General features: G+C 31.3%; 7 protein-coding genes across 21 annotated transcripts; 2 read left to right on the top strand and 5 right to left on the bottom strand.

Moving 5' to 3' along the window:
• Positions 1-13462: 13462 nt before the first annotated feature.
• Positions 13463-20380, bottom strand: LOC106763765. Of its 4 annotated transcripts, none has more exons than XM_022782544.1 (5): positions 19991-20380; positions 18835-19008; positions 18172-18460; positions 17245-17354; positions 13463-15108 (listed from the first exon to the last, which is right to left on the bottom strand). In XM_022782544.1, the coding sequence occupies exons 1-5, from the start codon at positions 20207-20209 to the stop codon at positions 15079-15081; spliced, it is 822 nt and encodes a 273-aa protein (XP_022638265.1). In that variant the 5' UTR covers positions 20210-20380; the 3' UTR covers positions 13463-15078. The 4 variants fall into 4 exon arrangements, with proteins under 4 accessions (XP_022638265.1, XP_022638266.1, XP_022638267.1 ...); XM_022782545.1 differs by lacking the exon at positions 13463-15108 and adding an exon at positions 16347-16671 and having other exon boundaries at positions 19991-20378; XM_022782546.1 differs by lacking the exon at positions 13463-15108 and adding an exon at positions 16347-16662 and having other exon boundaries at positions 19991-20378.
• Positions 20381-23108: 2728 nt separating this feature from the next.
• LOC106765142 (serine/threonine-protein kinase tricorner) lies at positions 23109-30528 on the bottom strand. Of its 2 annotated transcripts, XM_014649650.2 has the most exons (12): positions 30153-30527; positions 29426-29600; positions 29267-29350; positions 28202-28443; positions 27442-27664; positions 26964-27128; positions 26751-26882; positions 26436-26549; positions 25347-25394; positions 24642-24720; positions 23818-23874; positions 23109-23553 (listed from the first exon to the last, which is right to left on the bottom strand). In XM_014649650.2, the coding sequence occupies exons 1-12, from the start codon at positions 30338-30340 to the stop codon at positions 23495-23497; spliced, it is 1566 nt and encodes a 521-aa protein (XP_014505136.1). In that variant the 5' UTR covers positions 30341-30527; the 3' UTR covers positions 23109-23494. The 2 variants fall into 2 exon arrangements, with proteins under 2 accessions (XP_014505136.1, XP_022638264.1); XM_022782543.1 differs by lacking the exons at positions 23109-23553; positions 23818-23874 and adding an exon at positions 23887-24007 and having other exon boundaries at positions 30153-30528.
• A 1316-nt stretch (positions 30529-31844) lies between these two features.
• LOC106763764 (glutamate receptor 3.2-like) lies at positions 31845-37721 on the bottom strand. The gene is made up of 6 exons (XM_014647922.2): positions 37612-37721; positions 36986-37277; positions 33698-34980; positions 33302-33599; positions 32653-33050; positions 31845-32285 (listed from the first exon to the last, which is right to left on the bottom strand). Exons 1-6 carry the CDS (start codon positions 37663-37665, stop codon positions 31845-31847), a joined length of 2766 nt encoding a protein of 921 aa, XP_014503408.2. The 5' UTR covers positions 37666-37721.
• A 325-nt stretch (positions 37722-38046) lies between these two features.
• On the bottom strand, positions 38047-41470 carry LOC106763097 (THO complex subunit 5B). 2 transcript variants are annotated; one of them, XM_022782542.1, is made up of 6 exons: positions 41110-41470; positions 40741-41031; positions 39370-39706; positions 38890-39002; positions 38671-38775; positions 38047-38553 (listed from the first exon to the last, which is right to left on the bottom strand). In XM_022782542.1, the coding sequence occupies exons 1-6, from the start codon at positions 41383-41385 to the stop codon at positions 38281-38283; spliced, it is 1395 nt and encodes a 464-aa protein (XP_022638263.1). In that variant the 5' UTR covers positions 41386-41470; the 3' UTR covers positions 38047-38280. The 2 variants fall into 2 exon arrangements, with proteins under 2 accessions (XP_022638263.1, XP_014502759.1); XM_014647273.2 differs by having other exon boundaries at positions 38671-39002.
• A 2786-nt stretch (positions 41471-44256) lies between these two features.
• On the top strand, positions 44257-51779 carry LOC106763086 (trimethylguanosine synthase). 9 transcript variants are annotated; one of them, XM_014647261.2, is made up of 11 exons: positions 44257-44431; positions 44541-44580; positions 44691-44727; positions 44804-44898; positions 46169-47223; positions 47728-47918; positions 48255-48486; positions 49429-49510; positions 50426-50520; positions 50647-50770; positions 51343-51779. In XM_014647261.2, the coding sequence occupies exons 1-11, from the start codon at positions 44349-44351 to the stop codon at positions 51418-51420; spliced, it is 2112 nt and encodes a 703-aa protein (XP_014502747.1). In that variant the 5' UTR covers positions 44257-44348; the 3' UTR covers positions 51421-51779. The 9 variants fall into 9 exon arrangements, with proteins under 9 accessions (XP_014502747.1, XP_014502746.1, XP_022638256.1 ...); XM_014647260.2 differs by having other exon boundaries at positions 49375-49510; XM_022782535.1 differs by lacking the exon at positions 51343-51779 and having other exon boundaries at positions 49375-49510; positions 50426-50524; positions 50647-50772.
• Positions 51780-55423: 3644 nt separating this feature from the next.
• Positions 55424-60365, top strand: LOC106765352. Of its 2 annotated transcripts, none has more exons than XM_014649934.2 (8): positions 55424-55958; positions 56042-56228; positions 56452-56550; positions 56644-57354; positions 57923-58286; positions 58796-58877; positions 59410-59655; positions 60009-60365. In XM_014649934.2, exons 1-7 carry the CDS (start codon positions 55758-55760, stop codon positions 59614-59616), a joined length of 1851 nt encoding a protein of 616 aa, XP_014505420.1. In that variant the 5' UTR covers positions 55424-55757; the 3' UTR covers positions 59617-59655; positions 60009-60365. The 2 variants fall into 2 exon arrangements, with proteins under 2 accessions (XP_014505420.1, XP_014505421.1); XM_014649935.2 differs by having other exon boundaries at positions 55440-55958; positions 56042-56219.
• A 142-nt stretch (positions 60366-60507) lies between these two features.
• Positions 60508-64664, bottom strand: LOC106764264. The gene is made up of 5 exons (XM_014648527.2): positions 64336-64664; positions 64033-64226; positions 63882-63915; positions 61060-61670; positions 60508-60949 (listed from the first exon to the last, which is right to left on the bottom strand). Exons 1-5 carry the CDS (start codon positions 64640-64642, stop codon positions 60671-60673), a joined length of 1425 nt encoding a protein of 474 aa, XP_014504013.1. The 5' UTR covers positions 64643-64664; the 3' UTR covers positions 60508-60670.
• Between the last annotated feature and the right edge of the window lie 6201 nt (positions 64665-70865).

The raw sequence follows: 70865 nt of genomic DNA, 5'->3' as shown, positions 1-70865 counted from the left end.
ACCTGAAAGGTTCTGTTCTTGGAGATCTTGCTTCTCAAGATCAGGTTTTTATCACCGTCAAAAAGCTCAACCTTATTGCTCTCAATTACTGCCTTGAACCCCTTTTGAACAAGTTGTCCAACACTTAGAAGATTGCACTTCATATCTGGGACCAATAGCACGCCTGTGATTACTGCATGTGATCTATTCTTCCTCCGAATCACTACATCTCCCGTGCCTTCAACTCTCAGGGTGCTGTCATCGGCAAACTTGACTTTACTCTTCTTCGACTCATCAAATTTGATTAGCCAATCCCGATGGCATGTCATATGATTCGAACATCCCGAATCAAGATACCACATCTCACTTTGAGAGTTGGAGCATTCACCTGAAGTAGTCACCATCAAAGTCAGAGGTTCTGAATCTGAATCCTCTTGAGCAACGTTTGCTTCTTTGGACTGATATCGCTTTTGTTTCCCTTCATCTGCACGACACTCTGATGCATAGTGCCCATACTTGTTACAATTGAAACACTTTATGTTTCTTTTATCCTTCTTTGAATGATAGCTCTTCTCTGCCTTTCCATCCTTCTCCCCTAACACAGACCCATTATCAGTTCTTTCTTTATCAGACTTCTTGAATTTCCCTTTCCACTTCTTGGATTTCTTCTTTTCATCATACTTGGAATGATGCACTTTCAATGCTTGTTCATCATTCTTAGATGGACTTGTATCTATCATCCTCATTTCATGGGCTTCCAAAGAGCTTTGAAGCTCTTCAATCTTCATCTTCGAGAGATCTTTCGATTCCTCTATAGCAACCACTACGTAATTAAACTTCCTCGGTAACGGTCTCATGATCTTCTCCATAATCATCAGATCATTGATGATTTCCCCACATCCTTTCATCCGGTTCACAATGGTGATTACTCTGTTGAAGTAATCTCAAATCTTGTCGCTGTCCTCCATTTGCAGTAACTCATACTGCCTTCTAAGGGTTTGAAGCTTCACCTTCTTGATCTTCTCCCCTCCTGTGTGACAACGCACAAGAATACTCCATGCTTCTCTGGCAGTGCTAGCGTTCTGGATCTTTTCAAAGTGAACATCATCAACGCACTGGTGAATGATGAAGAGAGCCTTGTTATCCTTTTTCTTGAACGCAGCTTTTTGCCCTTCAGTCGCACCATCGCCAGCTTCAAGGACATCTCCTTCAATAACATCACTTACGTCTTGGAACTTGAACAACACCTTCATCTGCGTGCTCCATCTCGTCCAATTCTTATCCGTAAGGATTGGAAGATTTGCTGTGGAAAAATCGCTTCCCGCCATTTGACAAACACCAGATGTGCAAGAACCCAAGTCTTTGACAGTCGCTTTTTCTCCTCTTGCTTCAGCCACCACACAGGCACATCGCACTATGTTATGATTTCTTGAAGCACCACAGGTCTACACTCAACCTCAGCTCTGGATACCAATTCTGTTGGAGAAAGAGTGAAGAGAATGAAAGAATAGAGTCTGTGTGTATTATTGAAAAGTAATGGGATGCACCAGTTTATATACAAAGGCTAACCAGAGCAACGAAGCAACAAACAAACATAACTGTCAAACAGTAAAAACAGAAATGCATTAAAGTAAATCAGTTTGACTTGACTTCAACATAGTGTAAATTTATTTTATGCAAACATCCAATTTTGTGTTTGAAACATTTGATCAGTGCCACAGCCAAATTCAAGAACAAAACCTGAAATTTCAAAATCTAGGTTGTTTTCTTATGACGATAACTAAAAATAATCCACGAATACATTCACATTATCTTTATAATTCTTTTATATATATATATATATATATATATATATATATATATATATATATATATATATAATTATTTAATTCTTTACATTTTATCTTATATCAAATTTATGATTCTGATTGGTAAAAAACCAATAATATTAATTTGTAATTTCATATGAGAAAGACTTCTTCATAAGTAACAAAAAAAAGTTATCCGTTAAGCGAAGAAAATACTATTTTAATTAAAAATAAAATATGTCTTTAATTAATGAATTTTAATGGATTTTTTAAGAGTAGAAAAAGAATTCCAAACCAGCTTTGTCTACGAATAAGGAAGCTATAAGTAATTCAACTAGGATCTCATGGAGAGTTCAATCCTGGATCAGGATGAATGTTGACGACTTGCTTTACACATGCAAGTCAGACGGGAAGTGGTGTTTCTAGTGGCGGACGAGTGAGTAACGCGTAAGAACCAGCCCTTGAGAGGGGAACAACAGACTCTTATGGGAGGCAGTAGTGGGAAATTTTCCGGAATGGGCGAAAGCCTGATGGAGCAATGCCACGTGAAGGTAGAAGGCCTACGGGTCATGAACTTCTTTTCTCGGAGAAGAAGCAATGACAGTATCCGAGGAATAAGCATCGGCTAACTCTGTGCCAGCAGCTGTAGTAAGATAGAGGACACAAGCGTTATCCAGAATGGTTGGGCGTAAAGCGTCTGTAGGTGGCTTTTTAAGTTCGCCGTCAAATCCCAGGGCTCAACCTTGGACAAGTGGTGAAAACTACCAAGCTGGAGTACGGTACGGGCAGAAAGAATTTCCGGTGGAGTGGTGAAATGCATAGAAATCGAAAAGGACACCAACAACGAAAGCACTTTGTTAGGCCGACACTAACACTAAAAGACGAAAGCTAGAAGAGCGAATATGATTAAATACTCCAATAATCCTAGCTGTAAACAATGAATACTAAACGTTGTACATATCGATTCGTGCAATGCTATAAATAACACGTTACCTTATAACTGTAACATTTGCCAATTTTATTTATACATTACAAGATTTACAATTTAATGAACTTAATGTAAAAATAAAATAAAAATAAGATCCAGATAAGGCAAATTGATAAGAGATTTAGGAGTATCACACCATTTTATCAATTGTACAGATAAGATGAAGGAAAAATCAATGAGAAATATTGTCCGAAATTTTAGAAATAGAGGAAAATCCCAAAATCCACAAACAAATGTGTTAGTATTTGAAACTAAAAAACTCAAGTTGTAAATTTGTATGACAATGTTTTATTAATCTCTTGAACAGTACTAAAAATTTAGACATATTTACAACTGTTCAATATCCAGAACATAAGGTTATAGACAACGACTCTTGCTTTATTTATTCATATAAGGTGAATAGAGTTATCATCAGAGTTGGCAAAGAAGCGTCTGCTATGTCTTCCAAAAAAATGTGCAGGAAATTGACTAAGATAAACTTGGATCCATCACCATTCTTCATATTTCGAAAGGTATAACAAACAAAAATCCTTCATCTCCAAACCTCTGTTCCTGATATACACCGTAAACTCCAATCTTTTCATTCAATTATAATAATAATAAGAAGAAGAAAAATAGGAATTAAAGTCAATGCTTTTTAAAGTACAGGATTAAAAAGTGTCAAAATTTCGATCATGAATCATTTTTAATTTTATGTAATATTTTAAAGACAAAAACATATTTTTCTCATGCATATTTGATAATATTCTGTTTTTTTTAGCTTTTTTATTAATTAATTGATTTTGAAAGAAAAATGAATATAAGTACGAGTATGGATATACCTATTACTTGGTGAGAATGTGATATAATAAAATTATATACTCATTAAGTATGAAAATAGAGATGAGTATGAATTTTTATTTCGAAAATGGGGATGAAATAATGAAATTTGTCCTTGCCTCATACCGTCCTATTATCAACCCTACCCTATACCATGTTCAAGTCCACTAATGTAATATTATTTAGTAATTGTTTTTACAATCATATTTAATAATATTAAAAAATTAAACATATTTATTACAAAATTAACGATTTCTAATTTTTGCCTTTACAAAAAGTTTTCTTTTTTTAAATCCTTACAAAAATTTGAAATAACTATTTTAATTCTCATAAATTTTCTTTTTTGAATTTTATTCTTTCATATTTTCAAATCATTGTAGCTATGAGTGACAAAGCAAACCAATCCAATACGTTTAAGTTTGACCTTAGCCTGCCAAAAGTGGGATGGGTTCACTTGGACTCCTAGGTTAAAAATGTTGTCCCAGTCTACCGTTTTTGGTTAAGCAGGTGGGCTTGGCCCTTTTTACCGTTCCTAATTATAGTTAATCTTTAATATTATCTCTAAGATAGATGTTTGCTAAACTAGGAAATATTAACATATTTTGACTAAATATTCTAAATATTTTGGATTTTGACCATAAATAATCATGTCAAATAAATGTTTTTCTTTTTTCTTTGACTCTTTCTTTGATTTTACCATTATCGTTATCGTTATCACCTATGTCACCTTCAACTCCTTTTCCATCTCCTCTTCTTTCTTCTTTTCATCTTCTTGCTCATATATAATTAACTTATAGTAAATATTTTGTTGAATTTGGTGAAAAAATTATGCTTATTTTAGGGATAGATTTACTAATGGAATTACTCACAAATCTTTAAAAAGTTCAATTACTAATTTGCTTACTAATGTGTTTAAAAAAATTATTGACGAATTTTAAAAAAATTCAATTATCGATGAATTTTATCATGAAATGGTCAAAACTCGTAGCGAGAATATTAAGATCCATTTTACTGATAGAATTTATTAACAAATATTTGTCAGTAGTAAAATTTCTAAACCAATAAAAGATTTTATCCACAAAATTTACTGAGAATCCATTAACAACAAATATTTTTGTTAGTAATAAAAGTTTTAATTTCCAACTAATTCATTATTTATGAATATTTTTGTCAACAATTAAAATTTTAAGATCTATCAATAAATTTTGTAAGTAATTTAACAATTTTTTGTAGTGTATGTTGTAACTTGTTTTTTTTAATTCATTTTCAACTTTCGATTATGTTACCTTTGGGTTACTTTTTATCTTCATCGTCGATGGATAAGGATTTTTAAGAAAATCAACCACTTTATCTATCATTATTGTTAGATATTAATTTGCACTAAATTAATGGGTCTTTCATGGAGAATTTAATATAAAAAAATACAACACATAAGATTTTAACCTAACTTATATAAAAGATTTGACACTACTTTCAATCTTAAGATTTTAAGATAAAGAGTTTATGGGTTTTCTTTCTCATAGATTGCTCAATTTATTAATATATAAAAGAAAAAGAAAAAAAAATCATTTAAAACTTTACTAATATTTGTTGATGATGTATTATTAGTTCTACAAGAAAATCAATAAATATTAATTAATTTTAGAAACAAAAAATAATTAGTCACTATAATAACTAATTCAAATAAAAATTTATAAACTAATTTATTAACATCTAGTCTCTATTATAAATAAAAAATTATAATTGATTGGTGAATTAAAGTTTAAATTGACTTTTAATATTAGCTATAAAGAAATTAGTGTATAAAAAAATCTCAGACTAATTCTAGATTAAAAAAATTAACAAATAATGAAAAATCATAACTTATACGTTATTTATAATTTAGACAATGAATTAGAAAAAATAATCATGATTTGGATGGCTATGAGCTAAACTATAGAAATAAAAAAAAAAAATATTAAAACCAAATTTCACTCATTTTACATAACGCCCATAAATTTGTTGACTTTTTGTTTTTGGCAAAAAAGAGAATGAAAAAGCTATATCAAAAGGAAATAAAAGGAATGTTGGATGAAAAACCAATAAAGGAATGAAAATGACAAAATGAAGGGACAAATTGTAATTAACTTTGTGATGTGTATTTAATTATTTATATTTGGTGAATGATTTTGTAATATTTGTGAAGTGATGAACTTAACAAGTATGCATTGAGATGAGAGTTTGGAATTGAAGAAGCATGATGATTAGTAATATGAGAAAGATATAGTTGATAATTGTAAAAAGATGATAGAGCCATCAGAAAAGGAGAAAGATAAATCAAAGGGTCCCAATTGGTTGTGATAAAGAATGTAGCATATGCCACGAACCACATCTCTATTCAGTATTATCGCACATCACCATTTTTTCCAGCTGGAAGGAGGCATCTTGTAAAGTTCATGAATTATTGATTCAATCCCATGAAAAAGGAGAAGAAGAAGAACACGACATTACCATGGCAGCCACCAATAGTTGACAATTCAGATCAAAAAATCCAACCACATTTTCTTCAAACATTTTACGTCACTCTTTACAACATTATGTGGTTCTCCTGTTCTTCAAAATGGACTTCATTAACTATTACTTTTTAATCATCTTCGTTCATGTCGGTCGTCAGTTTATAAATGTTAGAATACAAATAAAATCTTACGTCAGATAAAAAAGAGACAGATATAAGTTTATATATACTTAAAATATCTCTATTAGTAAGAGAACTTTTAAAGTGTTATAAAAAAACAAATATGTGAGAACCTCTCCAATGATAAGTAGTCATTTTCTTCATTAAAATATTTCAATTTAATGAAGGATGACATGTGTTTATAGATTTCTCGATTCAGTTATCTCAAATTCTGTTTTTCAAGTATCAACCTTTTTGTATGAGATGTTTAGATTAGAAGGACTGTTTGAATAGAGTAGTACACTACAGAAATTGCTTTTCAGAGACACATAATTCCAAATCTATAGGATTGTTTATATGTATGTATGTCAAATTTAAAGTATTTTAGGCTACTATTAATGGAAACTTTCATATTTCATTTTATTCTTACATTTCTTTTATAAAATTTTGTAAGAAATTAACTTTCTACCAATTTTTCTGTAAATTTTGTAAAAAAATAACTATGAAATATGTTCAAAAGAATCCATTAAAATATAATTTTTTTTATTAGTATATTAAAAGTATTTGGTGGCTTGTTCATATGACATCAACCCTAAGAGCGTTTTCATTTAATTTTTGTGTATGTTTCACCTCTCAATTGTTTTTCATTTTTAGTTTACTTTTATAAGACCTATATTTTCATTAATGTTTTTTTATTGTTGGCAGAAATATATGTTTTTTAGATAGAAAATATTAAAAAAAAAAACTTATGATAAGAATAGTTATTCAAATTTGATATTTAAGTTAGATTAACATTTCAAAATTCATCATATGAAATATATCATAAAAAAAAAAAAGAAATAACGTGTATTAACCTGCAAATTGAATTGATGTTTTCAACCTACTAACCCATTTTAATCCGTTTTGACTAACTTCTCAAATAGGTTGGTCAAGACATACTAAACTATTAAATCACTTTTTTCAAAATTCAAAAATTAAAATAAAAAATTTAAAATTCAATTTTATTTATTATATTATTCCAAAAATATAAATATTTAACAATATTATAATTTAAATCATTAACACACAATTTAAGTTATAATCATTAATTTAAATCACTTTTTATGTTATCTTCAATATTAGCAAACTTATCAATACAACCATAGATGGAAGAAGTTTCCATCATTATAGATAAATTACTTGTATTTATCTTCCACTAAATAATATAACTGATACAATGTTTCGAATTATTCCACTTACTATTTCATCTTTTGTCATGTACTTTAGCAATCTGCCATAAGTGTTGATCTTAAAGGTTTGCAGTTATTTTAAAACTCCACCTTTATGTCAAGATATATACAACCATATAAACTACAATTTCCTTAATCCTATACATAAATAATTTCAAGCTTTACAATTATAGTTTTTATATGATTTTTTAACCATAGTTATACGGAAAATCTACTAATCTCTATCTAAGGGTATGATTGACCATAATTAAGTTTTTCATCCATAAAACTTAAAGACTAAATCTTTCTTAAGAATATCAAATCTAAGTATCATTCGAACACAATTTGCTGGTAATGGTCATTTGGATAACTCATAATCATTATAAAACATTACTTTTTTTCTTTGAAGAAAAAAAAAAGTTATTCAGTCATCATAATCAAGTCTTTATAATGATATTTTGTGATTACATGATAGAATCATTATCCCATTTTTTTTTAATAGGAGATGCAAGCTATATACATTTGATGTGACCACACAAAACAACTTACTATTAAAGAATAAAAGATACAGAAAATATTGATACATAGTACTTTTATTTATATTAATCATGGAGCACTATCAACAGATAACTAATTTATAACAAACTATCTAGATAAGTATCTAACTGGAAGAGAATTTATACCATTATGAGCATTGTGGTGTTTTCTTTTTGTAGAGAAAAAAAAGAAGAAGCAATAAGATGATGTTAGAGTTGAGGTGAAGAGTGTTTTGAAAGGTGAGATATTATTGAAAATGAATGAAGAGTAAGAGGTTGTTCTGTTATTTACGTCGACCATGGTAAACGTTGTTGTCTTGTTTTTGCGGCTGCTTTTATGCAGAGAATATGAAAAAGAAGATGGTAAGTGTGCTTTACAACTTGAATCCATATAAGACAGCTAAAGTCCAAGCCAAGCAGCCATGAATTCTTAGCTTCATAAACCCCTTTTAATTCTATAGTTGCATGCTGATACAAAAGCATGCCCTAACTTGACCAATTAGTCTAGAGGGTCATCACAAACATCAATTTTAGTCCACATTAATTGCATAGTTATTCAACTCTATGACTTTATAGATCATTACTTTAGTAAAGATGTTACACAACATTTTTCATTTTAATTCTTCTATTAGTCATTCACTAAAGACAAAAATAAATAATTAATGATGTTTCAAATACTACTTCCCTCATATGGATAGGATTTAGAAAATGAATAACTAGAAATTACGGTGGAATTGGAGTGTTATCGTATCTACAAAGATTTAACAGGTATATTGGTAATTTATTTTGGAATTTTTGTATGAAAATATTGATAGTATTATATATTGTATAGATTGGTGGAGTGGAAGATATGATTGAATTTCTTTTCATCATCTTCTACAGAAATAGAAGTATAAAGAATTAGAATTAATTTCATCCAATCTCAATACAAGATAGTTCAATTGCTCAAAATATTGCAATGCAATCCCAACAACATTTAGACCAAGAATTTACAATAAAAGCATCTCTTTCTAGCCTCTTATGTTGTATTCATATTATGCTACTACTATATTACAACTTCACTCAATGACTAAAACTAAGACATGAGGTCTTTATTCATAGAAATTTTCATCAATCAATGTTCAACTTTAGCCTTTGGCGCTTCGCCATAGAGATTTCCTTCTATGAAATGTTTTCTTTTTTCTTTTTTCGTATTAAGTGTTCAATGTCATTTTCTTGCTACTTAAGTTGCGCACCTTCTTTGATTAACTGTCTTTAGTGTTTAATGTTATTTTCTTGTGGCTCAGTTGTAAAAGTCACATTCTATATCTTTTTTAACTACCTTACTAATGCTCAAAATTATGTTTTTGTGGTTCAACTACAAAAAGTCGTATTCTAAATCTTTCCTTAGTCGCCTTACTAGCACTCAGAGGCAAATGTTTAGACTAAGTTGCATCATCCTTTAATTCTTTGAGAAATTATTGCAAAGCACCCAAAATTCATCAATTTCCTTTTCTTTTTTACTTCTTAGTATCTCATTATGTAATTATAAGCTAAAAGGGATCGTTTATTACAAAATATAAACAATAAAAGAATGATAAGTGTCAAATTTATATACAAACTAACGTATTCTTAACACTTATCAATGGTCCTCATATAGTTTATGGTAGCAAGTAACCTTCTTATAAGTATATTGAATGTGAGTCCTTTTAAGTAAGAATGATGTACAACAATAAAGTGGAGAAGGTAGATAAAAGCCATAAGTTTGCAACAAGTACAAAAGATCTTGTATAAAGAAGTAAAAGTGTACTGAAGAAGCTTTGTGGGCCCATAATCAAATGTAACAAAAAAGTGACAAACTCTAGTTGACCCTTAAAGAACAAATGTCTAATTGGAAAATATAAAAAAATTGAGTCGACAATGGAGTAACGAAATTTTCAATCCCTTACATAAGATGTGATAATGAACTAGTAACCACACATTACGTGGTTCTAAAATTAAAGACTCAATCAATCACCTCAAAGCAGTTTGTTTCCTAAATGATGATCTCTTGCGAGATAGATGCAAATGTTCATCATAACACTAGCAAAAAATTTCCTAGGTTAGTTCAATGGTCTACATGATGAATCTTTTCTTCTCTTGAAGAGCTTTAAACCTTGTTCATGACACAATTTGATACAAATAAGATAAAATTGGCCAAATTTGGTGGTTTGTTCGATGTAAAGCAAATATATGGAGAAAGTATTACACGTTACATTCTTGAAGCATCACCATGATGATCTTTCAACCTAATAGAAGATGTTTGTAGATGCCTTCATTAAAAAAACTTTAATCCAATCCATTCAATGAATCTATCATACAAAAAAGAGTGAACATTATGGTGAAGGTCCAATCACGAGTTGCTTCTCGTATCAAAGTTAAGAAGGTGATGACTTACAAAAAAAGTTGTACAAAATAAAAGAAGACTTGAACAATGATAAAATGATCCATCAACTATGATAATAAGAATGACCTGGAAATAAAGGATTTTTCACATTACAAATCATATGATTGAAGTTATTAACCATACAATGAACATCACCCAATTATAATTTCAAATCAACCCCTCCTAGTACCTCATAGAAAGAGTTACTAAAAGATATCAACACAATCAAGTTACTTCAATTTCCAACAAAAATGACTAAAAGTCTAGACCTATAGTACAATGCTTGATTCAAATTCTATAGGATCTACAACCATGATACTAGGAAGTGCACCACTTTGATTCACTAGATTCTACAAAAAGAAAGATTCCTAATCCATTACCAAAAAAAAAAAAAACATAAGCAAGATGTTACCAAGGAAAGTCCAACCAGTATCAAGAGACATGAAACTCTGACATTTGATGATTCCAACACCATCGAAGGATTCACATAGGGAAGTTGCACTAATTTTGAGAAAAAGATGTAGGCAAGATTGATTATGACATTGTCCATGAATATTGTCTATTTACTTTAACCAATAACCTTTCTCATACATTGTCTAGGATATGTCAATCTCAAATGTAAAATTATCTTTCAAATTATAAATTTATAGTACAAATTTATTTGACATTATGATTATGCTAAAATGACTATGTGCTTAGAAATTTGTTGAGATGAATATATTAAATGGATCATAAAGTTTATGATAAAATATTAAACAAAGTTGATATAAGCTTATTGGTATTGATGAAATTCCTAACATGTCTAATTGATCTATATTTGTATAGACGTTTGATATTTGATATGTGGAAGTCATATTTCAACATACAAAATAACATTTAAATTTGGATTTTTCCCTAAGGTCTTATACAACATATAAGCAACAATAAAGAAAATGGTATATATATTTTATTTTATTTTATTTAAAATATTAACTTCATTACTTATTCATATACATGTAAATATTATGCAAATCAAATTAAAATATAATTGTCTCATACAAAATTAAGTTGTGTTCATCATTTTATATTGGTTGAATGCAAGTCTTTTCACAATTATTATTAATTAAATGTCATTGTGATAGTATTGTAGATGACTAAAATATATATATATATATATATATATATATATATATATATATATATATATATAAAAAGAGTGGTGATTCATAATATTAGCCATTGTAATTTTCAAAACGATTGTGTTCGTGACTTGCATTTACAAGTCACAAATTAAACAATTTCAAGGTAACTGATCAAATATCATTAAACAATCGAAAAAGTTATTAGACATAATTACTCGATCAATAGACATGACATTCTAATATTCATGCTTCTTCTTCACTCACTCTTCAGGTTAGTTGTACTACAATTTGAACTTCTTTTCATGTAAATGCTATCTTTCCAAATGGAGAATGTTTTTTACAACTTTTTTTACAACAATATATAGTAACAGTTTATATGATAACTTATAATTGATCCATTTGAAATGTATATACCAATAAAATAATGATAATCTATTGTCCACAAATTATTAAAAAAATTATTAATATATCATATGTCTTTTCCAAGATGCATACAATAACTCATTATTCAGAATCTCAAAATAAATGTGGCAATTGGGCCACAAAGTAGAATTATGTACCATAGCCTCTAATACACCAACAAAATATGATAGAATATTTAGGCTGCATATATATGATACTAGGATCTTTTAACGTTCCTTTTTTATATAATATGGTATTGCTACAAAATTATTCATAAATAGAAATAATTTTGTGGCGCCTGATCAAGGTATATAACTTATTATTATTTGTACATTGATTTTTAATACTTTTTAATTTCATAATACATAATCAATTCAGAAAAGAAACCATATAATCACTAAGGACGTCTTTGAATACATTTTTCTTTTAATTTCTAAATTTTTTATAAAAACTTAAACACTAATTTTCGTTTAATAAAAAACTGACTGTGTCCAAACTAGGTGTAACCATGCTATTATTTTTAAAACTATAAAATAAATAGTTTTAAATAATTTCCATGTACTAATTTGATCAAATAAGTTTTATTTGAAATAGAATAAACCCTTCACAGATAGAAAACAAATAAGTCCTATATCTATTAGGTGTGAAAAAAAACAAAATAAGATGTGTAGATTTTCCAAACTTGATTTTATTTGACTTTTAAATTTGACTTAGTTGATATATGAGATTATAATTTTATCCCGTAATATCACTAGAAAAAAATTTATTAAACAATAACTTTAATATAATTAATTTAAATACTAATTTATAAATTAAAAAATATTAATATTTAAACTCTTAATTGTTAAAACTTAGTATCTAATATTAAAAATTAATTTAACTTTTAGTTCACAACCTAATTATAATTTTTTATTCAAACTATTTTAAATATTAATAAATTTTTAATTTATAAATTAATATTTAATTATTATTGTAAATTATTAGTTATTTTTTATATTTAATAATTTTCTTGTGTGGTGTATATTGCGAAGTTTTTAAGATATATAATTATCACAAAGGGCATGTCCATGTCGCAACTATGGATTCATGAAAATATTATTATCAAGCCACGTTTCATTATTCAATTCTTTTTTTCAAAAGAATTCATTTTGTTGTTGCCTTATAAAAAACCTTTTTATGAAAAATTAAATTTATCCCTAAACTTTCCTTATGTTAGTATTAAGTACAAATTATAAATACCAGCCACAAAAAGATAATAGCCTTCGATATTATTTTTATTTACATTTAGTTTACGACTAAAATATAACAACATAATTGGTAAATAAACTTGCAACTACCACATTCAAACATGTACAGAATATTTATCATTAGTAATTTTATTAATTATATTAATAACTATAAATTAAAAATAACAACTCAATTATTATTCAATAATATATATTTTTCATTGTTTGAAAAATTATAAATTAACTACTTAATTATAATTATTTTTATTTTATCAGTTGTAAATTAGTAAATCATAGTTTATCAGCCCAATTATATATAGAGATCAATCACTGTCCGGTAAGTTATCCGTCAAACTACGTAAAAAGTCTAAAAACTTTTAAGATGTACTAAAAGTTGTACACGAACTATTTAAGAGTATAAAACTCTTAGTGGATACTAAAAGTTTATGTCAAACCATATAAAGAGCCTAAAAGCTCCCAACACATACTAAAAGTTGTAATCAAATTCGTATAAAAAAACTATAAAAACTTCAAACGTTCTCACAGATAATACTAGAAGTTGTACACCAAAAGAGCTTAAACACTTCCAACAGATACTAAAAGTTGTACATTTATATATAGAGTATAAAACTCTGCCAGCTGAAGTGTACAACCAAACCATATGAAGGACCCCATAAGCACTCGATTAATGCTAAAAGTTCCATCTCAAATTCAAATTGAACACTAGTTTATCTTCTCAGATCATGATACTGATTATCATATATTAATCATTGTAGGAAAACAATGACTACCGTTGAAAAAACTTGAACACTGGGTAATCTGCTAAACCTTAATCACTTGTTTGATCTATTTTCCTCTTTTCCTTTCTGACCAACTATATGGTTATTCACTTATTTGCTTTCATGGAATGTAACTAATAAGATGGTAAGAAACATTCTCAGTTCTAACAATTAGGCTCTTTCTAATTTTTTATTATGGCAACTTCTCTGCCTATTGGTTTCTAATCAGGTAGAGATAGGCTATGATTCACACCAGCCCAAGACATAATTCTCATATTGGTTTTAATCAAATTGTCGGTGGTGGTGGTGATGTTAGAGACGTTTCCATTGGTTGTGTGTTATTGTTTGTCAGTAAATTTTCACTAACCATTGTTCCATTGAAGTTTCTTCCTCCCTGGTCTAGCAATACTCCAACCTGCTTTTCAGGCAATAATCATTATTATTCAAATGGTCCTGCTAACTTAATTTTGGTGTAATACTATCTCTCCTTCATATCTAGTACCCCTCATTAGCCTTTCAAGCCATGTATACTACATACATGAATTACTTTCCTTTTTTATGTGTTTACTTCTAACCAAATGCTTAGTGAGCTTTATCGGGTGTTAAACGTACCTAATAATAATATCATTATTGCATTTTAGAATATTGAAGAGTATCATATATGATCACCTTTAGAATGGCTTCTGTGTTTCACTATATTTAAATATGTATCCTAATCTAATCAATGATGGTATGGTATAAATAGGGATTGATGTATTATAAGTTGCCCTTAATCATCGAATCAAATCAATAGCAATTTCAATTTCAGATTATCCATTAGCTTACCTTTCTTCTTTTCCTTTCCTACCTAAAATCCTAAAAACACAATGCTTTTCCGTTTGTTAAGATGCTTAGGATCCTTCAAATTCGTTGACATTTTTATAATCCTGGTGAATACCAAAAATAAAGAATCTTGACCTGGAAGAAAACTTTAGAAGTAAAGCTAATTACGATATAAATATAACAAGAGATCACAATTATGCATATTAAATAAACAGTGACACGCTGCGAAAGAGGAAAGCCAATAGCCAATAATTAAGCAATGATGCTTACGAGTCAGAGGAAATGTGAGTTCTGACAAATAGCGCAGAAGGATCACACATCCTGTTGGTAGAGCTAATCCATTGTGCGATTGAAGGGTCGAAGCTGCAAAAATGGCGGAATTGTCAGCAAACCTAATTAGGGATTTTGCGAAGGAAATGAAAAAGATAACTGAAGAGTGAGGCTATTGACGAAAATAGAAAAATGAAAAAGAACACTATTTTTCCTACCAACGGCTCTATTTTAGTTAATTTCATAATTATACCGAACTTGGTTTTAGATAATATGATTTTATATATTTGTTTTTTACTTTAACTATAATTTAATATTATTTTATTCTTTAAATTAAAAATTTGCTTTTATATAAAAATTAAAATTTATATAATAAAAAAACAGGAAATATACAATAATTTCAAAATTAATGAACTTGATAACAAAAAATCAATTAATATGGTTTAGATGTGATAAAAGATAGACAGGATATAAAAGTAAATTATACATTATGATTATTAACCGTTTTTTGTCTTGATCAAAACTCATTTTACAATAACAAATTACACATAAACAGCATAATTAACTTTATAAAAACATTGGAGAACGATAATCATTAATAAACTATGTATAAATATAGTAAAGTCAACATCGCACAAATATTGGAAAAAGATCATTAGTGGCATTGAGAATAAAGATGATTATGATCATATTAAAAATATTAATATTAATTAATAATAATAGTATTATGGATCATTTGTTTGTAAGTGACATACATTCTTGAGAGAAAATGAATTATATTTGTTAGTAATCCAATGTAAAATGTTCCCATTTTTTCTAACTCAAATAGGTTTCATTAAAACGTGTTAAAACTTGGATTTTTTTTAAATCAAATTGATTATGTTAATCTTTTTTTAAGACCCCATTTCTAGAATGTATGTGTACACTTGGTGAGGAACATCTTTTTCTTTTTTTGCTTTCAAATGGAGGCTTTCCAGTGCACTCATAAAATGAACTTGAATTAATGATTCAAAAACCTCTTTCTAAATATATTATTATTTTATGAATACAAATGTATTCACGTGTTTTATATAAACAAATAGGTGTAAATTTACATTTTACATCAATTTCATTCAAATTTGAGACATGTAATTAAATTAGAATTTATTTGTGCAATTTATTAATTAATGTGAGTCAATAAATAGGATATTTATCCCTATTTCTTTAGTGTTGTGCATCAATTAATTTTTCCATAATCCTTGTCACATTCAAACTTTTTTTCTGCCCTTCATCTAAATTTATATATAGAATTAAAAATTAAAAAAAAATAACAAGTTTTTAGTCTATGGGAGGAAAAAAAATACTGAAATTAGTTTTCATGTATGTACAGAAACTTCATAATTTTTATGTCAGACAGCAACAACTCTAGAAAACCCGAAGCATGGGTGTTCATAAAGAAGTATTAATTGTATATTAAATTTCTGGGTACAATATTAGCATGTGCAATCTCAGCAGAGAATCTTTTTGATTCATAGGAATTAATCACAGTAGTAATAATTCCCTGGTAACTCCGATGCGAAGTAAGAAGGTGTCATCCATAAAAGTTACAGCAATCACATTTCTGATAACCCCTCGAATTTTTAAGTGACTAAACTATTATTTTGCCCCCTGAAAATTTTGAGACCAGTCACGTTAGTCCTAGAAAACCAAAATCACATTGAAAAAAAATTATAAGAACACATTCTTTTAACACACTGGTCTACTGTTAATTAAAATTCCTTGAAAACTACAAAAATATGAACAAGACTCTGTCGAACAAGAGACCAACAAAACTTTTGTAGTCTTTTTATGAATTTTAAATAACAATAAAGGGTTTAATCAAAAGTATTTATCAAAAAGTGTGTTGATAACATGTTAATGTTTGAGAAATGGAAGTCAATCAATGATAATACACCTCTTTTAATCATCAATTAGGATTGATCGACATTCTTTAATTTAAAAATAGTATCATTTTTTTCATGGTTGATTGAGACTAACGTGACCAACTCTAAATCTTGCAGAAACAAAACTGAGTTTCACTCTATTTTAATCAAGCAGAAACGAAATCTTTGGTAAAATCTCCACCAGAAGAAGATTTTCGGTTAGGTACCATCTGAAAAAGCAATTTGAAATGGTCATAACTCAGCTCCACGCACATGAAATTCTGAGATCCCAGGCAAAAAATAGTTATAATATAAAATCATATATTACCTGATCATTGTCTTTTGCATCAGTTAAAGATCTTTGTCGTTTCACTTTGCTTTTTTTATTCTGCTTTTTGCCTTTCACTTCATCATCAACAAAGTTCTGGCCTGACATCTCTGCAAGGAACAGATAGAAAAATTAAAATCCTTCAATAAATGGAATGCAAATCATAACAGAGAGTAGATATATAAAAAAGCAGTAAACCAAACTATTGTGTTATGGATGATGCACACATGAAGCAATAATCTTCACACTGCAAACGCCAGACCTATCTGAAATCTTATGTATCTGGTTTGATTCAGGTTGAATCATCCAAAACCAACTCAAAACACAATGTAATTTCAGTAAGTGTTTATGTGTTTTAGGTTAAGTACTGAGTAAAGAAATGAATTTTTATTAATACAGCTCAAGACAAATTTTGTATCACTAACATTTTTAAAATCTAATTTGTTTTTTCTTTAAATTTGTTCATTTTTTATTCTTCTAATTCTGAAATGTATCACATTTAATCTTTCAAATGATTTAGATAAAGTTTTATAAGTAGTTAGATAATGCTTACCAAAAATAGTGCATTTTTGGTTTAGGTCAATATTTTATTTTTATTTTTTCAAAAAGATTAAAATGAACTTCCCTCATATGCTCACTTTGTTGGTTATTAACATAATAATAACATTAAAACATTTTAACCATAGTCTATAAAATCAATTTTCTAAACATTCACTTAATTACACTCTATAAAGGTGGAATTCTAGTATACCCTTTATAGAGGGCCACCAGTTAACATTTGTTAATCATATTTGGTCTTAAACATAAAATAATATAACACAACAAAAAAATGAAAAAAACAATGTGGGTTATGCTAAGCATGCCATGCAGACAGTAAAGCCAATTTTGAAGATGATATTTTCAAAGGAGAAGAAGAATTTGGGTCACCTGTGTCACTAGAAAGCATATCTTTATGGCAGACACGAGATTCACACAAATGAAGATGTCCTGACCCAGAGGGAATTCCTTTCCTTTGGCCTAAATCAGCAACTTTGCTTGAGGTACTGACACTTTCTTGAAGGGATGGAGCAACTGTGCTTCTCTGTTTGCTTGAAGATCGATAGTGCTGAATCCATGGATTTTCCGTCAAATCATGACAGTGGTTAATCCTACTCGTTTGCGGATTCACTCTTTCAAAATTGATTTTTTGCCAACACCCGCCACGAAGTACCTTGAACTGTTACAGTTCAAAAGAAAAAAATAACTTAGTCCTCTTAAGGTGTAAGAGAAGAGGGAAGGCATACAAGTTAATCTAAGATCATCATAGACCGTGTATATAATCTTTTATAAGGCAAAAACCGAGTTTTCAATTCCAAATTGGTTAACTCTCCCTTCCAATTTTTACCAGGCTAATCTTATAGCTTCATGATAAGCTAATTGATGTTTGATTTTACCATAACAGACTCAAAGTCGTGTCTATGTTAATTACAGATTGACAAATCTTTGCATTTAGAGATTTATAGTGATGACATTCATGATAACAACCAAATCCATATCTTAATTTTTGTTCATATTAAAACAAGTCAGTGCAGAACAAATTAAAAAGGAAACCTGGCCAGAAGTGGTAGCAGGGTCACAGGAAGTTCCTTTGCAGGGAAAGGAAGTCCTCATTTGCTTAGAATCATATAACTGATTAACAAAAGATGCTTCTATAGACTTGATATACATGCTGTGTTTCTCATCTGTCCACTCTGCAGCCATTGTGGATTCTATCTCTCTAATGCCCTGATACATACATACATACATATCAAACCCCAGAATCATGTTAACAGAATAGATAGTATACCACTAATTTTCAAATAAAAATAAATTAAAACAAGAAAAATGTTTAGAAACCAAATTTCTATCAGTTGAAAGGAAAGGAAAGGAAAACAAAGTTCTATACATTTAGTGCTTTAATTTATTTTCGAAGAGAATGAGATTTTTAAAATTATGAAATATATAAAAATAAAAATAAAAAAAGCTTTCGCTTTTAAGAAAAGAAACTCACTCCACCGTTTAATTTTTTGGTAAAGTCACACCAACTTTGTGTCAGAAAATATTTGTGAAATTAATTCAGAACAAAATAATTATATTATATGCAGTTAGTTGTTTCTAATTCCACAAATATTAAAACGTTAAGCAAGATTTCAGACAGAGTTACTTAAAATCAAAGTTCGTCAATTGATTTCCTATTTATCTTTTGAAAACACCTAATTATTTAATTAAATTCATAAAGCAAACATAACATGAAACCAAGCTCCTGTCTAATCATACATTAAATATACAAACTTTACATGGATATCTATTTATGAATTGCGTAATGCAAGTTGAAACCCAAACTTCACTTAATTACAACCACTTAAATTTCAGGAAAATAATAATAATAATAATAATAATTTTACCAAAAGCCAATACCTCCAAAGTCTCCCATTTAATATCTGGAAGACTTTAAATCATTAATGGATTTAAATAAAGAAGATTATGAAATCTCCGCCTCGTAAAAAGGAAAGAAAAAATAAAAAAAGAGTTATTACGAATATCAGAATATTCTCCATTGCAGATCAAGCAAGCAAAGCGTGAACAGATTTTCTTTTTTCCAAAAAAAAAAAAAAAAAAAGTTAGCATCCTTCATCCCATCCGTAACCCTAGAGAATACTGCAAGAGTTCCCCAGAAGAAGAAGAAATTAAGAAAGTAAAAAGGAAAGTTAACGAAGAGTGAAGATACCTGAATCGGGTTGAGGAAGGTGGAAGAAGTGGTTGGAGTTTCTTCTGGCGTTCTTGTTACTCTGAAATTGTTGTTCATCTTATAGGTATGTATGTATGTGATATTTTTGTTTGCAATGGGAATTGGAAGGTGAAGGAAATGAATGAATAAGAGGAGAGAAAGGGGCGGTGATGGTGAACAAAAAGGGAATACAGTTGTCTGCGCTTTTACACGTGTCATGGGGCCAATCCATGGCCACGTCACCGTCAGGCTACATTAGCATGGGAGATATTTTCATCTGCCCATCAAAATATCTGTTATTTTCCTTCCTCACATTGTTTATCTTATTATAACAAAATTTTCATAATATTAATTCTCATTCACATCAACGACAGTTCTATTATATTGTTGCACTTAAAAATCTACCACCTTCCTTCTCTTCCTATTCTATTCCTTCCACCATCTTAGATATTTTATTCCTACGCTTCTTCTTTTGGAAACTTCATTTCTAAGAAATCTGATATTTTTATCTGTTGTTCTTCGTTTTCAAATAAGATCATTATTTGCAAGAGTCATGTGCTTTTCTTTGACTTTTTCTATCAGAATTACTTTTATTTAATTTTTAATTTAGAAATAAAATAATAAAATCTATGGGTAGGATTGGGATGACGTGTAATTTTATCTTCAAATTATTTAAATTTTGTATTGGAATAAAAAAAGATATCATATCAAAGAAATGGAATAACGACAAAGGACTCATAGCTGAAAACATGAAAAAAATAAAGAAATGTTGAAAAAGATGAGCAGAGATATAAAATGGGTCCGTAGAAGAAGGAAGAGATGATGATATGAAACATCGTGATCCATTTTATGCCTGGAACGTGATGTTCTTCCTGTTTAAGCCTTTGGTTGGATTTGTTTCAAGATATTCATGATTATGTTTTTCAGAAATGTCTTTTTCGAGAATATATAATATATCTTTTTTTTTACTAAAGAAAAGAAATGTCAGATTTTGATTAAATATATATTGTATAATATATATACTGTTTGTTAATTTAAAAAAAAAACATTTTTTTAAAAGGCATATACATACAAAAATATCTTATATCATGTTTCAGTGTCTTTAAGATATTTGCACCCACGTAAACCATTAGAACTATATATCTCACTGTCATATATTCCGTAAAAAACTAGAACACTTCCTTGTGATCATTATTACTTACAAAGAAATGGATGTAATGACTGTTTTTGTATGTATATGGGTGATTTTGCTTTGTTAATTATTTATATAGGTTGTTTTTTATTATATTAAATTATGAATAGGATATTATGATTTCATTTGAATAAGTCGTGTTTACTATTGAACTATTCTAATTAATTAAGTAGATGAAGTCGTGTACCCATGACACGATTTATGTGTAAATGATGAAGTTATTATTATGAAATATGAGTTCAACTATAATAATTAACAGTAATTAAAATTATGTATGTTTAAGATTTTAGTTGTTTTGTTTTTTTATATTGAAGTCGTATTATAATAAAATGATTTTAAGATTATTTATGTGTCATGATTTGTAATTAATTTTTAATATGTATATTATGAGTTTTGAAAAAATTTTGGAAATGTAATTGTATGTTTTGAATAAGTTAGAATGATAGTTTCACAAAATAAGGTGTCATTGCTAATTCACATTTCCATCTGCTCACATTGTTATTCAAATTTTAATCAATTCAGCTTTTAGATTTGTCCAAATTTTGTTTCAAAATAATTGTAATGCACACCATTGAACAACCCTGAGGTGGTTTAATTTAATATAATTATTTAAATTTGTTTTCTACAAACTTTTTTTCAAATAAAGAAAATGAACATAGTTGTTAGATTTCTTTTAAATAGAGGATTAGTAATATTTGTGAGGTGCAATGACTAAGAAAGCTTAAATAAATAAATAACTAAAACGATCTTGGGGAAACAAATAACCTATCCAAGGTTATTTCATTTTGACATAATAAGTTATACATGCTTCTTTCATTAGTTCAGTATTATGAGACATAAAATATTTTGCAAATACATAATTGAAATAATTAAAAACAAGTATATTCTTTCACTCTTCTTATTATTAATTAAAATATTTTATTTTCTTTCATTACATAATATTTCAAACATTGAAATATGTGACCATCTCATAAAAAAATATTAAAATAGTCATCTAATTAAAATTAAATGACTTCTTTATTTAATTAAATGATTTTATTCTTGATTAATTTTTGAACAAATCACCATTACAAAACACAACTTTTATACAATTTTAATGAATATTAATTAATTATGGTTGAAGTGGCATTTAATAATGATAATTTCATTATTTATATATTCAGAAATCATCCTTTGGAATCATCTTATCATCACTTAATCATATTATTTTTAACTTTTAAAAAAGTGAACCTAAGAGTTAAGAAAATAAATTGACCCATATATTTTCAAAAACCCACAATGACAATAATCTCTTTAATTTAAATAATATAAACAATATTCACAAGAATGAAAGTAATTTAATTTTATGATAACTTCAACATTTTCATATTCTCATAGTCAAAAGGTTGATGTATCTGTTCATGGTTTGTACAAATGAAAATAATGTAAAAGTAGCACTCTCAAACATCAACAATATCAAGAAATTAATAAACAAAGAAAATATGAGAATATTTTAGGTTTAACTTTTCAATCACTTTAATAAGAATAACTTTTCAAAGTACTTCTGTCAACAAAGAAAAAATCTTTCACAAAGTTAAAAAAAGTGTACAAAGTTCTAAATTCACCCTATATTAGAGAATAGCTACTGAATAATACTATTAATAATATTAGAGAATGGCTACTTATTAATATTACTAATAACATATTAGTCATCTGAAACAGTCAATGTATGAATTTAATCTCTCAACTTTCTCTAAAAATTAATTTTCTAATTTTTAAGTTATTGAAATTTTACCAATTTTCTTTTATCCAGAAACCAAATATTACGATTTTAGGACAGATTTAAGGCAAGAAATGATTTTAGAAATTTATTTAGAAAAAAAAGGTAACATTAAAAAACTTGTGAGGGTTAAATCAAATGTTTTGGTGGGCAATTTTGAATCGAAGTGTTGAAAACAATAATCACATCACTTTTGCTGCTATTTGTATACAAAAAAACTCTCAAAATATTTGTATACAAAAAGAGAAAAAAAATAATAGACACAAAATTTTCATTACTTAACAACACCATAAATGCTTGGATTTCAGGAGACTGGAAAGGAGTTGTATAGCAACGGTTTAACTTCATGTCAAGGATAATATCATGTTTGTGCGGTATCTGAGCCTCATGGTATTAACCCCGCCATGATCCATGATGACCTTACTCCATTATCCAGATCCCTGTAATTGAATTATGAACCTGCTTGCTAATATTCAGTCATCTACAACCTTCAAACGCCAAGCATAAAGAATAAAATACAAGTTCCAATAAAAGTAAAACAAGTTAGTTTGATTCAAGCTTCTGGCTTCTGGTCAGATTCTGGTATGACAGTATCTTGCAAATCAATCCGACCTGCATAACCACAGCACATTGTTCCATTAGCTGTGAGAGAGGAGCCTTATATACCAGATTATAGCTACCAGTCAATATTGGTCAGACTGGAAAAACCCAAAGCTACACAAATACTGCAGTCTTGATATGTCAAAGAATATTTATTCTCCACTGAGCCCAAAGAATGCGTGCATGTCTTGCATATATGCGCATTAAGAATAGCTATTCATACCTAACAAGGTAAATAATACATTGCATATGTGCATTAAGAATAGTTATTCATACCTAACAAGGTAATCAATGAAGGAGCTTTTGATGATCCCTTTTCTCTGATATCTACATCTGCAGAATATTATGTAAAATCTGAGGATTAATCTTTGAATGCTTGTAAAAGACAGATTTTAGTCAGAAAGTATCTGTCATGTTCTTGGTCATCCCAAGGTGTTTATTTTAGGAGTATCTTCTTCGGGTATGCCTACAAATGGATATGGAGGATCACTATTCCATTTCATCTCATGCTTTTGAATGGCGAAGTTTATCTAGATAGGAAAAAATAGTTATTTGCCTAAATTAATGTCATTTACTTCCTCAGATTTTATCGTAGTATCAAGTAGATTTCGGGCGTGTAATTACAAAAATTAAATTATTGAAATGATTTATTATTATAATAGATTGTACTCTTCTTTTTTTGGACAAGTTTGAAGAAAAGTAGCTGTAACATAATTAATTTAGGTTGATTGTAACAAAATAAATCAAATCATAAGAAAAAGGATCATGAAACTCAAAAGACGAAAAAATTGTTGAAAACTCATAATAAGTTATGAATGATCAGATTCCTAAAAAAAAAAAAATCACGGTTATTATCTAAACATACAAAAAAGAATCCTAGAACAGCTGAAAACATAAAAAAATTTCTTCCCCAAACATGTCCTTAGATGTCATCATTCTTAAATCATCATCTAAAAACGTTGTCTCTTAACCATACAAATAATGTAAATGTTTTCAAGTTTCACCCTACGATTTCAGCATGAACTGTACCATCTTTCTTACTTCACAGAAGTTTAAATCCAGGCAGTCACTAAGAGGATGAATTGTCATAAGTTGCATACCCGAACTTTCAAGAGATGTAAGAATGTCTGACTTCTTAAAAGTATATCCAATGAAATTGTTATCTTTGGATGTCAGCATCTGCAAGAGCATCATAAACAAAACAAAATACCATAAGCATTTCAATTTTAAATAAATAGTAAATTACTTATCAAAGAAGCTGGAAAATTCAGAAGACAACAGATATTGTTCAAACAAAAAGAAGTTTTTTCTTTATCTTTGCACGTTCACCTAGCATCTGAAAACATATGCGCTAATTACAATGGAAAAGCTAAAGACAACAGCAGCAATGCTACATCTGAAAAACTGTTGAAGCAGAGTTTCAAGAGAAAAAAAGCTAGACAATAAACTAAAAAATTTCATTAACTCAACAGAGACCTTACTTTGTTTGAATAAAACTTCATCGTTTACTTAACCAGCAGAGTATACACTCCTTCATAACCAAAATAACATTAAAACAATTTTTTGCCTCCAAACCCAAAACAAGTGGTGCACTAACCTACGAATCTGTAAATATAATAGGACAAAGACATAGTAAAAAAGAAGAAATCAATCAATGTTAATAGTTAAAGATATGGTGCAACGAAATGAAGTTTTTTTGTTATGTTTGCATTTTTCTCACACATGCACATACCTATGTTTGGCACGAAGCACGTAAGCTCTTGCTAAGAAACTTGATAAATTACAAGCTTAAGAAAACAAATTACCTTCCGCCAAGGTCCAACAGTTGCTGTTACGGATGGTGGGCCATCTACCTGTCAATGATTTAAATCACTAGTTTAGGTAGTCATTCGACTTTAGAAAGTATAAAAAACAGAAGACATAAATAGCCTCTACGGCTCAAATTTGAAAATTACTCTATCATTGACTCATTGTAAATGATAACAAAATCAGAAGGTGTGGCGGCCAAATAACAATCTTGGAAAACCACAATCATTAAAAGATTGGGGAAACAATTCTCAATAAAATACTAAATACTATATAGCCAGCATATACTTTGTTACTTTGAAAACATGTCAATTCTTACAACACCAGTTTAAAGAATCCGTCTACAACTGTCACTGTCAGCAATTTATATTGATATTAAACTATTTATATAGAAATAGACAGTTGGGTTGTATGCTTGTTCCCTATAAAACCAAGCCTTCCAAAAAAATGTGAATTTCATGTAGGGCATTAGGTATAGCAGACCTCTTTGTCCAGGCAAGAACCCTTGTGTAGAACGTATAAACAGTAGGAAAAAGAACAGTTTTTCTTTATGACGAGAAATTGAGAGAGTTTATATAATTAAATCATTAAGGATACTTTGGATATTCACATTGACTATAGATATTGTCAAATTATACTACATATATAGGTGCAAACCTATCTTAGAAGCTGATTTTGTACAATAGAATTAGACCTAAATCCACTATCTAAGATGGTATTATAGCATATCCTGATCAGATTTGTTGGACTTATGAGTCACTTACTATCGCCATCTACAAATATTTAGTATCATGCTTGAGATGTTCAGGCCTACGTGAGGAAATGTGTTAGAGATCCCATATAGACTAAAAATATGATCAAATTATAGTATATAAGTGCAAAATTTGTTTTACAAGCCATTTTGTGGAGTTGAATTAGACCTAAATCCACTTTCTAAGAGATACTATCTTGCACATGCATAATGATGTTTCATTTACACTCATCAAATCTTTGGTAATTACATGATTTTGGAGCCTACAAGAAATTATTGTTTATGAATAAATTTCACTCATTCTCAATGCATAAACTTTTAAGTAATATATACTTACTTCAGGAAACTTCTCAAAATTTTGAGTATCTAAATCCCCAGTGACTGTAGGTTTATAAGCAGCCTCTAATTCATAAAGCATGTCCCACTGAACACCCTTGAACCATGGATGAGCCTGAAAAATCAAGTGCAGATTTGTTAAGAGAGGACTCATGCAGATTATCAGGGCATAACAGTGACAGGTATTTTCAAGGCACATCCTTGAAACATTCCCAGAATACATAGCCTGAGACTGGAGAACCGAGTTAGAAATAAGGTTTACTCCAGTATTTGAAGGAATTGTCAAAAAACACGGGCTACCAATAAGAGTTGTCACCTTTATTTCTTCTACTCCTCTCGTTCCTAGTCTTGAGTCCACATCACATAGTAAGCGAAAGATCAAATCCTTTGCTTCTACTGATATCTTAGGTTCTTCTGGGAATTTCAGGCATGTTTTCCAGTTAACAATCTGGCACAATACAGAACTGCTGGGTCATTATGAAAAAAATTCGGATATGAAGAAAATAAGAGAATCAATCAATCATAATACCTTACGGCAGGCCATCCTTGGATCGTCAGAACAAAATGGAGGATACCCAATAAGCATCTCATACATAATTGCCCCAAGAGACCACCAATCACATTCTATTCCATAGCCCTTCTTGAGCAAAACTTCAGGTGCCATATAATCAAGAGTTCCAACAGTTGAGTACGCCTGACAGGTGTACAAGTTCATAAGAATTAACAGATTTCATATATCAAACAAAACTACCACTTAATATTACACCTCAGCGAAGCTAGTGACATAATAAATACGAAATATTAATCTAGAGCATTTTTTAATTGGTTTTTGCCTTTTTTAATCTCTCCCAGAAATAATTTGATTATAAACTGATTTGATCACAAACACAAAATAAACTGATTCAACACACATATAATCATTACTTCATACGTTTTATACTATTTGTCTATTATGCCAATAAATAGTTAATACCCACTAAGGAACGTGAAATGGGGTAGCAGCATACCAATGCTCGTCGGTTACGTTTCCACTGCTGTAATTGCTCCTTTGGCATCAACCAAGGAGAAGCAGAATATCCTTCAGTTTCACTGGTTGATTCTTGACTGGTAAGATCTTCATTTTCCAATAAAATCGTTGAATACTTATCGTCAAGAGGCTTACATAAGCCAAAGTCCGAAAGCTTCAAATGACCATTTTTGTCCAGTATCAGGTTATCTGGTTTAATATCCCTACACAAGTAGAATATCTTGGACTGAGTATAACTATACTTATTTATCTTACTAGAGAAAATTTATTTAATCAGAAAATTTGAAATCCTTCTCCAGAAACATTATATATTTTTATCACCTCAAGATTTTCTTAACATTAGTGACAAATCAATCCACTGTACCATAGTTTTATATTCATCATTCACAATAGCATGAAAGTGGACTACAACTGAATATAGTCTTTTGCGATCTGAAAAGATAAATATAAATCGCATCACATAATCCGCATTCCTTGTAAAGAGCAGTAAGTTGCATGCAACTAAAAATATTGTTTTTTGATGATTTCAGACCAGACAGTGTGTTATATCTTTGTTAGACCAAGCAATGAGCCATGTTGAACCATATAAGTGTTTGGCCCCACTGCTTGCAGCCTCTTGTGCATACATAGGCTACAAGATCAACTGCCAACAACACCAACAAAAGCCTTATGCCACTAGGTGAGGATAATATCGGCTGCCAATAGAACAAAAGCTGACCAATGTGATAATAGCCACATACCTATGTACATAGTTGTGTTGATGTATAGAGTTAATAGCAAGAATGCTTTCAGCGATGTAGAAGCGAGCAACGTCTTCAGAAAGAATATCTTCTCTCATTAACAATGTCATAATGTCACCACCAGGTAAATATTCCATGATGAGATAAAGGAAATCCGAATCTTGGAATGAATAATGGAGTTTTACTATGCATCTGCTATCAACCTCTGCCAGCAAGTTTCTCTCGGATCGAACATGTTCCACCTAAATTAGATTGATATCAAAAGAAGCACACAAATTGAGCCAAAGGTCAGAATAACTCCTAAAGGTTCTTGTCTACTTGTATTGGAACTTTTAATCATAATTGAACCCTAAGCTCAAAGAAAATGGATGTTTTTATTCCATTTCCCCCCTATTATGACAAATGTAATCAGCTGCTGGAAACAGCAGGAAATTATACGGAAGAAGCAAGTTGTTTTCATTGTAAAATGCCTTCTCAACCAAGGAAAATGAGAAGGGTCACAAAACCTCAAGTGGGTACACACTCACCACCACTTTGTTTTCACTAGACAGAAAGTTCAAATAATTCTGCCTACCAACTTAACAGGTTAACCATTCCAAAAATTACATAAAACAAAATCATTCATATTGTAGTAACTAAATTACAAATAAGTGCTGCTATGATGCAAGCTAGGTCACTTAATGTTGTCAAATTCTAATTTTACCATATATATATATATATATATAACAAGAGTCAAACCATCATACACAAAATCAGTTTAATTGGTAAAAAATTGATGTAATCAATTAAATGGAGGAAAACGCCAATGAATTGTGAAATTCGAACCAGGCTTTCTAAATTGCAGTTGCGATCCCTAACATGGCAAGAAATTGCAAACAAATGTTGACAATATGGCCACAGTTGCTGTAAGAAAGAGTCCCCTTGTCCTTACAGTTGAAACCAAAGTGACAGACCATTTTCCAAAACCTTGATTGTGAATTTTGCTTGTTTCATGCAATAATTTGTATAATTATCAAGATCAATCAATGCATTGACGTATTATGCACTAAGTCTGGCAACTGGTACCTGTCCGCGACTAAGCATTTCTGATTTCTTCAATTTCTTCATGGCAAAAATCTCTCCCGTACTTTTAGCACGACATAGCCTCACCTATATTTTCTCAAAGGTATCAGTGACCACACCTTCAGAAGGAACCAAATGTTTATCCAGATTATATTTGCATACCTCACCAAAAGCACCTTTCCCAATCACCGTCAATTGTTCGAAGTCGTCAATTCCAATTTTACGTCTCTGAATCCTCATGTACTCAGTTTCTCGGCGCTCCAAGTTCCTCATCATTTCCTCCTTCTCCTCAACCGGTATCTGAGATTCTTGCACTTTCCTCTGCAGCGCCCTGCGTCTGAAACAGAAACAACATAAATGCATAACGTATCCGCTTAAAACATGATCAATTTAAATCATCTCATATTACCTTTACTAGTAGTAATCATGCATACCAAACTTTAGATAGATCATTAGACATACATAGTAATAATATCACAATACATATTACCTTTTAAGGTTTTAACAATAATATAGTAGTACTTCAATAAAGTACCATCATTAACATAAACTTACTCTCCTACTCAACAAAAAATATTCGACCAAATCTGTGAAAATTCAATTCAACGTTAAAATTATTAATGATGCGTGTCTGCGTGTGTGTATAAACATGAGAATTCCTGTGATACGAGCTACGAGACTCTACTCTAAAAACAGAGTATTAGAACGAAGAAAAACTCTCATACAACGTTGTCGGTGAAGGACATTCGAATACGAGAAATCGATCCTGACAGTGCAGAATTATTAAATGAAGCAGTAGAGAAAGAAATATAATATAGCAGTGAATGAGGAATGAATAGGTAGGTGAGAGAGTTAGGTGACGTAGGTAGCGCAGTAATAGTAGTAGAACCTGTCTTTGCGATCCTGCAATCCTTGGAGATAGTTCTTGTAATGATTCTCTATGAACTGCTTGGCGGCGGCGGCTTTCTGCCGCGTGACCGGCGAGGAGACGGAAACGTCGGGGCCGGAGTCCAAATCGGCGCGATCGTGCCTGAGGTTAATGGCGCCGAGCCTCACGGTTCCGTCGTAACCGTCCATTCGAATCGGCGATCACTAGATCTGCGAGGCCGCGCTCGAGCGATGTGACGTGCGGAACAAGGAAGAATATGCACTCACGCGTCAACGGTTATGGTGGATGCTAGTGCCGGTGCTGTAGCTTGTGTTGTTGGTGTGAGTGGGCAATGAAATGAACTAGTACTTGCAAAATTGCTTCTAAGCTGTAGCAAGCTGTCTTATAACTGAGTTGTCGCTTCTCCACGTCTTCTTCCCTTTTTCTTTTTCTTTTTTTTTAATTTAACAAAATGTTGCGGAATTTAATGAATGGAGTGTTATTATTTGCTCATATATTAAATAAAATTAAAAATAATTATATATTTTATATAAGTAAGCTTTTGGAATCTTTTGGAAGCATTGTGCATCCATGATTATTACCATACAATCTGATTTTGACTTTGGGAGAGAGGAAAAAAAAAGAACGCTATTGTCGGCGGAGATCCATAGGCATATGGAATGGAATAGAATAGAAAGAACGTAAGGAAGAGATTCACCTTCTTGGAAGTGTGCGTGAATTTCACGCATTCATTGCGCCACCCTTTCCAACAAGGACCCTCCCCTGTTTTTGTCACACTACTATTTACCAAAATTTTATTTTCTTCTCATTTTAGCTTTTTTAATGGTAAAATAATATGCCATAGAAAATTAATAAATTGAAAATGAGTAATTATTCAACCCTCTTTAATATTTTTAAGTTAATTTGTATATATGGTCGCTATCTCAATAGTTATTAGTCATACATCCATATTCAAGCTTTTTTGGACGAATGTTCAACGTTTCAATTCAACAACGCATGCTTACCATTCAGTCATAAAAACGTTACATGGGCCATCAAAAAAGCATAACCCAATTCTATTTTATTTCGTGGAAATAAATTTTAAATCATGATTTTTATACCGAATTTTAAACTTAATTTAAATCTAAAAATTGACTTTTAAAACAAAATTATGTTTATTTATATATTTTAATTGGTTTTATTTCTAATATATTCATTTGAAATAATTAGGTACTAGAAAAATTTGATATGGTGCAAGAAGCAATAAACTAAAAAAGCAAATATGTATTATCATACATAATTGGATTGAGGTGATGTGTTCCTGAAAGTTGGGCTTTTGGTGTAATTTAATGGATGCTAATGAAGGCAATACTGACTATTGATTTAAACATATAACTGAGATTATAAGGTCGTACAACATCCAACCACATTTTAGTAATGCATCACTTCAAAACTTTATAATTAATTTTTTTAACTTTTTAATAAATTTTGTGATGGGAATACACCTTATTAATCACCGAATGAAGTACAATTAGTTATACATATCCACAAAATACATGAATTAAAGAATTACAATATAAAAGTAGGTGAATCTACTCCTTCTATTATATATTTTAAAACACTAAAATTCAGTATCTATAAGTATATTTGGAAGGGTCAGCAGAAAGACAGCATAAAAAGCTAAACAGAGAATCCAAATTCATAGTTGATGAGTCATGTGTGGCAGTTAATTGGTAACTCAATACTTGGTGTAGCTAGCTCATTGTTTTGAGATACATTCTCTCTACTATTTGCATCTTGGGCAGGTGCAGTTTTTCTGTACTTGTATGGATGCTTTTGAGCAAAAAGCTTGATTATCTGCAATCCTCTTTGTAACTGTGACAGTAATAGGTAATTCATAAATGTTTGTGCTTTCCTTTTAACAAAGTGAACAATGGTTGCCAATAAACCTATGACAGCAATGCTTCCACAAATGCCAAACAAGCCAAAGAAAGGTTGAGGACCAAGTTGTTCATTTTGTATTTTGTTGTTTGTAGATCCACAATTAGTTGTAGACAACATTTTCTGTTCTAGTTTTTGCACTTCTCCACTTTCTATGGCCTTTAAGGTTGCTCGGGATATGTCAATTGCTAAACTTGAACCTTTTGGAAATGCCTTCATCAATGAAAGAGAAAGGACATAAGAAAGTAATGTAGCAAGTTTTGAATATAAGAAATTAAGAAATAGACTTTAAACGTAACTCAATCCACAAAACTGATAATGTGAAACTTTTAATACATCTTCCTCACACTTAGGATAAATTCTAAATTAGTTTTGATATCATGTTAAGAAATAGATTTTAAGTCTAACTTACACTTATAAAACTGACTTATAAAATGAGGTTTGCACCTATTCATATATTATAAATTGACCATATTACTAGTTAATACGGGACTTCCAACATATACATATATATATATATATATATATATATATATATATATATATATATATATAGGAGATGATGAGAAAAGAAACTCACAAAGCCTAATCCACCAAGCTTCAAGGTAGGTCCTGCTTTGATGTAGCCCTTGCAATAGGTGGCTAGGAAGACATCAGCATGAGGGGCAATGGTGAAAGAAGCCACAATTTCTTTGTTCTCAAATGCTCTTGGGAAATCATGGATGGAGTCAAAGACCCTGATATTCTGTGGCTGGAATTTGAGTTCATCAACTAAGTAATGAACCAAAAAAGTGTTCTTATTGCACCCTATGATTGCATTTGTCTTCAGCAGTGTTTGTATATCAGGCACAGCTGGTTCAAGATGGGACACTGTCATCATGGATGAAAGGCTCGCAGTAAAACTTTGTGTCACTATCAGAATAGCAAATAACCAAGGTGCTAGCACTACTCTGGCCAAGTTGCTATTTACTGGTTCTCCTACATATCACAAGCATCCGTAATTTAATTCTTTTTCTACAAAGGAAATAGAGAGAGACAAAAAATGGTGAGTATAATAGCTATTAGAAAAGGATATGAAGGAGTTCTTACACTTTCCCTTTATTCTAATAAAGTTCAACATTCTAAATGCTAACACAAGACTTCATTAAGGATTTTGATGAATGAAAAATGTAAGTAATGAATGACGATTTGATGAAATGTAAGAGAAAGATAAAGGAGTTTAGACTTACTGTGTATGAAGAATAATGTGGTGACAGAAAACCAGAGAATGGCCCCAAGACTCTTGAGCTCCGAATTGTTTTCACCTTCAATGAACCAGATTACAAATGCTATGAACAGATGCATTGCTGCCATTAGCATCCACATTTCTTTTGTGAAAGCGTCCATGAACATCCAGGTTTCTTTGGATCTATCTGGCTTTACTTTCACCACCATGGCTATGCCAGATTCAACATATGGATGACTGAATTCAGCAAATGCATATCTATGTTCCACCACTTGTATATCCCCCACAGCAGCATCAAGGTACTACATTACAAACACAAATCATACCAAGATTATACATCAATTATTGAGAAGCTTTTCTGATCATGATGATCTTAATCAGCATGGATAATGCTTTTTACCTTATTGTTCACTTGTTCAACTATCTGATCGTAAGAGCCATAAAATGGCACAAAAACAAAAGGCAGGTGATAAGGCAGGCGTTGCACAACTGATTCAAAGACATTGATTGAGAAACCAGTGAATTGGGTTTCATTCAGTCTCTTATCATGGCTCACATTCACAAACTGAGGACATGGATCAACAGCGGGAACCCCAATTTTCAAAGGCTTTCCCTCACTGCTATTGTACACCCAACCTTTTGGAACTGTTTTCAACCCACCAGGCCAATCCACAGAACTTAAAAGCCTTCTAGCAGAACCAGCACCAGTTGTTGTGTTCACTACCTCATGCTCAACAAGGCTCTCACTCAAACCAGACTCCATTGACCAATATGCTAACTCTTTGTAACCTTTTCCAACAACATTGACAATCTTAAAGGTTGGTGATTCCATTAACATTCTTCCTTTGAACCTTATCTTCCCACTAAGGCCCTCGTGATCACTATGCAAAATATTTTCTGATAAGGAAAAGTTTCCCTGTGAGCTCTCCAAGGCTTTAGCAATGGTCCAAACAGCATCGTAAGCCCTGAGAGCAAAGACACTCGGATGCAATCTTTCTTCCTCGGGGTATTCCAGTGCAAACTTTCTCCTAAACATGAACTTGAAACGTTTGAACCTTTCACTCACTTCCATGAAGTTGGTTTTGCACCCCATGACACCTTGCATGTTGAAAGTGACAGAAGAATCAAGGGAATCAAGGTGGTTGGCTACATCATCTGCAATGATCCACACTGACCCTTTTTCCATCATTCCCATTTGCTTTGCCTTCTGAAAAAGCAAAGTGGCAAACTCCAAGGAAGATTGAATAAGCAAGAACACCCTATTGCTCTTGCTCTTGAGCCTTGTAAGCTCTTGTTCTATGATCTCGGTTGGGTTTGAGAGAAGGGCCATTGAAGGAAAAGCTACATGGTGATCGATTTCAGCATTGACCAGACGCAGAGAGTAAGAGAGTCTTGTCAGTATCTCTGAATGAGAGGCAAAGAGGTTGTTGTGCTCGTAAATTGCTGTAACCTTTCGCCAATGGAATTGGTGTATGATGGATGCAGTGCAGTGCATGTGAAGGGTGACTTCATGGCCCATTTGGATGAAGTGTGGCAATGGGATTGAAGCTATTTCTGGAGTAGCTGTTGAGGTTAGAGATATGATGGGAACATCCTTTGAGTTTTCGTCAATGGAGAGGAATAACGTTGCTGCATCCAGTTTTGTTCCTACGACAACTTGCACTTGTTTGCTGTTTGCAAGATCTGTGTAGTTGCATGAAAAAAATGGAACACATGAATATCTCTTTTTGTTTCTATATATTTTTCCTTCTCATTTTAAAATATGAGAAATGTAAAAAGTATGGTTTAGAATATCCATCATAAAATTTTAAAAAATAAAAAAAGTTGTCCAGGAACTTCTTAAACTGATAGTTAAAAAATAGGATTATGATATATATTTCTTTTTTTCTTTTAAAAGAGAATTATATATATCCTACTTAATTTCTCTCTTTTTTTTCAGAAAAACATGAAAATACTATAAAAAAATTATTAAATAACAACTAAATTTAAAGATAAAAAATAATTAGTTATTTTAGTAAATAATTTAGACAGAAATTTATAAATTAAAAATTATTAATATTTAAAATAATTATATTATAATTGATTTTTGAATTAAAATTTAAATTAGTTTGTAATATTAGCTATGAAAATTAATTTTTAGTAATAAATTAAATAATAATTCTTCAGTAACTAAAATTTGATAATTAATATTAGAGATTAATTTATATTATAATTCATAAATTAATTATAATTTTTTATTTATTACGTTATATATAAATCGTTTTTAATTTATAAATTGGTATTTGAAGTTACTGTAGTAATTACCTATTTTTTATTTTTAGAATTGGTTGTTATTTAATGTTTTTTTAGTAGTATCTGGGACATGTGAATTTCTCTTGTGATTTATGAAGGTGTTTTAATAATTTTCTATTATAACTTAGGAAAATGAGTTACTTTTTAAAATCACGAAATTATAAAATAAAATAAAAAATAATAAACTTTGAGATTAAGTTTGTTATCTCTCATCTTACTCGTTGACACTATCAAGAGCTAATATAGTTTATCATTTATAAGTTTATTTTTGAAAAAAATAAAATAAAAACATATCGAACTGTTTGAGATGAGAAGGCTTTTTTTAATACCGCCTTGTTAATTAATAATATCTTCAATTAACATCAATCTGATAAAATATTTGTAACTTATACTAAATCGATCATTTGAAAAGGAAATTTCACTAAATTAGTTAATGATTGGTTCAGATTTTTCAAAAGTATGACTGGTTTAATTTTCATATAAAATCCGTCTCTACTCCATGTACAGTGATTTTATGCTTTTAAACACAAAAATTTATTTTTCTAATATTTAAACTCTAGTTGCTTTCAAAATTGAAATGAATAATATTTTGTATCATTAAAATTAAAATTAAGATAAAGATACTTACACAACATTTGAACATCATTTACATATCATTGTATGATTGGTTCATGATGATGTTTATAATTAGGATAATGATATTTAGACAACATTTTTTTGACAACATTTGAACATTGATTACGTGTCAATCTGTGATTGGTCAAAAATTACTCCTTAATAGTGTTTATGATTATTATTATTGATTATGGAGTAATTTTTGACCAATTACAGATTGACATATAATCAATGTTCAAATGTTCTAAGAAAAATGTTGTCTAAATATCATTATCCTATGATTATTATTATTGATTGTGGAGTAATTTTTGACCAATCACAGATTGACACGTAATCAATGTTCAAATGTTGTCAAAAAAATGTTGTCTAAATATCATTATCCTAATTATTATTATTATTGATTGTAAAGTAATTTTGTACCAATCACACAATGACATGTAAACGATGTTGTCAAGAAAAATGATATCTAATTATCATTATCCTTGAAATTATATACTTTTAGTAAGCGTTATTAACATAGGATGTGTTTGTTTTATGCCAATCTCGCTTTTCAAGACACATTGAACTTCAATCCTACTTTTACAGATCATTGGCGTTGAACAGAGAGAAATTCAAAGTCATCTACTAAAAACCTATTATATATATATAATTAAAATTAATTTAGGATAATTTTTAATTAATTAAGTAGGAGTATTTGTTTTCAGGTTGAACTAGATGATTTAGTTACAGAGGTTGAGGTTGAGGTTGAGTTTGAGAAGAATGTGAAGTAACTGAAAATTACCGGCAGCGAACATGGTGGGAGATGATGGGTTGCGATGAAAGTTATAACTGTAGTTCAAGGCAAGCTCATAGCAGCTCTGTCGATTCATGTCTTCAATTGCAACTTCCATTGCTATCTTCTGTTCTTTTCCCACTCGAGAATTCAACTCTACGGCTGCTCCAATGTTCACGACAATCTTCGACTTCAACATTGAGCACTCGTCTATGTTGCTCCTTTTTAGCTCATCATCATTTGCATTAGCTGTAGCTTCTGACCACACCCACAGAAGCAGTACTGCTACTACCAACGATAACTGAAATGGAGACATAGAATTGTTCGAACTTGCTGGAACAAGTTTAACAATTATTGCTTTGGCTTGCTGTCTGCAAACTATATATGGAGGAGCAAATTAAGTAATGCCATATGAGTAGAAAATAACATTTTAAAATTTATATGCGTATAATGCAGATAGTCCAGGTCTGATTCTTTTGGGTATTATCTGCTTAATAAAGAAACCATTATTGCGTATGAGTGTGGTCACCATTGTAGACTTTTACCAGAGAATGTATATAAATATATGGATTCCAAAACTTGAGCATTTTGCTATGGAGATTTGACTTTGCATGACAAGAGAATTGGTCGTTAACCTTCGTTGTCCACTCTGCTTCCTCACTGTTTCTTTCTTTGGCTGGAATATGCATAAACTGAGCATCGTCATCATCAACTTTATTCCATTACAAGTAACTAGTAGGGGTTTAATTGTAAACAAATTGCCTAGAAAATAGTATGAAAATACATTTAGGAAGTTTTCAAATCATTTTAAAATAAATATTAAAGATTATAATTTGAATAAGAAAACTAGTTCTATTTTTTAATTAGTTAATGCCTTTTTCTATCAAAGTGACAGTGCATGTAGAAGTAGCTAAAATCTCTTGAGCACTTGTTCTTGGATTTGATATTGACATTAATGTTTATAATAAAAGTAATCTTTGATTTTAACATGAAAAAAATAAAATTTTCATAATTTTTCTTCACGAAGTAGTAACCATCAAAAGCCACAGTTACAAGCATGATACTTTGGATCCTCCAAAATAAGATGTAATTTCAACAAAGGGATAAAAAACAAAATCCTAAAAAATATAGGTTACAAGTATTTACAGCAGGTACACCAAATAACTAAGATGTGAGTTACAATAATATAACCAAAACATAGACCAAAAGCAAGCTTTTCAGTTGACTGCATTATTTTCAGTTCAATGAACACCCAGGATGATACTCCTATTCTAAAACTGTAAAAATATGAGAACAATGACTCGTTATTGAAGAACCAAACGTGCTTTTATCCTTGAACGAATTTTCTGCAGAACTGTCTGCAATCGGTTATGCTGGCGATATTGTGAAATGCTCGGTAAGAAATCTTCACCTTTGGCTCCTTCACCACCGTCTGGAGTTTCACGTCTAGAAAGCATCAATGGAGCCACCTCGGGCAAGAAATCAATACCAGCCAGGTGCTGAGCCCATTTGTAAGGACGTGAAGTTCTATCGCAATTAAACAACATTACAGCATCCCCAACATAGAGCTTAGCTGACTGCATCACCATCCAAACAAAAACAAATGGCGTATAAATGCAACGGGGATAGAATAAACGAAAGTTGCAGATAGACAGATTTAAGGACGCATCAACACGTAAACAAGATGCCCAAACCTGGTGAGGAAGCTCGAGACCTGTGTCATCAGGGAACAAATTGCTTAAGATGTCATCCTCAGGACCATCATTAGATGCTTTGATCCCGACACATATAATATTCAACTGCATCATGTACTCAAAATTTAGAGTAATGAGGTTTGCAGACTCTAAATCAGAGACTTCGTCATCATAAATATGGAGATTGACTGTAAGTGGGTGAACTTGAAATATTCCTACTTGGTCAAGGCTCTCCTTGCCTTGAAACCTCCTTGGCCTTTTACTCGGTCTCTGACCATCTTCATCAGGTTCATCATTTTCCAATTTCGGACTCGCTACAGTAGAAGAAATGCCTGAGAGATAAAACCACACCAAACAAATTAAGAAATATGGAAAATATTAAAAGCAACATGAGTGAAGAGCATTAGTAATGACAATGGTACTTTATATCTAGCAATAAACTTCGTTTCCTTTACTCATTATCCAGTGGTTAGTGCTGAAACTATTTAATAACCTATTGTAAACAGCAGCTAATATTCCAGGCAATACATAAGAGTGATATTCGGGGGACTGGAATTGAATCACCTACATGATACTGAAACATTGAAATTCATAGTACTGCACCAGCAGATACACCGAAGCTGCTAATAGTACTGGATAATGGAAAACATAGATTCCAATCGATAAAATGCTAGAATTAACACATCAACTCTCAATTACCAGTGTCCTTGTGAGCTTGAATGTGGGCAAAAGATTGAGCATCTTTGACACTTCCTACAATCTCCACATCAATAGATTCTCCAAACGCCTCCTTTTGAGCCAACAGCTGTGAGTAAATCACATAAAGAGGTGGTGGAAGCAACTCTGCTAAGTGATGCCGCTTTAGTTTCTTAGTATGCTGAACTCCTAGTTGATTTTGCACTGGCAAGGATGCTTTCTTGAGAGACTTGAGATGTGAAGGGAGGCTAGACAAGAACTTCTTTCGGTTTGCAATTGTCTCCAAAAGAGTTTTCTTTTTCTGCTCCAGTTTGTCATGAAGCTTGCAAAGCTCTTTGCGCTGATACAACATTGCAAATATAAGTACAAGCACATTTATTTCACCATTAGCAAGAAAACACAAAAAAATGCAAATTACTAATACAAGCTTTAAATATAAATTAATGGGACAATGAACTTCCCAACCTGAAGTCTAACATTGTAGGTGTATATGCTCATTAAATGACTGATCTAAATCTCCACACTCATTTAGTGGAAAAATGCATAAAGATGTTGCTCTCAAACCGCTTATCCACAAAGTATCAAGTCAGGTATCTTCAATCTATTGCATATTTATATTTATATAAATCCGCATACCTCTCTCAAATACAGAGACACGTTGACACAGGGCGCCACCATCTATTTACCCTCCAATACTTCTTTTAAAGAACGTGTTAGCTTGTCAATACAAAACTTGTGCCGGAAGCAAAACCATCCATGACCACAATAGTACAATTCAACATTTACCAACATCTGAAAATCAAATATTTCCATTCTCTTGGTTCCTTTTTTGGACAAAAACTAGATTCCATACTAATACTAAAACATACGTAAATCCTGGAACTTGCCAAACTACAATATCCCAAAGTTTCTTTAGCGTATTAAACATCTAATATGAAGAATCGAATACCCTAAGAGCACAATATATTAAGTGTAGGCTCAACATAGCATACATTAAATTTTTCCAGAGTGCGTACAAGGTTTTGAACCGCAGCTGCAATTTCGAAATTATAGTCAAGGTTTTAAGATTGTTTTGCCCGCAACACAACCACAATTATGTGAAGTCACGATTCAATATTATTGTCACGATTTTTACGATGCTCATGACCGCCAGGATTACAGTTATAGTCACGTTCACCGTATTTATCCCCAGTATCAAGGAACACATCGATACCGCAATTGTGGCCACATTGACAGCACTCATCCACAAAATCCCACACGCAACAAAACAGTAGAACTTCAAACATTTCCAACTCCTACGGCTTTAACAACTCTTAACCATGTCTGATTCAATAAAAATAAATAAATAAATAAAAATAAGCAAATGCAACTCACCTGAAACAATTCAAAATTGAGTCTCTTCAGCACGAGATTATGTTCACTGTGACTACACAAAACGGAGTCCTTCATATCCTGCGGCGAGTCACGAAAAAACTCTCCCTCCGAAACCACCTCAATATCAGGATACTTGGACTTGAAATCGTTACACGCCTTTATTGCCTTCACGTAGTGACTCTTCTCGTACATCAGGTTCTGAAGCTGCTGCGTGGTGAGTTCCAGAGGCGCCTTCGCACGCTCAGTTTCCGTTCTCGCACGCTCCTCCTCCAACAAGATGGAGCGATTGGCCTGAAAAAGCGAAACGCGCGTTAGTCAGTTCCGTTACGACGTCGCATTGCGAAGATAAAACCCTAGCGCGTGAGGAACCTGGCGAAGAGTGACGAAATGGAGGAACGTTTGAGTGAGGAGCTCTCTGAGACGGAGAGTGAGGAATGGTTTGGGTTCGGCCTGTTTCTTCAGAGCGAGAATCTCGGCGACGATGTTTTCTATTGAAGCTTTCGTTTTACGCAACGATTCGTGCGGAGACTCCTCGTTCGAGTCGCGTTGTTGTGGGGAATGCGGAAACATTTTCTCGTCACCGACGCCCTCGCTATTTGAAGCCGGAACGGCAACCACCTCCCCCGTCGTTTCGCCGTCTTCCATTATTATTCTCTGCACCGGCAATTGTTTCACCGTGGAGAGCGTGTTTCAGGGTCTCCGCTGGGAAATTGTGGGTGATTTAACGAACTCTTACAGGTAAATTAAAATTTTACGCTAAATTATGATTTGTACTTTTTTTAATATCACATGTTAAGTTTATATTATTTTTACTTAATTTTAAACTTGATTGAAAATATCTAAAACATTTTAATTAAAATAATTCATCATAAAATAAAATAAAAAACCAAGTTTTTAAATTAAGTTCAGAAACAACAATTATGAACACAGTCCATGAAAAAAAAAGTAAATTTATATAAAAAATATATATCGTATAAATATTATATATTTATCATTTTACATTTGTTATTATTGTAATAGATAATGTTACTAAAATTTATTATTTAATAAGGTGGAATTTAGAAGAGAAGAGAAGAGAAGAGAAGAGAAGGAGTGTATTAATAAGAGCAAAACGTTTGTTATTGGAAACAATAGACAAATTGGTTACAATAAATAATAGGGTTAAATATGTTTTTAGTCTCTATAATTTGGGACGATTTTAGTTTTAGTCAATTTTCAAACTATGGTACAATTTAGTCCTTCAACTTTAAAAAACTCTGGTTTTAGTATTTTTTATCAATTTTTTTTAACTTTATTTGTTGTTTCAAACACGTTTCATTGTAGCATTTGGATTGTAATGAAACGTGTTTGAAACAACAAATAAAGTTAAAAAAAATTGATAAAAAAGACTAAAACCAGAGTTTTCTAAAGTTTGACTAAATTGTACCATAGTTTGAAAATGGACTAAAACCAAAATGGTCCCAAAGTATAGGGACTAAAAACATATTTAACCCTAAATAATATAATGAGCAGGAAGAAAACATTTTAAGTAGTTCGTTATTAACCCGTTATGATAAGAAGAACAACGTTTAAACATCCAAAATTTAATTTCAAAGTCATTTTTTACAAGAAATTTCAGAAAATTTAAAACTGAATTTGATTTATTCTTATTTTAATTTTTTTCTTTTCGAATATTTTATTTGAATAGAGAAGCTCAAACTTAGTTAATTCTAATTCATTTATTTATTTAGTTAATGTATTTTTTATATATCAAAATGTGGTTAAAAATTATAAAGTATCTAAGAATGTTTTACAAGTTTATATTAACCAATATTTATTTTGTGACAAAGTTTTTAAAAAGTATCATTTTAATTTTGTAAGTTATAGAAAAAAAGGTTATACCTAAATAAGATAACACCTAATTTTTATGTAAAATCGAGGTAGATCAAATTAGATTGAAGTTAAAGTGAATTTAAATTAGAGTCAAACAAAGTTAACTCAAGTCTACATCGAGTTTAGTTATCTTAATTTGATTAAGACTATATGACAACTTGTGTCGAGTTAAGTTTACTTAAACTTAAGTTGAGTCGAGTTAGTCTGAGACTAGTCAAGTAGAACAAATCAAAGCAAATAAAGTTTAGCTAAGTCATGGATTGAGTTAAGTCGACTCAAGCCCATGTTGGATTGAGTTAGGATTGACTCTCATTCATTTTAGTTGGACAATATTGAGGTGGATCCTAGTCTAATTAAGACTTGGTCAGACTTAACTTTATCAAAATCAAGTTAGGTCGAGTCGAGTCAAGTTAAGCATATCTCACCCTAAATCAAAATAAATCATCTTAGATCTAGATCAACTCGAGTTGGTCCAAGCTTAATCGAACTTAATCAACATGAGCAAGTTATAGCGAGCAAACCTAGGTCAAAGCCAAGTTATTCAACTCGAGTATAAGTCAGGTTCTATCAAGGTAGAATCATATTTAATCGAGTTTAACTAAGCTAATTACAAGTAAATTTTGATTGGGTCTAGCTTGAAATGAACCCTAGTATGTAAGAGACAAATATTGTTATGTTTGACTAAGTCATATTAAACTGATACACCGAATTGAAATCATATTAAATTAAATTTAATGAATCAAACGTTAGGTCAAATTGAGTTTATTTGAGCTAAATTGGTTTAAACACTTATAAACTCAAATTAAACTCAAATTAAACTCAAACTTTTCTCAAATATGAATTTTAGAATATAAAGATTTTAAAATTCTAATTAGAATTTTAAATTATTTAGTTTTAAGTAATTTAATTATGTTAATGAAATTCTAAAATTTTAATTTATTTTTAAATTTCTTACTTAAATAACATATTTTATTATAAAGCATTTGAAGTTTTCTAAAAACATTAACCGACCCCTTTAATTGACTTATTCAAACACACCATTAATTAGAAGTAACGTAGATATATTTTTTAATTCCTTAATGACATTTAACTGGAATATTTATGTAATGACTTAATTGTTTAGCACATAGCTGGTATTGAATATTTTATTCTTTAAACAAAATTTACAAATAAAAAAAATTAATCATTCAAATTTATTACAGAAGTTGGAAACCTGACTTTAAATCTAATTTTGTTATAATTATATAGAATTTATAAAACTAAATTTTGATGCAATATAATAGGCAGCGAAAAAATGGTGATACAAAGAGAAATATTTTCCATGGTTATCCACGCATATAAAACAGTTCAAATTATTAATTACACGTGGATAAATTAAATTCAGTCAATCACGAATATCACATTATATTATATAATTATATATTTTTCATATTTTAAAGAAAGTTATAATTAATATTTCATTGAATATATTATCATAATTGAGCAAATATTTCACAAAATTAAATAAACATTAAAATATAAATTAAGTTTACGAAAATTAGTTTGATAATAATATATATTATAGATTATTACATTAAAATTATATATGCTGTTTTTGGACAAAATGTGCCAAAAGTTTATTTTAAATTTGTGAAGTATATAAAGGGGTTGCTTAGTTTGCGAGAGAAGAAGGAACTGAAGAAGAAGACACTGTAACCGCTCCGCCGTGATTCTTGTGTAGCTTTGAGGACAGAGACATGATCATCGCGGATTCCGATTACGAAGGTCCCGCAATCGAAGCCCTTGGTTCTCTCTTCAAGGTCACGCAAGTCTTTCTCCGGTTTGTTCTCACTCACTCACTCACACACTCTTCTGTTCTCTCTCTTTCTTTGTTTTTCTTGCACTCTTAAAACTAGGTTTTACTTTATTACCCTTTATGGTTTCTGTAGGGACCATGGCATTCAGGTTTCTTACTCAGTTGAACATCTGGTAACGTTATTTTCCCTCTCTTTCTCTGTTTTTTTTTTTTTTTTCTTTTTCTTTTCTTTTATTTTTTTTACTGAAACATTTATCTCTTTTGGAATTCTGATGCGTGTTAGAAATTGGCTGATAATCACGGTTCTGACCCTGTTCCTGGCAAGTTCTTCTCAACCTTGGTGTGGTATTTTTTGTGTGTGGTGGAGTTTATTTATTGTTTTTTTTTATTGTGCAGAAGAATCTACTGGCATTGTTACTCCCGAGGATTTGGAGCTTAACCAACAACTGAATGAATTGGGGCTTCCTCTTTCCTTCCAGTCAAAGAAGGAGGTATGCGTACAGATTAATTATTTTGGCTGAATGCTTTAGTAGTTTTTGGATTCTCTCTCAAGTGAGGAAAATACTCGGGGTATAGCTGTTGTTTGGAAAATTGACTGCTGATATCGTGTTTGGGAAGGGTTATTTTTTTGAGAGATTTTAGCTGTTTTTGGATTTCAACTGTGTATTTGAGATAATGGCTGAAATCTGTTTTAAGTTTTTCCCCCTGAAAATAAGCAGCTTTGATGTATATGAAAATTTGTTGCTTGTGGTTGTTGCACAATAGTTTCTTTCCCTTTTACATTGCAGCAAGTGACATTAGTATTTAGGGATGAAGGAAACCCCCAAGGCAGGACAAAAAATAGCTTTTTTTTACCCTTTGCATTCTGTTCCTTTGTAAATGAAAAAAATTGAGTTTTTTTCTCTTCCAAACAAAATTATTGATCTTAAAACCACTTTTGTGAGTATCTGGAAGCTTTCCTTGGCCTTGGGCTGGCACCCCGTCTTCTTTCCCTAATTTTTTGTTACAAAAAACCTTCTGTGTTAACTTTCCAATCAATGACTGTGAGTATATACTTTTCTTTTCTTCTAAAGTGTACCTCTCATTTTACAGTAGTGAATGCTCAAGCTCTTCCCCCAATAAAAAAGTATTACTGCTTAGGCCCAATGTTGGATTAGAAAATAAGTCTGTTTGTCTTCTCATCAAACTTGACTCATTTTGAAATCTAAGCTCACTACTGTTCGAGTTTGATAACGAACTTAATTAACCAAGCCCAAATTCTATGGTAAGCAAACCCTTCAGGCTCAACAAATCAGGCTACGTGGCATGCTTGAACTGTTGCACAATGAACTTCACCTTTTCTCTTACATATTTAGTTTTAATATGAGTTTAGTGATGCCACAATAGAACCAAATGCTTACTTAGTTGTTAGCTTGTGAACCCAACTTATTAACACGGTAGTGGAAGAAATTTGACTGGTTCACGCATTGTCAGCCCTGGTTCTGATTAAGAAATAGTGAAGTCCAGATTGAATTACAGAAAAACAGTTTAAAGCTATATAGTTGGTACCTGTCTTTGTAAAATTTCAACAATAGTTGTGGATACAGTGGTGATCTGAACAAGTTTCATGAAGGACATGATTTTAGTTTTCTTATATCAAATTTTCTTTTGAATGAGAGCATCCCTACCGGTACTCCTCTACCATTTATGTCCTGTGCTGTATGATTCCATTATTACTTTCTAGATTGCTATTGATGATATTTTTGGTCTATCTTGTTCTAGAAAAAAGGACCATTAAAAGGAAAAAAAAAGGGTAAACGTTCGAAGCATCCTGATACTTGTCACAACCCTGCAGATAAAACCCTATATGAAACGAGTGCGGAGGAGATTGTGTCTTCTGCAAAATTTCATGAAAAAACTAGTATTCCTTTATCTCCTATATCAATGCTGGGCCAGAGTGAATCTTCTTATTGCGAGGGTGCCATGGATATTGATATGACGCAGTATGCCTCTTGTGAAGTAGATAATTCAGCCTGCTCTACGGGGTTTGCTAGTGGTGTGTCCAGGGAGATAAATGATGATAATATAAATCAGGTAGCGGCTAATGATGCTCAGGACGGTGACTTTTTAATCAGTAATGATTATGTTGATTTGAAAACTACACCTTTTTCAGATTCTGCTGTCTCTGCTGAAAGCCATTTGACAGGTGCTGGTGTCAATTATTGTGGGGCAGAATATGATGAGTGTTTGATGGACAGTGAATGTTTAAAAGTTTCACCGACTGTTGGAAAAAGTACAGATTGTGAGACTATTTGCAATCACGACAGTGATGCCACTTGTCTTCCACATGTTATTGAATCCGAGTTGCTTCCTGTGAGCTCAGAAGGTATTGGATGCGACAGAAATGATGTTTCAAATAATTATGCCGAGCTCGGAGATTGGATGGCCTTCTGGGATACTTATTATAAGAGAACGTACTTCTACAATATCAGCACACGCACTTCTACATGGGACACACCGTCAGGGATGGAACATCTGGTAATTGGTGGATGTACTGAATCAGATGACAGTGAAACTCTTAAGTCTTCAGAAGGGTGTGGAATACAAAATTTCACTAAAGCACCTGAGGAAACCTTGATTGAAGAGAACATGGAAGGAAAGCAACATGAAGAGTGCCTTGCTGAGATTGGAGTTGCTGCTGACAATTTGGTCTCTGATATCACTACAAATAGTGAAAACCAATCTCTTGATCATTCAGACGAGTGTCTTGATATATGTAGTGGCAATTGTGGAATTTCATGCTGCTCAGTATCAAGTATGCCAGATCATATTATTTGGTAATGTTTGCTCTAGCTCTAATTCAAACCATTGAAATAAATCCTATAAACTATCATATAATCATTTTTGAAAAAATATCTGTTTAAAGCTCTTCATATTGCAATGATTAGGTAATTGTTTGCACCTTGTTTAAATGCTAAACCTTTATCTTATGTTTTTCTGTCGTCTAAATATGTCTAATAGCTTTTTCCCAGAAAATAATGTAATTGCAAAGTTGATGACCTTTCAATTCTAAAAAAAACTAGAAGTGGTTAGAAAATGTCAATTGTTAGCTCTCCAAAAGTTCAAGTTAGATAAAAACGGTCAGGCTTAAATCATGCAGCGTTGGTCCACTCATAGCTTATATCTTTTTGATTAGATGATTAGGGATGACAAGAATAAAAATACCAATCTCGGGCTTCTAAGTGGAGGCTGGTGACTGATTTATATCTCACAAGAATTTTATGAGTGTGGATGTCTTAACTTGCCTTTCTGATTCTTTTATCAACCAATGTGCCTTGCAGCTCTAATGATAGACGCATTCAAGTAGCACCAGAGGTTAGTCATACACCCTTGGAAAACATGGCAATTGATATGTCTGGATTGGAATCTAAATTTGAACCTTCCATGTTAAAATGTGGGAAGAAAGTAAGAAGGCAAAGGCAGAGGAAATCATGTAATGAAGCTAAAGAATTGTGCCAACACTTCATTCGTGGTAACTGCTTCGTTATTTGAACTTTTGCAATATGGCTGCTATTCTACTAAATCTCATAGCTAATTGGATCCAATGTTATGACAATACTTTCTACTATGAGTAAATTATTTGACATTTGATACATTCTTGTGTGACAGCTTTTCTGTTCTGAGTCAAAGATCTAAAATTCTGGATTGGTGCTTGTATGATTTTGATTGATAAAAACTGATTTCCTGTCATTATGGAACATATTAATGCCTAAGTTTAGATTTTGCTGAGTAAAGGCAGCGTGTTATTAAAAATTGATAGATCTTGCTGTTGTGTTAAGTTTTTTTTTTTTTTTTTTCATTTTTGCAGATCTGCACTTTCAAGAAATGCCTGAATCATATTCTGCTACAATTACCAAATATTGGTGTCAGAGGTATACTTTGTTCTCTAGATTTGATGATGGTATAAAGATGGATGAGGAAGGATGGTTTTCTGTCACTCCAGAGGCTATTGCTCAGCATCAAGCAATACGTTGTGCTAGTGACATGATAATTGACTGCTTCACTGGTGTTGGTGGGAACTCTATCCAATTTGCACGACGGTGAGTACTGAATAGTAATTACTCACTTGTTGATATATTATATAGTAATTTTAATTTTTGTCTTCTCTGATGAATAATGTGTGCGGAATGGTTGTGTCAACAACTCATAAAAAAGTTCTGTATTTTTCCAAAGAAAGAAAATAAATTAACATTTATTATGTTTAATATATTCTTTTAGCAACGTGAATTTCATTAATATAACTTAGAACAAGAAAGACATTAAACATTCCCTTGGGTTTGTTGTTATTATCTCATTCATGCACCCTTTCCTCCTTGTGTTCTAAGCTACTTTGGATTTTTGTCTGATGTATCTGGTGGGCCTACCTCTTAGTGCCTTCATGTTCAAAAGGGTCAATTTATGGATGCAATATCTCACTTCATCTCTGACACAAAACAATACATTTCTAGTTGGACTTCCCACCTAGTGAATCCCATGTTTAACTCTAAGAACACTGTGTTGCCCTCATGCAAAATTTGTTAATGTATATATTGCATGGTTATAGGTGTTGTTTGAGTCCCCAAAGGCATTCACTTAGCATATATTTGCTGATTAACATATGTTCTTATTTCTTCTCTCTTTGGTTTTTGTGCTTAGTAATCCAATTTTTATAGTCTAGTAACTACCAACAACAAACTGTCAATATTCATTTCATTTTTACTGTTAACTACAACTGGATAAAGACAATGATTCTTACCATTTTTGTCTAATCAAGTTATTCTGGCCTGACCGCTAGTTTTATTCCACTATGAAACAATGATTCTGTTTAAACTTCCACTATTCAGTCATAATGTTGTAAATTTGGTGAAATGATTATGACTTACTTTGAGAAAACTAATCTTTAAATATAAGTTTCGATCTCTGTAATTGACAATGACTTGATGTTACAGTTGTGGGCATGTAATTGGGATCGATATTGATTCTTTGAAGATTGACTATGCTAGGCATAATGCTGCTATTTATGGGGTGGTTGATCAAATTGACTTTATAGTTGGTGATTTCTTCCTCTTGGCACCAAAGTTAAAGGTATTGAAGTTTTCATATTACTCGCTTTGGGGGATGTCAATGCCATTGTTGATATGTAATGGCTAGGATGCTTCTTTTTGGATGCTTAAAATGAATAATAAAAGCATTGAACGCAAGCTAGAGTAAAACTTTCTTTTTTATACAATTGTTACCTGTGTAATTGTGATCTATAACCTACACCTTCCAATGTACTTTACCAAGACATGGTGATACTTGTGCTTTGCCATCTTGCTTATTGAACATATTTTATCATAATCTGTACCCTGATGACTGCTTTCATCTCCTGTTTTTTTCTCTCAAGATTTGAACTAGAGGTCCATATCAGATGTGTAAGAGTTGAAACCCTTGTCTAGCCGAAGCCATACAAGTTCCTGTAATCTGTAATTCTTATAAATATTCCAGAAAGCCTCAACATAATTATCATGTAGCTCGTATTTTAATAGTTTGTCAGATATGTTATACTTGTTAATTTGCTGCTTAAAGATGTTAAAATTCCTTGAAAAATCAGATCATCACTGTAATTTTTGTGCAATGTATAGTGTATCAAATCATTAACACCTGGGTGTGAATCTTTGTAAGAAGTGAGAGGGGGAACACAGATGGGCGGTTGGGCACAGTTCTTTATTGGCCTATCAAAACGGGTGTGGTTAAGAAAGTTTTACTTCTAAATATTATAAATTTTTTTTTTATGCTTCAAAGGTATGTGATATGTGTTTCTTTCTTTACCTATATATTCCCTGGTTTACATTCTCTTGCATTTGGTATGGTGTTGCCTTTACAATTTCATATGAAAATGGATGACAAGAAATAAAATTTTATCCTAGATTATGGATAATATGATTGGAAGTTAGTCAACTTTTTGGAAGTAATATACTTCGGGGTAGTTTGACAAATTGACAGTATATTTTCTTGCAGGCTGATACCGTTTTCTTATCTCCACCATGGGGGGGACCTGATTATCTCAAGGCTACGACTTATGACATGAAGACAATGCTTAGACCTCATGATGGGTAGGTACTTGCTTCCTTTCTGTTGCAGTTTTTGAATTTTATCTCCCAGTTAGATTTCTGTTTTCTTGGTGCAAAGATACGTATCTTTTTACAATCCCATTTTAACTTAAAGCTGTTCCTGCGTAGTCATACACTGTTTAGTGCTGCAAAGGAGATTGCTTCCAGAATCGTCATGTTCCTTCCAAGAAATATCAATTTCAACCAATTGGCAGAGTTATCTCTGTCATCCAGTCCACCATGGTCACTAGAGGTAGTTTCAACTTCTTATCTGTTTGATATGCTTTAGTTTGAAGTTTAACATATAAGTAACCCCTACCTCTTAAGGAAAAAGGAAAAAAAGAGCGAGGGGCAGAGTGTGAGACAATGTCTTACCGGGGTTGAGAGTATTTTATTGTTGATAGTTTGATGATGAGTATCAGTTCGGTAAACTATTGAGACGAAGTTATGTTTTATATGACTAGGTTACTGTATTTCTTAAAGTCCTAAGTGGTGTAACATAATACACAAGAATAGGGGTGTACAATGTGGTAACTCTTTGATTGTCTTCCGTTAACTAGTGTTTTAGGGTGTCCAATTTCCCTAGTGTACTCGTTAGAGGCTAGTTTGAGGACCACCTTTCTATGTTAACAATGACACATGTATATAGGCTGACGAGGAAAAGAAACAAGCCACATTATAATTGATTATCAATTCTGCATTATCTTCACTGTTCTTGTGTGAAGCATAATATAACCAATAGGGGGTTTATATCATTGTATTCTTTGGTGGCTTATTAAATATCCATCTCTTGAAAATTAACCCCTTCGTCTATGGTGGCTCCAGGTGGAGAAAGTTTATTTAAATAATAAATTGAAGGCCATCACAGCTTATTTCAGTGATACAACAGTAGGAGGGTGCTAAGTAAACACACTAACTTCTGCTGCATATTAAATTAAGGGTACTCATCCCCTGCGAGGAGAAAAAGATTGACAAAGGGAAGAAAACAATGAGATGGTTTTGAAGTTGTGCTCCTAGTATTGATACTTTTTCGAGGAATTTTTAGCTCAATCTTCAATGTACCAAAATAACTCTTGTTTCGTTACATTGTAAAAGCTGTGCATACTGTATTTACTCCCTCCCCCCAAATGAACTTGTACATATGACCTCTGTAACACTAGATATACAGGTAAAGTTATTTGGGAAAGGTTTATTGATTGTGTAATGATGGGGAAGAGAATAGTTCCCTCCACAGGTTATAAAGAGGGATTTCTTAGGAGATATTCATTATCCATCTCATTTCAGTGATTTCAATGATTAGCAGGGCCTTTGGTAAAAATTCTTATAAGAAGAAGAATTAAAATAACATTGTTAATTTAAAATTAATTTTTGTTAAGATTTATGATTTAGAAAAATTATTAATGTGCATTTATGGTGAAGTTTATTCATACTAGTTGTAATTAGGTCTCATGTTTTGGAGGCATTTAAATATTGAGTCATTTTAACCTGGTTGGAATGTTGCTTTTTACAACATATTTTCATACTTGTATTAATGATTAGATTTCTTGAGTTAATGTGTACAATTTTGTATTTGATATTATTATATTTATATCAATGTTGTTTGTGGTGGAAGGAGACCCATGTCATTTATATTTATATTCCACCTCTAATTATTTGTTTCAAAATACATCTAAATCAACATGTATGCACTTAGTTCAATAATTTAATATGTAATATTGAGATTAATATTAACATACTATGTATATAAACTGGACTGATCTGGTTTGTTGCAAAATGGATCCGTTTCTAAATCCATTTTCTCCATGACTGTTTGATTGGAGGATCAACCCAGAGCACAAATGAGGACAACTTTCCATCTTATGAATCTTTGCTACTTCTGTTCAACAATTTTAACCCAATTCAATACACCCATAATTAGTTATCTATTTAGTCTTATTTTGTCACAATAGTTGTCAGATAGCTTTTCTTATTTTGCATGGTAGATTCAATCATTTAGTGATCAGTGTGCAAAATAAATGACCATCCTATGGTAGGTAATTAATACCTCTCAATCCTTAATGAAAAACTCCACTTTCATAAGCATTTAATACCCCTCATTTACAACTTAATAGATAGCAATTTTTTTTAACTAAAATTATACTAATATATTTAACTCTAAACCTTAAAAACATTAATTAACACTGTACTCAACAGTGTAAAATTAAAATTTTCAACACTTTCTGATAAAGAAGATTGGCCAGAAAGCATTAGCAACATCACCAAGTTTTGCTAGTTGGATTTAAGTCCAACGAACTGGATTTCTTTATTCAGCTAATAATTAATTAAGCCATGTTAGATGTGTACTAACGTTTCTAATTATCACCAAATGGATGCGTAAGTTTCACCCATAACAAATATAAAATGCTCTTTTGCTTACAACTACTTCAATCTTTCATGTGTATAGCTACTGATAAAATTAACCATCTATTGTGACTTTATAACATCAGATTGTAATCACACAACTAATAAATGTAATTAGTAAGATAAATTTATGATTTTGAGATCTAAAGTACATCGATTTTTTGTTTGTTTTGAGAGAAAAATATGTCTGCATCACATGGGCAACGTTCTGTGCTGCATAAAATTAGGAAGCAAATTCTTTTATTTTAAGAAAAAGTAACAAGTAAAATTAATTGTAAGGGTTGAAATTTTGTCGGAACCGAAAGATATGGTCGGCACTTGTTTACTCCACTGTTGTTTTCAATGGAGACACCAACTCAACACTAAATAATTTTCCTTTTTTTTTTTTTCTTTTTTGTCTTTTTCTTACTAATATGCCAAATTTACATTTTAGGAAGCATGAAATTATGCTCCCCACCCACCCTATTTTCCCACTCCCTCCATCATTATTTCCTCATTGTCATATTCAATCTCTCTTTTCAATAACTTTTATTAGAATATTTAGTGACTTTATATGGTTTTTTTGTGAACATATTATGTATTTATAAGACAATTTTTTTCAGTACTTTAAATGGTATATTGGTTAGATATTCTGTGTTCTTAAAAATATTGTTCATCTAATAAACATTGTTTTATTTGAATTGATCTAAATATATCATCCTTTCATGTTTTGTTCTCTTCTAATTGTCTAATTTTTCTTATTCTATCTTAATAAAATAAAGACATATTTAACTTCAATGTTGGATATATGTCAACAACCTATCTAAATTATATTCTTAAAAAAGATTTGATGATCAAAAGAGAAAAAAAAAACACCATCCAATTAATTTATAGTTAATTGTAATGAAAAAAAAAACAATGGACTGAATAAAAGTATAAATCTGGATTCAATTTTTGACTCAATAATTTATTTATTTTAATTATAAAATAACTATTACGAAACTTAATTGTTTGAAATTATTTTATATGAAGTAAGTAACTTCTGCCGGTTATTAATATATTCGTGATTCAAAACATGTACATTGAACTGTCTATTTAGAATTTTGTTATAGCCTCCACCTGTTTATTTAATAAAAAGTATGGAAGACCATGATTTTCATTTATTCAAAAGATTAAGGGTGTGTTTAGGCAGTTCAATGTATGATACAAAAAGCATGGTAAATTAAAAAAAATGTTTTAAGAAATAAAATTAAATAATTATTATTTTATTTTTAAAATAAATGTAATTAAATTAAGATTGGTATGTATACTTAAAAGAAGTTGAAATTGAAAAGATAAAATTAAAATTATAAGAGAATTGTAGGAAAAAAAATTGATTACAGTTTTTTAAATACTATGGTGGTTCACTTCCACCAAACAAAATATACCAATTTAACATATTATAATTGACAACTTCAAATTATCTACCAAATTAAAATTCATTTAATAACTTAAATAATAATATTTTAATTATATTTAATTTATTACGCTTTATTTTAAATAGGCAGTGAAATGACTGTGATTTTTCAAGGCTGTGAAAGTATTATTTCACACAAAAATATGTTAAAATCACGAAACAAACAGCTCACAGAACCGCAAATCCATCATCACATTAACGTGTGAACAGTGCGTCACAAAAAAATAAATAAAAAATAAAACACAGGCTAGATGACAGAATCTACCAATAAATAATTCACAAAGATTATTAAAATTTAAATCTTCTTGTAATTTATTGGATTAGTCTCTTATAACTATTGATAATAATCATTAAAAATACATATATTACATTTTGTTCCTAATAAAGATAATAAATATATAATTATAAAAAAATAAGTAGTTTTTATAATTTTATTATAGATAATTTTTATTTATTGTATAAATAAATTTTTAGATAAATATTTATTTTATTAATTTAAAAAATTTAATGCTTCAAAAAATTGAATAAAAAACAGTTAAATATGACAAAATTCGTTAAATCATGAAAAAGCTTTTTTATTAAAAGTAAAATTAGAAAAAAAGTGAACATAAAAAGAGTGATTTTTTTTATATAATAGTATAAATAATAATTGAACTTAATAACAAATAACACTAAGAAATTAATCAAATAAAAAAAAGATATTTTTGTAAAACTAAAGTAATTTAGTTAAAAAAATGTATAAAGAGGCACCAAATAAATGTTTTAAATAATAATTTGGTCCCCCTCTAGCTAAACTTTAATTTGAAAATTGTTGAATAAAGCAATCACCCAAAAAGTAATGTCACTTTAACTCAAATAGTGGCAATCATGTAGGACCTACAGTGCCTTAATAAGGACAAACGGCACTTAACTCTAATCATGGTTACCATACTTTTGGTCTTCTAATTGTAGAATCCAAAAAGTCAATAATACCCCGAGTATACAGTTCCTAAGCAAAATGTAAATGGACTTTACAGTAAATTTCACCATCAGTCAAACAAATTCCATAGTCAAGTCATTTAGCATGAAAAGATAAACCTCCACTAATTATGGATTTAGAAAAGATGCAACAAAATTTTCACTTGAGAAAAATTCGTGTCTCTTTGTATGATTTGACAAAGAAGAAATGGTTGTGTAATTAAGTCAGTACCTTTCTGGGAGTCAAACGACAGTGACATCTTAAAACACAATCGCACCAAACAATCCTTCGTTTTCGTTCTCAACAGTGAGTATTACCCGCCATATTTACTGCAGGGCGAGTGTGTGTGTGAGTGAGAGTGAGTGTCAGAGTGTAAACTGTGCTTCTCTTATTCTCTCTTTCTCTCTGCCAAATGCAAATGCAAATGCTAATGCCATTCCAATCAGAATGAGAGAATTAGGGTTTCAGGAACGACGCTCCTGGAGGCGCTCCGGTTCGCGAATAGGCGGCGACACCAGCCCCGACTCCGTCATCTTCACTCTCGAGTCCAACCTCAGCCTCTTCTCCTCTGCCTCCGCCAGTGTCGATCGATGTTCCTTTGCCTCCGACGCACACGACCATGACTCCTTAGCCTCCGAAATCTCCCTGGTAAACTCACACAATGCTTTTGCTCCGTGATACTAGTTGTTAATTGAAATTCGGAAATCTGAAATCGAGCTGTTTCGTTGTAGCACTTGGCGGCGCAGGAGCACGACAGAGATTTCGCTCACAGCGAAAGCTGGAGCGGTCCAGATCCGGATCTGGATCAGAATAGCCGACAGCATCAACGGCGTTGCGATGCAGATTTGGATGCATTACACAGAAAGCGTCACCAAAATCCTTTCTATGGAAAAGGAGAGAAAGCGAAAGGTGATAACGGTATTATTATTATTTTTTTATTTCTATTATTATTATTATTTGTTATTTATATTATAGTTATTATTGTTAGTGTTGTTGTTATTATTATTCTTATTACATTAAGATGCATTTGCGCTTTGTTGGTTTAAAAATGAAAAGAGAGAAAAAAAAATAAAGTGAAAAAAAAAAAATAAAGTGGACTCACAGACTCTGTTGTTTTGTTGATGTACTTTCTGTATTGAAGTCCAAAAGGAAGAAGATAGTGACGGTGGTGACACTGAGGACGGAAATCAGCCCTTGCAATTTGATTCTGCCAGGAACTCTTTTTCTCTGGCTCTCAAAGGTACTAAACCTACTAGAATTTCAACTTTCCAATTCAAGCATTTTGGTTTATTTTATTCTATGTTATTTTTACTTTTTTTTTTGTTGCTTAAAGAGTGTCAGGATCGGAGATCAAGATCTGAGGCGTTATTGAAGAAGCACGATCGGAGAAGGCCTGCGTCGTTAGATCTGAACAATGCCGTTGGCAATGGCAATGTTTCTTCGCCTCGTTTGGGATTAGGGGCCATGAAGAAGAGCACTGTTTGTTCTCGAAGGTCTGGCTCTGGCTCTGCCAATTTTCCGAGTCCTGGAACGCCTAATTATCTTCACGCAGGTGCTGCTATGCAAAAGGGTTGGTGTTCGGAGCGAGTTCCTTTGCATACGAGTGCTGCCCGCAAGCAGGTTGGTTCTGCTCTGTTGCCTTTCAACAACGGGCGGACTTTGCCGTCCAAATGGGATGACGCTGAAAGGTGGATTCTGAGTCCCGTTTCTGGCGACAGCACTGGGAGGGCCTCGCTTCCAGCGCCGCAGAGAAGGCCCAAGTCCAAGAGTGGGCCACTTGGTCCCCCTGGCGCTGCTGCAGTTGCTTACTATTCCTTGTATTCCCCTGCGGCGCCTTTGTTTGACGGTGGGAATTCGGGGAGTTTCATGGCGGCTTCTCCATTTTCTGCTGCTGTTAGTGTCTCAGCTGCTGCTGATGGGTTGATGGCCAGTTCCGGTGGCAGTTGTGGGGAGGTCCCCACCAGGACTGATCCTTGCATGGCACGCTCAGTTAGTGTCCATGGTTGCTCTCAGATGCAGAGTCAGTCATCATTGCCTGCCCAAGGTTTGTATGCATATTATACAATACTATATTCTTTACAAGGTTTTAAATTGCACGATCCTTCACAATGGAGGCAATTGTGGCTGAGGCAGCCATAACTGTGGTTGCATTGAGTCAGAACTTTGGCAATGTGGCCGAAACTGTGATCAAGAGATGCAGCAACAATTATTTCCTTCTTATTTTTTGAACCTTATCTCGCTTTGGGTTTGGTGAATTATGATTTTGTTGACTTAATTTGTCAGTGAAGTTGTGCTTGAGAAATATCATGGTGTGGGTGTGTTCAATGCTATTAGATCCATGTGTTTCAAGGGCGACCCTAAACAATTTTAATTTCCTGATTTGTAGTTAATCCTCTATATTTTGTGAACGCCTCATACTTACCGTGATATTTTGTAAAGATTGCTGTTAGGTGGTTTGAATGGAACAGACTGTTTTTGTTGATAACACTAGTGATGCGTGTCGATAGTCGACAGGTTTTTACTTGATGATGACATAGTGGTCTTATGTAATCGTAAATGTACTTCTGTGCTTATGATGTGTCATTTTTTTTTATGTTGGCTTTAACTTACAGGGGAGAAGTTTGATGGTTTCAAAGATGCAGGCACCAATATATCACCTGCTATTTCTAGGAGGGACATGGCAACCCAGATGAGCCCGGAGGATAGCTCATGCTCCCCTCCAAATTTGAGGCCTTCTTTCTGTGCCTCTACTCCACCTTCCCTTCCTCTATCAGAGTTCAAGAGTTTGCCTTTCTCTAAAATGGATGTCAGAGATGTACCGGTAGATGAACGTGTAACCATGACAAGGTGGTCCAAGAAACACAGGGCCCTATTCTCTGGCAGAGGCTCAGAAAATGATGACAGCTGGAAAATTAGAGAAACAAGCAGTCGATCTTCATCTTGGGACATTACTGAAGGTTCAAAGACTGTGACAAAGTATGTATAACATAGTATTGTATCGATATTAAATTTATCTGGTAACTAAAGAAAAATTATTCTTGACAACTTTAAACTCAAACGAATGATCATATAAATAATTTGATATTAAGTAAGAAGTGAGATCTTCCCTTTATACTCTTCTATTTTTCACTAGGCTTTTATCCAAACGGTACGTGTTACCTATAGATTATGGTTCATGGTGGTATCACAACAACTATTGGAGTTTGTGGAATTTGTGGTTATTGATTTGCTAAATTAGCTATCTAATTGGCATTGAAATTATTTTATTAAAATGATTAGTGACAGGAGTTGTCTTGTTAACAACCTCTCTTTATTACCATTTAAAGATTCACCATCGTAATCCAATTCAAACCAGAAAATATATATGTGAAGTATTTGATATAAGAATACTTTATCCCTGAGAAAGCTCGGTCTTTACTGTATAAGAAATATTTGTGTGAACTTTACATTGCATCTGAAATTCCATCATTTTTTTACATGTCCAGGGCCAAAAGGGAGGAAGCCAAAATCAATGCATGGGAGAACTTGCAAAAGGCAAAAGCTGAGGCTGCTATACGGAAACTAGAGGTCAATTTCTCATGTTTTTTTCTTCTTGGCAGAATTTTAACAGGATACTCCTCTTAAAAATATTCATCAATTATTTATAAATTAAAATAAGAACTGATTGTATGCTTTAATCATCAAGTTGTTAGGGCCCCTTCATTGTAAATATTTTTTTTCCTAATTTCCTTTAGTTCTTGGTATTTGGTTTTTTTTTTCTTACTGGTTATCCTCTCTTTGCCAAATTTCAGCCTAATGACTTACACTTGCTACCATTAGTATAGTAGTTCTGATCAGTGATCTCGGACATCCAACAGCCTAGTGATCTTGTCTTAAAACGATGGACAAGTTTTAACTATGTTGGCTGTCTGATAGGATCTTGACGTACTAAAGAAAACTTCTTCATGCATGTTGTGTCCTAAAGAAAGTCCTCTTTTGTTATTCTTTTCGATCTGTGGCCCAACAAATTATTACTAAAATTTATAAAAGAATAGGAAGGAAAGTTAGAGAGGAAGAACATAATCAAACAGATAATGAATAATTATTTTTGCTGTTTCAGATGAAGTTGGAGAAGAAGCGAGCATCATCAATGGATAAGATTATGAACAAGCTGAGATTGGCTCAGAAAAAAGCCCAAGAAATGAGAAGTTCAGTTTCCACCAACCAGGATCATCAAGTTGCTAGAACTCCTCACAAGGCTATATTATTTAGTAGAGCCACTCAGATGGGCTCTTTGAGTGGTTGTTTCACATGTCATGCCTTTTAAGCTTCGTCCGCATTCTTTTTCTGTTCAAATGAAGCTTGGGTAATTTTTTCTGTAGCCTTATAGTAGTTCAAAAGTCAATTGAGTCTTTGATTAATTTGGTTTTATTTTGGTTTAAGAAATCTTTAAAGCAACACGCTTTTCAAGACAGATATCTTCCTTTTGTTTCCTTCTTTTTATCCTTCTCCTATCTTGTAAAGAAAGTTTTAAATAAAAAGTAAGAAAATTAGCAGTAGGATGAATAGAACTAATGTTCTTGTGTTTAAGTCCCGGCTTCCATAGATTTTTGGTAGGCTCAGGCGAATCCCAAATCTACATACCGTGGAAATTTTCTCTGTTTATATCCATGTTCATTCCTATGTATTTTGATAAAAGGTTGTTACTTGTCTTACCAGGTATCAGAGTTTAGAAAGATTTAAATGTAACTTCTGTTAAACTAGTGAAAGGTGGAAGAAAGAGAAGCAGCATTCTGGCACTTTCTGTCGTTGCGGTTTTGGAATGAACGAAATGGCAGCACCGTCTAAAATATCCGATTAAATCAAAATCTCCATGTACCCTCACCCTTTGGAATTTGAATTCAATTATAAATAATCTATGTATGTACCTAGGCCAAACTTTAGAATAATATTCTTTTGCATTATTTTTTTTTGTTCTCTCCTTGACAGTTTGCTGTTCAAATGTAATCTCTTATCTATCTGCAGATAGTTGAACGATAAATTAACCTTAAATTTGTAATCTAGTTTTTTCCTTCACGAAGTTGCGCATGGTTCAGTTCGTTCTTCGTTATTTGGCCTATTTGGTTCTTGTTCTTTCTGTTCGTGCTAATTTTGCCTCACAGATACAAACACAAATAAATTTGCTATTTCGCTAGTCTATCTTATTTCGACAAGAGAATGAAAAGATTTTATGGCCTTGATTTTGTCAAATGTATCGGCATATTTTGAATTATTAATCTGATTACACCACAATTAGTGGAACACTTCTTTAGAGTAATTGTTCAATGACATTCCAATATTGGGTGTTTATTTAGTTGCTGCTGCCTACACATGCTTGGATCTCAGTCAGCCTTGGAATCTTGCGAGTTTTGAAGTTCCAAAAGTTCGGGTAAACATCCTAACCTGGTAAGATTGACATAATCTGTAGGAATATGTTCAGCTATTCCTGGAATCATCAATCCAAAGAACCTGATTATCGTCATGATCCAGGTCTGAGTATAGCTTTCACCTACAACGAGGGGGAGAAGAAATCCTCTAATAAGCTCCCAGACTGCGTTTAGTATCTTGGGCAGGACCCAGAACAAAGAAAAATAGTTCTTGTTTGGCTCCTCCTCTAGAACCTGGATGGCAATACATTACAAAAAACAGTCAGAGTATATCAGGTATAGTATGGTAAGAGCAAAAGGAAACTCAATGAAAAATGACAGACTTCACATTCCACAACCCATACCTGGGCCTGGTACAAGCTGTTGAAGTAGAGGCAAGGACCGAAGTGTTTAAAGAAGAGGTTTTTGTCATCGTAAGGGATCCTAGGCACTATATCATTGGAGTAAACATATCTCATGTATCTCACATCATACTCTCTCAACTTGTCCTTCATGAACTCCCCAAACTCATAGTCCCCAACTCGTGGCTGCCCAAATGTATAAACCCCTTCTAACTTGTCCAACAGCCATGCCTCCTCATGTATTGTGAGAAGAGCAGCAAAGAGAATGGCCAAGGCTCCTCCCAAACTGTGCCCTGTCACTATGAATTTTGCATCCGTATTTGCCTCCAACATTGTTCTGATCTTCTCTCTGATTGCATAGTAGGCGTAAGAATGGTGGGTGGTTTGGTCAATCTCTCTGGGCCATCCACTGTTCTTCTGAAGACCCAAAGCTTTCATGAAGCCACCATGTATTCTACCCACATTGGGCAAGTGGTACCAAGAGATATCCACATCCGTTCTCCATTTATCCGCATCAAATGCCTCTGTACCCCTGAATGCAACAACGATCAACGTCGGTTTCCACTTCTTATCTTGCAATATGATTGCTTGTGTCGACCACTGCTCTTGGTAGTCTGCATCCCATCATTTCGAAATTTTACTCTCAAAAAAATCATTATGCAGTTTTTATTTCCACTACTTTCCAATATTTATCTTTTGGTTTTCTAAAATGGAAGAAAGCAACTTAATTTTGATATTTATGTTACATTATTGAATTACTATTTATAATTTTTGACCTAAAGATAAGTGTTTGAAGATTGGGTTGGGTTTTGGGTAGGATGTGGATAAACCCATTATCCAATCCACTAAAAAAAACATCAGATTGAGTTGGATTAATTCAACCCATATTTTTAATTTGTTTAAATCATAAATAAAAATCAATTTAATGTAATTGGATAACCTGACCCAATAAATATCTCCAGTAGTTGACGTAACAATTAGTATAAAAATGAAGGTGATAATGAGTTTGAACAATTGTTAAGAAAAGATTATTGCAGAGTTGGTTAATTATCGTGTGACATGGATTATGTAAGTTCAGTCACTAACAATCCTTACCTTTTTAAGTAAAAAAGATTATGCCCTACAGCCGTTAACCTAAGTAAAAATAAATAAATGTTATAAATTGAGAATTTATATATAATATTATGGCAATATATCTCTAAATAATATATAGAACTTACTTTCTTTCAAATATTTCTTTTAATTTTTTTTTTCTAAAGTATATATGTGCTTCTAAATAGATTCTGAAAAATCAAAGGTTAGATGGGAAGCAAAATGTGACTGGTAAATGAAAGGAACGTGTGGTCCAGAGTAAACTATGTCCCATTGTTTTTTTCTCTTAGTTAGGTTCAAGTTTGATTACCTGTGAACGAGTAAAAACAAACTTTCAGAATTCAAAGTTAAACGCATGAAATCCAAATTCCAATGTTAAGAGTCAAATTTAACTTTTAGGAGAAGAAAGATGTTTGAGTTTGATGTACATTTGAGGCAGTCAAATTTGAACTAAAGTTTGATCTTGAGTTGATTGAACTAGTAGGGTTTAAATGTTTATTTTCTTAATTATATTTATTTTAAAAAATATTCCTTTATAATTTGTGGAAACAAAGCAATTGATTTAACGGTGTCATTTAACTCTTCAATCATACCAGACTATTAAATGTAATACAAATATAAATTCATAATCAAAGTTTAAAGAAAATGTTAGGTCATTTCGGATCGAGGACTTAAGAGTTAAGATAATTAATCTTAAAACTTCGTTATCGATTTTATTATGTTATGGATGTAGATGTTTGAATCTAAGTTAGATCTCTATTTTTAAGTGATGTAATATTATTAAGTATGATAAAAACAATTTGTATATATTAAAAATGTGTATTTTCGTGTTAAAATTAAAAAAAAAACACACACACACAAATTTTCATATAATTTTAGGATTTGTTAATGTGCACTCACTATTTTATTTTATTTTAATTATGAAAGAATACGTTAGTATATAGGAGTGGAATTTAAAATTTGTCGTAATATATAGTTTGTTCATATACTCATTTTAAAGGTAAGAGACGTTATTTTAATAAATCCTATAAACACTTTTCAATGTATAGTTACAAGTTTTTCTTTTTTTAGAAGAAATATGTTAGCAAGCTACACCTATGATTTTTATGATTTATGGTAGGTATAATTTTTTAATACACTTTTCTAAAAATAAGTGGGTCTACAATATTAGCTAATCTCCTTAATCTTCTGTCATGACAATCTATTAAAATATATGAATCTAAAAACTTAAAATTAAAATTAAATGACCATATAAATCGATAATAAACAAAACTATGATTTTCAAATAAATATAACGCGTAAAGTTTTAACCATGCATGTAAAGTTTTATCATGTTTTTGTAAAATTTGTGTTTTATTAACTTTAAGCTCAAAGTCATTGACATAACTAAATGAATAATAAATTTATACAGCCACGAACTAAACTATAATAATTTATGGACAATTCAACTAATTACGCCATTATTGTAACCTTAGCATATTATGATATATAATAATAGAAGAATCATGCCAATATTTAATGCATTAAATGTTTTTGTTCTTCATATATAATGATGCCAAACACTTTGATATTGCTACTTTAATTTTCTGATAAGAAACCAGCTTAGCAAAACATATATATATATATATATATATATATAGCAGTACTGAAAAGATGTTTTATCTATCTGGAAATTTTCGTATCTTCTAAGCAAAATATAGAGAAGAAAAAGGGATGTTTTCTTAATTACGTACCGTTCCAGAAGCTGTGTAACCCCAAAAACTCCATCTGCAATCATATTAAAACATAAGAACAGAAAAAGGTAAACCCTAGATCAAAATCACCAACACTAAAACCTAATTGAAAATATTATTATTAAGTAATTAGGAATGAATAAGAACTTACATTCCAATGATTTTGCACTGCGTTACAAAGAAAATTTTCATTTTCGTAGGAAATCTTTGAAGCCATCATTGAGAGGAATCCTTTGTATTTGGCATCATTTTGTTTAATGTTTTTGTCTAAGTCAACTCGTGTGTCAACTAAGCCCACCGCAGATGAATATGATGCAGATGATTTCTCTGGTCTTTTCACCTTTCCTGCTTCACAAATTCTTAATTTATAATCCTCACATGCAAACATGTTCATACCATGCAGTTGCAGACACTAATGTTTTTGTCTTAGAACGTTGTTATTATCATGAATTACCTCTTAGAATGTTGAAAAAGAGTCCTTTGAAACCTCCATTGCATGATAAAAGATTGACCGAAAACTCCAAGATGTCTCCAACCTTCTTCAAGGAGTTTCTTGAGGCAAGAAGGAGAATCTGTGTCACAACAGATACGAAGATGAGCCATCTTTGTCGAAAATCTGTTGCCTGAATCTCTTCTCTGCACTCTATAAATCTTCTGTTGCTCAACTTAGAAGAGAACAAGAGGCTCCCAAGATCAAAGACACTTGCTTCTTCTGGCTTCAACAGCAGGTAATTGCTACCAAATAGCTCTTTGGATTCCATTGCTTTAAGAAATGGCTTCCAAACTCAAACAAAAAGTGATTCTTTTCAAGGAATGTTGTTGCGTTGGTTATTATATACATTCACTGCGTACGTTAATTAATGTCTGGTTTTGCATCTAATACATTAATATTAATATTAATTGCTAGATGTTACAGACAGAAAACTACGTGTTTCTTGTCGACTCTGAGTATTTTAATATTTTAAGGATCCTTTGAGAACTGTGTTCGAAAAAATATTAAAAAGGAAAATGATATTTTGACAACTTTTTCTTTTTAACAACTTTTTGATAACAGGATTCGTGTCTTTATTTAAATTAAAAAATATTTGAAACGGACGAATCATATATTACTATTACTGTCAAAAAGTTATAAAAAAAGTTGTTAAAAAGACTTTTTTTCCTATTAAAAATAGAACTTTTTTGTTGAAGTAGTAAGACGCGTTATCTACCAGAAACTAATTACCAGTAAAGTATCGTAACAATAACAGACAGAAACAGATCATTGAATAGAGTAGCATCTGAAGAAAAATAACTTTATATGGTAATTCGTTAATGAATAACAAGGAGTTAGTTTTTAATTGATATATTTTTTTTTGGGATTTTTTCTAGTAAATTCTTTCTTTGGGTGGATTGTAAATGGAGAAAGTGTAAGAAAAAAAAGAGTTTAATAAAGATGGGCAATCGAATTATACAAGGAAAGCTTATTATTTATAGAAAAATATTATTTGACACATTTAATTTGTTTACATTTATTTGATAATATTTTTTTTATTTTTTTTGTTGAAAAAATACAAAATTTAATATTTTTATGACTATTTTATCTTTATATTTTATGTCAAATAAATGTAAAAGTATGTCATGATAATATATTACTTTAATATATATACTCTATGAATATTTGGTGTCAATAATATTAAAAAATAAAAGATAAACATAAAAAAAAATAGTAGTATTAAATATAAAGTTGAGTTAAAGAGTATGTAATTAATGAGATTTTTTGGTTTTAACCCTTAAATGGGGTTTTCCATCACTTTCTTTTAGTGGGTTTTTCTTTTGTGGTCTTTTTCTTAATGAATGCTAATGAGAATGGGAAGTTGGAATGGAATACACGTAATCATACACTTTTACCAATTCCAAAAACTTGTTTTTTCATCACTAAACTAGTTGCTGGGTTATTATGATACATTCATTATTTAATCCATAGATAAAAGAATGAAAATGATCTGTGCTATTCTTCAATTTTTTTCGATGTCAATACAAAATATTTCAATGGACTAAAAAGGGATATAAACAATTCCTGATTTTAAAATCTGAAAATGAGAATAAAATGAGTGTTTAGGTATATTCATCTTCTTTTATTTTAAACTGTTAAAATAATTCTATCTTAACTTATAAATCATTTTAAAATTTATGTAATTCTAGTTTCCTTAATTTTACTTAGCATTAAAAATATTTATTTATTTTATATTAGAATCTTAATAATATTTTTTATATTTTTATTTTTATTAATAAATATTTAGATAAATAATGGGTACACCCATTAATTTGTATAAAACCATATCCATAAAAAACAACAAAAATATATATAATATAATTGGGAAACTATTGCGTGTTTCTAAGGTTCCTTGTATTGTTGGTTGATATTTTAATTTTGTCTTATTATTTTTTTCCCCAAGCTTGAACAAATTCAGCTTGGCATATTATAAAATAAATTAATTTAATTATAACTACATAAAATGTAAAGAAACACATCTAAACTTAATTAATTTCGTTAAAATGGATTTTGATACTAAGGAATTTGGTGCACTAATTATATAATTTAAATTAATTTAATATCTAATTACTAGTGAAAATAGGTTAATTATGTCACTCGTGGTGGTTGCTTCGATTGCATTGGAGTTTTTATAGGTCATGCAAAAGTATCGGTGATTGTTTTAGGATATCTTAAATTAATTTTAATGTTAAGAAAAACTAATTTAAAAATTTCTTCATAGTTATTTCTTGTATGTATTATAAAGAAAATCGTTCATGGTTTTATATTATATAACAACTTATTTTTATTCCTAAAAATAAAAATGATCATCTATAAGAATCCACTCGATCATTTATTTCTTGATTTCTGTCTAAAACTCCGAATTAAAATAAACAATTATGAATCATTTTAAATTTAGTTAAACATTTATAAATATCTTATTTTGTTTATAACACTTAAAAAAAACCTCGAACAATAATTAAGGCAAAAAATAATTAGTCGGTTACTAAATACTAATTTATAAATTAAAAATGATTTATTTTTAAAATAGTTATTATCATAAATAAAAAATTACATACTAATTGTTTTACTAATCAAAACTTTAATAACTAATAGGTTTAATAGGTTCGTAGGTCTTTATATTTGTAGGTTTGTTTCAATTGGGTTCTCCAATTTTGAAATTGATCAATTGGGTCCCTAATTTAGTCAATTTGATGCAATAATAGCCTTTCTGTTAAATGAAGGTAACGACGTTAAGTTGTGGGAAGCTGAGGTAACCAGGTGGTAGCGTTTGATCCAATGGCAACGTTTGAGCTAAATAAGTGGATAATAACATTTCTAATTGTTAAATTTTTAAAAGCAAAATTAATAAAATAATGCTGAAAATATAATTAGAAGCAGAAATTATTAAACATATTAGAAGCAGAGTTTTTAATTGTTAAATTTTTAAAAGCACAAATTATTAAACATATTAAATGACTGTTTCCTATTTTGGGGTCAGAGTGATCGTGTGTGAGAAATTAGAGAACTTAGGGTTCGTTGCTGGGTTCGTCATTGTGGTGGCATTTGGGGAGCATCACTTTTGCGTGAGAAGTTCCTTACACATAAGCTTTCAGTGCATAAAATTATAGCAATCTATCGGTTCTTTTGACTGGAAGCAGCTAATTTTTGGCGGTGACTCACGTGGTACAGTTTTGCGAAGGTCGTTGGCAGTGACTCATGTGTCCAGGTTGGTAAATGTTTACTTGTTTCTATATTTTTGACAATGATTCATGGTCAGTGGTGGTCCCCCATGTTCGAAGTGGTGTGGTAGTGTTATTTATGTTGTTCTTGAAATTGTTGTTGCAAAGTGGTCCCATGTTTGAAGTGTCATAGTAGACCGTAATTGTTGTTGTGCTTTATATTGATGTTGTAATGTGGTCCCCCATGTTTGTTTCTTGCGTTCTTTTTTTTTTTAAGTTATGTTGTAGTTGGTCCCCCATGTTTCCTTGTCCTGCTTCTAATTTTATATAATTTTTGTTCTCGTTGTCGTCTTATTATTTTATAGGATATATAGTGTTATAGTGTATAACATGGAGGATCATTTCGAAGTTGTTTTCCACCATGGAGGTCACTTTATAAAGGATGGGCCACTTAAGTATGAGGGGAAAAGTACAACTCTGTCTTTTGACCCATACGTGAGTTACTTCATTATAGTCAGTGTAGTAAAAGTACTTGGTTATGATGGATTTAAGGAGTTGTGGTATTCTTTAGGGGGGGTTCTGTGTTAGATGATAGGTTAGAGGCTTTGTCTGATGATAGAGGAGCCATGCACATGATGAACTTAGCTAAGCTAAATGGACAAGTTCATTTATTTGTTGTTCACACAGTGGCTGTACCTGAGATCATAAACTTGTTAGAAAATGTTCCACATAATATAGGTGAAGAAGAAGTTCAACCTGTGATGCATGATAGTGGTGATGGTGGGTGTGAACCAGTTGATGATGAGTGTGAAGTTCCTGTTTTAGAAGAAAGAGCTGAGGGAGATGATGTTGTAAAAGGTGAAGTTGAAGCTGAATGTGATGTGGGTGAGTCTGAAGGAGATGATGTTGATGTTCGTATTTGAGTATTTGAGTATTATGCTCCTGCTACTATCAATTTTCAGCAATTATACTAACTTGGATTCAATCCTCCTCTTATATGTCTTACAATGTTAACACCAGCTTTTTATTTGTGATATATTTATCAAATGATTAAACATAATAAAAATATTGCAGTTAAAATGAGAGAAATATAGCAAAAAGTTATACACATATGATCTTATACATCTGGGCATATAGGTTACTAAATGTTATATCTCTTAATATGTATCAATCACCAGAAAAACCATCACTTTTCAAAGCCTTTTCTGGTAAAATTTTGGTGGCATATTTATGCAACTGTTACTGCCAGTTCATAACAGAAAGTTTCTTTCTTCTCGTCTCAATTTTAAGATTTATAAAACCTTAGTTCATAAAACATAAAAGAGCAAACTTGGATAACATAAACCACTTTCAACCGAGGAATAACTTATGCCGATTATAATGCATCAATGTTGTAATTTTGTACACAGTATATTGAATGGATTTTTAACAACTCCAATTTCATTCATTTCATTAACTTCATTACAACACACCAAACCTACAACAAAGTTAGAGGAAATCATCCCTTCCTCATCAACATTGAACATATAACAGATATAAACCAAACTGTATTACACATATAACAGATACCAACAACATCAGAACCTTGATCCACTTTTGAACAATGAAAACTGATTTTTGTAAATTCCCTATCATTTTCCTAATATTATCCATGTCTTCACTGTTCACCAGAGTTTCTTTGTTTCCTTCACTATTGAAGAAGCTACCCCTTTCGTCACCACCAATACCATTGCACCATTTAAAGAAGTTGCAGCCACTTTCTTCAACACCATTCTGTAAAGACAACATTCAACTTAATTAGGGAGTACCACAACTTAATTAGGTTTAGTTGAATCAAACATACCTTATACTTGGAGCATCCCCAAAATTNCTTGCCCCGATTCTTCNTAGTTTTCGCAGTTCTCACAACACAACTCTCACCACATTAGCAGATCGGTGAAGACGTACCATTTTGCTTCCGCCTGGCGTTGCAACTCGATGAATAGCAAGAGTGATCCTTGGACATTATGGAAGAACACCCACCCGCGTCGTTGAACTACAACATCCACCAACCCAGCCAAGAACCCTAATTTTTCTAGTTTCCCCTCTTTTACAGCACCACCTACCTGACCCAAAATAGGTAACATTGTTCTGCTTTACTGATTTATATCTATATTTTGAAAAAATATTTATTTCTTTTTATTTATTCTTTAATTTATTCAATAATTTTAAAACTTTTTAATCCAATACTTCAATCTAAGTCACCTGGAAGCGTCAGATGCCACATGTCAACAAATTTCACGGCCTTATGTGCAATTAACGAAAAAGATCTTATTGCATCAAATTGACTAAATTAGGGACCCAATTGATCAGTTTCAAAATTAGAGGATCCAATTGAAACAAACCTACAAATATAAGGACCTACGAACCTATTAAACCTAACTAATATTAGTAAGTATAAAGACCTTTAATTATTTTTTATATTAAGTATAACTACTTTTACTATATTTTATAAGATCCAGTCCAGCTAACAACTATTATGTATTTAATTTTCTATTAGTGACTAAAAAATTTAAGATCACTTTATTCTATATAATTTAAATTTTATCATAGCTACTTTATATTCTATTGTTTAGACCTAATAAATTGAAGGATGAGATTTGAACTTGGATTTTTCTTGCTATCTTCACCACAAATTTTAAATTAGATTTTAATACATGTTAACGAAACCAATTAATACTCAAAGCACTATTAAATTTAAATTAATGCACACAAAGCTTCGATTACATATAATTTATTGATTATATTTATTAATTGAGCAACATTATCGAAACAAAATACACACAAGCGTCTTCTTCGATGCTGATAGTATTTGGGCTCATAATAATCCGGCCCAGAATGTAGGTATCATGGCAGTTTCTTTTTGTACCTTCATGTATTTGTTCTTGTACCCTCATAAATTTATGTTTTCTAGATTGTGCTATTCGGAATGTAGGTTTTATATTTCAAAATATACAACCAAAAATGCAATTTTTTTTTATTTTGGAATACAAAAAATTATATATTAAAATATATAATTTGAAATACAAAATTATATAATGTTAAATATATTTGTATTCTGAAATATATGATTCACAATATATTTCTTATTTTGTATTCAAACATAAAAATATATATGTCGATTAGTACATTTCAAAATACAATGATTTAGGAAAGTACGTATCAAATAAGATATGCAAGAAGAAATGACCTCATATATGCATTAAAATGGGCCTATTTTTGGTTTTCTCATTTATAGCCCAACTATGTTTG

The sequence above is a fragment of the Vigna radiata genome, chromosome 6 (assembly GCF_000741045.1).
Source record: "Vigna radiata var. radiata cultivar VC1973A chromosome 6, Vradiata_ver6, whole genome shotgun sequence".
NCBI classification, from domain to species: domain Eukaryota; kingdom Viridiplantae; phylum Streptophyta; class Magnoliopsida; order Fabales; family Fabaceae; genus Vigna; species Vigna radiata.
This window is presented reverse-complemented; position numbering and strand designations above follow the sequence as displayed.

Bases quoted from the DNA above. Each gene is read 5' to 3' on its own strand.
- LOC106765142 (XM_014649650.2), bottom strand. From the start codon at position 30,340: ATGGACGGTTACGACGGAACCGTGAGGCTCGGCGCCATTAACCTCAGG. The intron at 26,883-26,963 runs GTATTATGATTG...GTATTGTGCCAG, and splicing joins CAAGGATGGCCTGCCGTAAG to ATTGTTAACTGGAAAACATG. The intron at 24,721-25,346 runs GTAATTTGTTTT...ATGCTCTTGCAG, and splicing joins CTGTTGGACCTTGGCGGAAG to ATGCTGACATCCAAAGATAA.
- LOC106763764 (XM_014647922.2), bottom strand. From the start codon at position 37,665: ATGCATATTCCAGCCAAAGAAAGAAACAGTGAGGAAGCAGAGTGGACA. The intron at 34,981-36,985 runs GTAATTTTCAGT...GCAACTACACAG, and splicing joins TCCCACCATGTTCGCTGCCG to ATCTTGCAAACAGCAAACAA. The intron at 33,600-33,697 runs GTAAAAAGCATT...TTTGTAATGTAG, and splicing joins TTGAACAAGTGAACAATAAG to TACCTTGATGCTGCTGTGGG.
- LOC106765352 (XM_014649934.2), top strand. From the start codon at position 55,758: ATGAGAGAATTAGGGTTTCAGGAACGACGCTCCTGGAGGCGCTCCGGT. The intron at 56,229-56,451 runs GTATTATTATTA...TCTGTATTGAAG, and splicing joins GAAAGCGAAAGGTGATAACG to TCCAAAAGGAAGAAGATAGT. The intron at 56,551-56,643 runs GTACTAAACCTA...TGTTGCTTAAAG, and splicing joins TTTTTCTCTGGCTCTCAAAG to AGTGTCAGGATCGGAGATCA.
- LOC106763086 (XM_014647260.2), top strand. From the start codon at position 44,349: ATGATCATCGCGGATTCCGATTACGAAGGTCCCGCAATCGAAGCCCTT. The intron at 44,581-44,690 runs GTAACGTTATTT...GATGCGTGTTAG, and splicing joins CTTACTCAGTTGAACATCTG to AAATTGGCTGATAATCACGG. The intron at 50,521-50,646 runs GTAGGTACTTGC...GTTCCTGCGTAG, and splicing joins ATGCTTAGACCTCATGATGG to TCATACACTGTTTAGTGCTG.
- LOC106764264 (XM_014648527.2), bottom strand. From the start codon at position 64,642: ATGGAATCCAAAGAGCTATTTGGTAGCAATTACCTGCTGTTGAAGCCA. The intron at 64,227-64,335 runs GTAATTCATGAT...TTTGTGAAGCAG, and splicing joins CTTTTTCAACATTCTAAGAG to GAAAGGTGAAAAGACCAGAG. The intron at 63,916-64,032 runs GTAAGTTCTTAT...ATATGATTGCAG, and splicing joins CAGTGCAAAATCATTGGAAT to ATGGAGTTTTTGGGGTTACA.
- LOC106763765 (XM_014647923.2), bottom strand. From the start codon at position 20,209: ATGACACGTGTAAAAGCGCAGACAACTGTATTCCCTTTTTGTTCACCA. The intron at 17,355-18,171 runs GTGACCCAAATT...TGTTCCTTGCAG, and splicing joins TATGCTTTCTAGTGACACAG to AGATGTCAGGCCAGAACTTT. The intron at 17,147-17,244 runs GTAATATATGAT...TTGCTTTTTCAG, and splicing joins ATGCAAAAGACAATGATCAG to ATGGTACCTAACCGAAAATC.
- LOC106763097 (XM_014647273.2), bottom strand. From the start codon at position 41,385: ATGGAAGACGGCGAAACGACGGGGGAGGTGGTTGCCGTTCCGGCTTCA. The intron at 41,032-41,109 runs GTTCCTCACGCG...TCGCTTTTTCAG, and splicing joins ATTTCGTCACTCTTCGCCAG to GCCAATCGCTCCATCTTGTT. The intron at 39,003-39,369 runs GTAATTGAGAGT...TTTATCTCTCAG, and splicing joins TCAAGCTCACAAGGACACTG to GCATTTCTTCTACTGTAGCG.